This window comes from Hippoglossus hippoglossus, chromosome 1, assembly GCF_009819705.1.
Source record: "Hippoglossus hippoglossus isolate fHipHip1 chromosome 1, fHipHip1.pri, whole genome shotgun sequence".
In the NCBI taxonomy this organism is placed as follows: Eukaryota; Metazoa; Chordata; class Actinopteri; order Pleuronectiformes; family Pleuronectidae; genus Hippoglossus; species Hippoglossus hippoglossus.
The window spans coordinates 17,453,532-17,509,081 of NC_047151.1; the positions used below are offsets into that span (position 1 = coordinate 17,453,532).

General features: G+C 41.9%; 3 protein-coding genes across 4 annotated transcripts in view; 1 reads left to right on the forward strand and 2 right to left on the reverse strand.

Moving 5' to 3' along the window:
• The window catches only part of doc2d (double C2-like domains, delta), a 34,132-nt gene extending 30,845 nt beyond the window's left edge, over nt 1-3,287 (reverse strand). Inside the window, exons 1-2 of the mRNA XM_034614046.1 lie at nt 3,064-3,287; nt 443-848 (exon numbers count right to left, since the gene is read on the reverse strand). Coding sequence (XP_034469937.1) covers nt 443-830 — 388 coding nt within the window. The 5' untranslated portion in view covers nt 831-848; nt 3,064-3,287. The remainder of the gene's footprint in view (nt 1-442; nt 849-3,063) is intronic.
• A 19,301-nt stretch (nt 3,288-22,588) lies between these two features.
• On the forward strand, nt 22,589-39,843 carry cabp4 (calcium binding protein 4). The gene is made up of 8 exons (XM_034596521.1): nt 22,589-22,644; nt 23,034-23,144; nt 23,476-23,614; nt 28,579-28,609; nt 28,959-29,102; nt 34,001-34,110; nt 36,327-36,474; nt 39,431-39,843. The coding sequence occupies exons 1-8, from the start codon at nt 22,589-22,591 to the stop codon at nt 39,457-39,459; spliced, it is 768 nt and encodes a 255-aa protein (XP_034452412.1). The 3' UTR covers nt 39,460-39,843.
• Nucleotides 39,844-42,576: 2,733 nt separating this feature from the next.
• On the reverse strand, nt 42,577-54,651 carry lonrf1l (LON peptidase N-terminal domain and ring finger 1, like). 2 transcript variants are annotated; one of them, XM_034590957.1, is made up of 12 exons: nt 53,874-54,649; nt 51,442-51,560; nt 48,976-49,098; nt 47,272-47,469; nt 46,935-47,148; nt 46,535-46,628; nt 46,339-46,453; nt 46,097-46,218; nt 45,807-45,965; nt 45,503-45,665; nt 45,197-45,349; nt 42,577-43,901 (listed from the first exon to the last, which is right to left on the reverse strand). In XM_034590957.1, the coding sequence occupies exons 1-12, from the start codon at nt 54,538-54,540 to the stop codon at nt 43,743-43,745; spliced, it is 2,286 nt and encodes a 761-aa protein (XP_034446848.1). In that variant the 5' UTR covers nt 54,541-54,649; the 3' UTR covers nt 42,577-43,742. The 2 variants fall into 2 exon arrangements, with proteins under 2 accessions (XP_034446848.1, XP_034446858.1); XM_034590967.1 differs by lacking the exons at nt 42,577-43,901; nt 45,197-45,349 and adding an exon at nt 45,359-45,396 and having other exon boundaries at nt 45,463-45,665; nt 53,874-54,651.
• Nucleotides 54,652-55,550: the final 899 nt, after the last annotated feature.

The following is a 55,550-nucleotide window of genomic DNA, read 5'->3' on the forward strand; positions in this document are numbered from 1 at the left end:
GGGACACACACACACACACACACACACACACACACACACACACACACACACACACACACACACACACACACACACACACTCAAAAGCTCTGAGTCATATTTGTAGCAGATGGCCTCTTAAAAACATGACGCTGCCTAATATGAATTGATCTGTTTTGTTTGATTACGTTTCGGGGAATGAACAGAAACTCGCAGACTGAGTCACTATTGTTACGTTGTCTAATAAATCATCAGAGGCACCGTGTCACGTAAAGTGGGAGTGAAACACACGTTGGGAAAAAAATGCTTGAGTCCACAATTACTCTTCAAGCAGACGCTGCAAATCAGAGAAAAAATGCAGAAAGTAACTTTGAATGAGTATCGGCAGTGTCATTTTTATGCTGTCTCGTTTAGTTTTCACATAGTATCACAAACACAAAACTTTCACCACACACAGAACTCACTGTCGTCATCATCAGAGTCCAACATCTCCTCCCTGTCTCCGTCGTTGTCCCCCCTCCTCTCCCCATCCTTGTAACCCCCTCCCGTCTCCCCGTTGAATGTCTCCTCTTTCAGGATCTTCTTCTCCCTCGGAGGCGGCGGCGTGCAGGGGTAGTCATGGAAACGGGGGAAGAAGTCTGAGATCTGTGGGATGGGGAGGATGGGGCCCGGGCACACGTTGATGGCAAAGTGCTCCTGCATAGAGATCTTGACCGGCGAGGGAGGGGGAAGTGCGGTGGAGTGGGGCATAGCCGACGGGGAGGAGGCCGACGAGGATGGGTTGGAGGTGGACGAGGGGGGAATGGTCAGGTGAGAGGTGGAGGGAGGAGGTGGGGGTTTGGAGACGCTCATGTGGACTGTCAAATGGGACTGGAAGAGAGGAATGAGGTGAGACAATAACAATTGAGACCGAAACAGAGTGGAGGGACAAGAGGCTTTAAATAAGAAAAGAAAAACCACACAGCCCTATTTCCTCCACCTCCGCCGAGCCTCTAACTTTCCAATATCTGCGAGTTTGTTCGGCCGCAGCAGGGGGTCCCTTCTTCTATTCAAGGCAGGTCAACAAAGTCGACACGTCGAAATTCACAACACATCTGAAACATCCGGGAGAAAACCGAAAATACGTCTCTGCTTTCATCTGTTGATGCAACTCCGACTTCTCAAAGGCCGAAATAGAAATACTGCAGATCCACTAGCACTTGGAGTGTGAGTCACACAAAGTGTCGGCACACCAATTATGATGCTCCGGATGAATATTCAAATGTAGTGCTGCAAAGTATGAACAAGTGATGTCACTTGTGTATCTGCACTTAACTCTAATCCCTCCCTTATCTCTCCCTTTCACTCCCCTCTCTCTCTCTCTCTCTCTCTCTCTCTCTCTCTCTCTCTCTCTCTCTCTCTCTCTCTCTCTCTCTCTCTCTCCCCAAGTCCCCTGAGCAATATTTACATAATACTATTTGAAGCGTTTTCTCGGCCCTTAGCACATTTTTCACTAAATGAAGCGAAATAAGCGTTAACCAAATTCAAACCGAGTTAAGCCAAAAGCTATCATTTCCTATTTTTCCTCTCAGAGACTGAAAGATACTGACGAAACATTTCCTCTTTGCCCAGATTTAAAACAGCAATCGCTGAATCCAAATGATGTCAATATGTGTGAGAATTATTCATAATAAAGAACTAGTTAATACAAATAAAATCTCAATTTGATCAATACTTAAAACAGGGTCCGGACAAATCCACTTTTATTTACTTTCACGATGTGAGAGAAGGCATCATTTCAAACACTGCTACAAAAGCAGGTCACCTGAGAGTGCACGTCAATCGTCATCACCTCCTATATATTTAATTTGTCCATTATGTTGCATCTTGTGACTTATGTTCCTTTACTTCTGTGCAGTTTGTCTGTGTTTAGCAAACATCTTGATTTCCAAGACAATTTCACCCCCAAATTAAATGATTCTTTTTTTGTGGCTAAAATGCTAAATCATTTGCATATCTGCAGCTCTGTTATTTGCCGTGTGTGTAACAATTAGTATTTTAATCAACGCTCAGTAGTCTGTTTATTGTTTTCATAACCGTGTCTGTCATTGTTGATGATTGTCTGTCTTCATGTTGTTGCTCGTCTATTGACGAGCCGAGGACAATTTTCCACTTTGGTGGACATTTAAGTTTTGTTCCATTCTATTCTGTGTTTTGATTTAGTTCATTTGTATTAAATGTCAGAAGAACTCTGGATGATGTCGTCAACTTTTCTTGTTTTTACTGCCCAACAGTAAAAATTCAAAGACCCTGATTTACAATTACAAAAAATCAGCAAATTTACAAATGTAAAATAAGAATTTTCTCGATTGTTATCAAAATTGTAACATATGTAAATTTGCTGTTGTCCTGTGTGTTGCCATATGCATTGGACTCGACTCTGCCTTTGAACTGAGAACGTTTCGTTTGTATGTAGAAGCAACGAAGAATCAGCATCAAACAGCTACTAATGGGAATCCTCTGTGTAGGCAAGCACTAAAAATACTACAAAGATCTTCCTTTTCTTCAGTTGCATTCATATTACTATCTATAACTCACCTCCAGTGCATCATAAAATATTGACTCTGTCTTTTTTTACACGCACACTAAGACACATGCTCAGATACGGAGGTAATCTTGCGTATACTGACAATTTAGCCAATAACCCACCTATATCGGAACAGGACAAGACTTAAAACATGCACATCACTGCCTCCTCACCATAGGAAGTTACAGTACTTGAACAGACTCTCTCTCACACACACACATGTGCGTGCGTTAAGACCTGACACACAGATAAAGACTCAAACTGCCAGTTCCCATCTTCAATAGCCTCAATCATTCAGTCTCTCATCCTGCTCTTACGTAACAACACCCAAATTCACTGCGGTCGTACCCATGTACAAATGACACACTTGCAGCATGTTGCTTAAAAACTCAATTCGCTCCGATCCCCCTTACATACGGAGACGCAGAGCACATGCATGCACATGTGTATGCACAGAGGCACACACACACTTTCCACGAGCTGACACATGCACGGATATAGCCATCCACAAATACGTACCCAGGGACAGTCTTCATCTGTGCCAGCACTCCATCTTATCCGCTCTCACGTCCTCTGTCTCTCACACACTGTGGAGCATGCAGACCAGCTTTGAGTCAATATATCCCTCTCTACTCTCACTCTCTCACTCCCTCTCCCCTCTCTTTCTCTCTCTGTTCATCGTTTGCTCTCCTCTCCTCTCTCCTTCTCTCCCCTCCTCTGTCCCTCCCTCTTTTCTTTCCCCCCTTTAGTTGTGACGTATCCAGTTAAAATCCCCTCAGCTCTGTTTGCAGACTGTACGCATACGGCACTGCCACTCACTTTCTCAGCAGTGGGGAGATTTGAGGAAACCCGGGAATAAGTATGTGTGTGTGTGTGTGTGTGTGTGTGTGTGTGTGTGTGTGTGTGTGTGTGTGTGTGTGTGTGTGTGTGTGTGTGTGTGTGCGTGTGTGTGTGTGTGCGTGTGTGTGTGCGTGCGTGCGTGTGCATGCGTGCGTGTGCATGCGTGCGTGTGTGTGCCAGCGTGTGCGTATATGTGCGTCCTGTCTCTGGGGATTGGAAAGAGAAAAGACATGAGCAGACAAACCAACATCATACAGACAACAGACAAAAACACAGGAAACAAAGAAAACACTAATAATAAGTATATGACTGTTATACAACCTACAATCACCCTTTTATATATAGTATACATGTTAAGTAGTTAATATTGATCCCCATGTTGACTGAGCTGAACAAAACACACTGTCAGCCATATAATCATGCTGCTACTACTATTACTATAATCACTATGGCCAATACCAGCCGTGTTTGTGTGTGTGTGAGAGAGACCAACTGTGGCAGTACTTACAGTAACAGCCAACACCTGCCACAGTAATAAAATGAAACAAAAACACACAATCACACATCGGTGACATCACAATGCAGGGCAACAGTGGAGATTTCTGAGTCTCTGAATGGCTTTAAATACTGTTCTTTTTAATATATAAAAAATACAGTTACAGATGAATGAAGGGTCCAATGAAAGATCATCATGATACCACATATTACAGATATATGTGGACATTATGTGGGACCCCAGACAATAAAAGCAAAGACAATTTCAGTAAAAGATTTAATGGTGAAAATGCCCAGAAAAAATGTGAAAAGTGAAGAAGACAGTTGAAAAAACGAGAATTACTACCCTGCGCTTGTAAGCCTCCGCCAACCAGTACAGTTTATTACAAACTAACATGAAGTCACCTTGACCTTGACCTTTGACCCCCCCCACAAATCTAATCATTCAATCTTAATTGCAAACAAAGGGTTAGGGGTTAGTGTTAATAAATAAATTCCCTTAAGGCAGACCTGAGATATCATGTGAAAGAGACCGATAACATGTTTTGTGAGTCCACCTTGACCTTTGACGTCTGACCACCAAAATCGAATCAGTTCATTCTTGAGCCTACATGAACGTTTGTACCAAATTTGGAAGAATTCCCTGGAGCTGTTCCTAAACACAAGGCAAAAAGAAATGTTGTTTTTAAGGTCACAGAAACCTTGGCCATTGATCTTAGATCTCAAAATCATCCTTGAGACCAAATAAATGTTTTTATCACTTACAATTACAATTCCCTCCTTCCTTGAAATATCGTGTTCACAAGAATGGGAAGGTCAAACAACCCAAAACCAGAAAACATAACGCCTCTGGCCACTGGCTGACACCGACACAGAGACATAGAAACCCTGAAAGGATTAGAAATTGACTTAATATTAACAATAAATAAAAACCTCTAGGGAAACTGAGATAAAAACATGTTTTGTTTGTGAGCTAAAGCAGGAGAGCTCATGTGATCACAGCCCATGAGGATAAAAGCCAAAGCCCATTTCAGTGATGCATCACTGGTTGGGAAACTGTCAGCACTTTAATTGATAAATGCGTAATTTTCCATGGTTGAAACGTAACAGATGAACAACAACAAGCCCAGTCAATTAAATTAATGGTCAGCTGAAGGGAGAAGAGCGTAAATACATGGGGAAGCATGTGCTCATCCAAATGTGAACACTGTGATTTACTTTGGGCATCTCATTACTATCAGCATTACCTCATCAATATTGCATTAACAGACCATAACACTGTATATTCATTCATTCGCAAAAGGGCTGGATGAGTTGGAATGACATAAATTAATACTCCCCTACTGATGGTGAACTACTCAACTATAAATAGGGGCTTTAGATACGGTCCACGTGCTTTGAGTGGCTTGAAATGATTGCAGAGGTGCTCCTGAAGTACACCTCTGTCAAATGAACAGATGTCTGAGTCCTCGTCACGCTGGCGAAAAGAGGACAGAGTCCTCTCCTGATCTTCATGGGGATGTTTTTCTCCAGGGAAGCTTGGAAATGATGAAGCACACGTGCAACTGTTCTCCACCCACAGCAGCGAGAATCAGAGAGCGGCAGAGCGCTCACAGCTGACCCGCTGACCACCCGACTCTCAGACGCTCTCCACATGGCTGGACGCCCCAAGACCCAGCCTGTACTTTACCTGGAGGGCTCTCACAGCAGTCTCAACATGTGTAGGTAATGGGCGATTTACACTCAATCACAGAGATTTCATGTACTTCTGAAGGGTTGGTTAACCCCAAGAAAATGTCGCAATTACCCTCTTTTTTTCAGGGTCATAGCAACAATCGAGGACGCTGGGATTAGGTCCTTGGTTTTTGTTCTGGTTCTTAGCACGTTGGATAGTTTACATTCTGAAGCTAAAACATAACAGACTGAAGTTTTTTTTATATTGAACCAATAAAATAAATCAATACATGAAGGATTCCTTATTTCTCCACTGAAGAAGAAGAATTCGGACCAGTGTGGACCTTATTTCACATGTAAATAACGTATTAAAACTGAAGCCTGACTGATATGTGGTTGGCCTATAATAATAGACAATAGGATTCTTTCGTATCTGTGTTTATGTTTGCTGAATAAGGACAGATATTAAAACGTATTATACAGAACAAACCAATGCAGAAAAGAATATGCATTTGTGTTTAAAATATAAAATAAAATCTGTAAAACGTTTATTCTAAATATTTGATTGCATTTGTGTTTTTCAGCTTGATAGTACTATGTAACTGGGGAAACAACTCTAATTAAATTTAATTTAATTAAACCTACCTTTAGAAGAATACCACTAAATAACCATTTCAATAAATTATACATGAAAAATCTAAATAATTAAAAGTTTCAGAGGTTGTGTGCAGAATGTTCAGTGTACTGTTTAGTTTGCTGTTTTTTCAGGTATTTCACTATATTTTTAGAATATTCTGGATAATCAATATTTCAATAGTTTCATTGGAACAACTTTCTATTAAAGAGCAAGTCCTCAATGTGTGTGTATCTGTGTGCGCGCTACAGAAACAGGCAAAGAGGATTAAGTCCTAAGACGATAAGTAAGTACAAATACTACAAAATCCTTGTATTGAATCTTGAGCCTAACAGAGTTGATTTTTGGGACCAATTCCAGTTCTGTGTCCACATTTCCATGAAAATCTAATAATTATCACAATTTCCATCTCACCATTGAAAAAGTAACAGGGTAGTAAAAGGGATGATGTCCTTCAAATGACTTAATGAGCATATTCAATGGGAACTAAGTTAACTTAATTGACAGTGTTTTGCATTCACTTTGACACCAAACCGCATGGATCTGTCTGGTTTCACCGTGTCCATGCAGAGGAAGAAACACAATCAATTGTGCTTGAAGGATGAAGTCTGGACAATGACGCTGTGGTATTGATCTTTCTCGGAGGTAAACATTAGGTAGCCTGTCAGATGGATATTTAACACAGTGCCAAAGAAAGAAAAGAAAGAAAAGAAAGGGTAGAGGAGGCTCCTGAAGAAGAAGTATAGAGACGGTCACGCAAATTATCATTAAAAGATACAGCATAGTCCAAAACTCCATCCTTAACTGTCAGTTATATGCCCCCCCCCCCCCCCCCCCCCCCCCCCCCCCCCCCCCGCCTAAGCCATGATTAAAGCTTATGCGCCACTTATGTGTATAGTGTCCGTCATAAACATCTAGAAGGAGAGGGAGGGAGATTGGTGGGAAGGAGGGAGAGGTACGAGCAATTTGTGGAGGAGCATTCATCCAGTCGGTCTGCATGGCAAGATAATCTCCCCCCATTACGACAGCACAAAGCAGTGCAGGTTTTCCATTAAGTCTACAACCACAACCTCCCCTGACTCTCAGCCTGCCATTAGCTCTGAGATTGAGAAAAGCTCTATTTACATACTGTAACAGCGGCACATGCTGAATTTTTCAACGTTCAGGACCGCACAGGAAAAGGTAAAATTGCATAAATTGCATCTTATGAAGATCAAATGAACTAACTTTATTCAACACTTGCCCTTGAAAGTACCTGCAGACACATTTTGAATTCCTGAGTCACTTCTCAGCCTTTAGTTTTCTTTTTAACAGAAAAATGCAGAGCTTCATATGTGTGGTGCTGTAAGAGTGTCTGTGATCTTAAACGTACAATGTGTAACTTCGGCCACTAGGGGTCTCTCAATCAAAACAACAACAAGATAGTTTGATGACATTGTGAAGCAGCGTAGGATCATGGGAGCTCACCTCCATTGCTTATGAAAATCTACCTGATGTGCAAATAATGTTCAAGGATGAGGTAATGTATTAAAGTGTTATTCATATTACTCAGCAAAGGGCAATTAATAATCGTGATGTATTAAGAAAAAACAGCCGACTGGCTAACTGGCTAGCAGAGTGTGTTCCTTCCTCATATGCTGTTTGCCCTGGAGGTTACAAAGGTAAAGTGGATAAGATTTAATAAAAGGGCGACTTATATGAAACTTTCTGTATGCCTGATTAAAATTAGGGATTTCTCTGAGTTTGAACAAAATTGGAAAAAATTTGGATAGTGTCAATACACAGGTCAACAAAATATAGGTCTAGTATTTTTTGGACATTTTAATGAAATGTTACACATAGTAAACACACTCACTGAACATGAGCACATGCTTATATATGCAATTATGCGACCAGCCATCATGTGGCAGCGGAGCAATATATAAGATCATGCAGATGCAGTTCAGGTGCTTGTATATTCTTTTAAAGGCCATCAAACTATTCAGTTCTAATGATGACCTAGTTGATTAGACATTCCCCATTCACGCCTGATGAGTGATGAGGGTCTTACTTTTGGTTTGATTGATGGTTTTACAAGCTCTCGGATTTCTCTTGTTATTTGATGTATTTATGTATTTTAATGTTTTTTCTTTCTTGTGCCTGTGAGTTCTTGTTTGCCCTTTATTCCTCTCTGGGACAATAAAGTTGAAGATGAAGATGAAGTTGATATACACACATCTGGGCAATAAGTATGGATCAAAGGACTCAAATTCCAATGGGACATAGCACTGGAAGTGGTCAAGAACAACATAGCGAAGATCCTGCTGGACTTTGTGTTCCAGACAAACAGCTACTGGACAACCAACCAGACCCAGTTAGATAGATGTGGCAATTCCAGCTGAGGGTAACATCAGGGAGAAGGAGCATCAGAAGATTGGGGAGTACCAGAGGCTGAATGCACAACTGGAGCAAATGTGAAAGATGAAAGTCCAAAGTGGTCTCTCTGGTAATAATTTTGAGCTGTGACCCCCCCCCCCCCCAATTGGGAGAGTGGCTCCAGCAGATCCTAGGTACAACATCTGATGTCTCTGTTCAGTAGTCACACAACGTTTCCTGCCAGGCGTCTTGTAAAACACCCAGAGAACGTGAGAGGGAGCCCATGTGAGAACGCAGCGGAAAAATGTCTGGAAAATCACAGCCAGTGAGTGGGCGTGTTGATGATATTTCTAACATGGGACAGACGCAAAAACTATGAGCAAAGAAAATATAAATATCTCAGGATGAAAGAGAGGTGTCATAAACGTACAAGACGCTGATAAAGATGTCAACTTGGAAAGGTGAGATCCAAGAGCTTTCGTTGATGAGGGCGGACGCAGGCGACGACGTGTAGTAAACAAAAAAACGTGATTTCTGCAGCGAGTAAAAAATGGAGATATGAGCTGTAAAGCCACTGAACTCAGTCAGACAGTCACACAGTCTTCCTCGAAGTGAAGTAATGTATCTGCATTTTATTGAGCGGGAGCTATAGGATGTCTCCTGAGTGGTTGTGATGTTGGAATTCAGCACAGGACTCATCGGGGATGCAGTCGCTCACATCTCACAGCGAAGCGTCTAATGAAATGCACTGACTTTAATGGGCGGTGTGAATTTGGCGAGTGCATTTTTTAAGCAGGTGGCCAGGTTGTTGACGCTCCCCCAGGGTGGCAGTTGGTTAGTTCACAGGTGCTGCTTGTGCTCCACATTGCTCGGCTTCGGGGGGGGGGCTTCATTGGTCGTGTTGGCAGAGAGTGCTGTTCTGTCAAGATGCATTATTCTTTTCACGACGTGTCACCTCCCCAAGTTTAGCCTCGCACGACTCCCGGTCTCGCACCAGAGGCAGTTCCCTCTGCCCGTCCTCAGCTCCACCACCCGTCGTGGAAACCTCACCTTCCACTCTCACCTCTCCCTCATTTTATCAGTCCGTCTTCCTTTTTCCTTTTCTCCCTGAGGGATGTTCTGACACAGACGGATCCCATTAACCCTACCTGTGATTTGTCCTTAACTCTGACAAGCAGGGGCGCCCCCACAAAAAGAGCAGATGTGCAGGTTTTCTAATCTAAATTCATACGCAATGTCACTGAAGTAAGTTTTCATTTTTCTAATGTTGTGTGACAGGCCACGGCAGCAATGCAAAGGAAAGAATGACCCCTGTCAAGTAAAATGACAGATTGTCAGGATGACATTCCCTCAGGTTAAATGTGTTATTTCATTCTTTGTTTATTTTGTTCCCCTCTTGCTCTTTTTTGGCTTTACGTGTGCTCTGGAAAATACACAAGTCCTTCTGGCATTTAGGTGACATTGTTCCTTGTTTTGTGATTTTGTTTTTGTGTTACAAACATGCGACTGAATTTAAAGACATTACCTTTTTTCTTGTTTTCTCCCTCGTGAGATTGAATTACTCTCCTGCTGACCCCGATCTCCCACCAGCCTGCTGTTCCAACTCCAAAGCAAAGATCAGCATTAACACAGCCACATTACTTGCCACTGACCTAATTAAATCCTGCACCGATCCTGTGATAGTTCTCTCTCTCTCCTCTCTTTGCCTCTACCTCGTTCACCCTTTCCCTCTTTCTCCTCTGTACATTTTGATGAATGGCTTGGCTTTTTTGGACAAATGACAGCTCAGTGATTAATTGTGTGTGCTCGTTCACTCTTCCACCATTTCACTTGTTTTTCTATTTCGATTTCTGTTTCTCACGCTGTAACCAGAGAAGAAGAAAGAGAATTCTATCTTTACCTGGGTTTGCCCCATCAGCATATTCCCATAAATAAAAGAGGGGGGAGAGTTGGAGATGGAGGGAGGGAGATGTGGCTCAGAAGCAGGGCAGTGGGCATGTGCAAAATGGAGGGGTATGCGGATGGAGACGTAAGAAGAGAGATGAGCCAATCTCTCCGGAGCGTGTGAAGGTGACTGAAGGGAAAAAGACATGGATAGAAAATGTTGAAGACTTGAGATGAGGAATGAGGATGTTCAAAAAAACAGCCTGGAAACAGGCGAATAAAAGCATGGAAAAGATTTTTTTTTTTTCTTTCATCTCTTTAAGAGAAAGGCCACCTATGGTAATGAAGAATAGATATGGAGTAAAACTGTGAAGTATTGAGATGGGAGGGGATTGTAGCAGGGTGTGCAGCCAGTGCCCTGTGGCAGGACGTCATGCTTTGCTTAATGAGGCAACAGTGCAGGCAATTAGTTCCCGATATGACTTTATTAGTCACCAATAAGTGAACACATCATTAAGCACAAGACCCCTCCATTAGCCTCTCTTCTAAGGTAACTTGCCCACATGTAAACAGCACATGCACGTATTTCTAAACACAGAATACAGTCTTTTTAAAGAAATCAATGCAAGGGGTCGGGTCTCCACTTCCTCCTGTTGTACAAAAATCTTAAAGATTTCTTATGCTTTTCAGTAGAGATCCTGGTGTGGAGCCCCAGTACAGAGGTCCACACGCAAGCACAACCAATCAGGAGTCAGTCTCAGCTGTCAATCATGAGGTTTCACTCTGTTTTCATAGCATCGAATCACTCATAAACAAACCAATATAAAATGCTTCAACAAACATCAGTGTGATAAGAACTAACTGAAAGGTCAGAAACCATCTTTGATAAAAATGTATTCAACACATACTTTTAGTTTGGTCAATGTCCCAACCATTAACATAGAGGAGGCAGGGTTAAAGACCTATACTGCAGCCAGCCACCAGGGGGAAATCAAGATCATTTGGATTTTGAGGGGCTGTCACGACATCCATCTTTATACATTACATCAAATACATTAAAAGACTTACTGATATGAAGTGATATATATTCACTGACACATTTCTTCATAATGTTAATAGAAAACAGAATATGGTCAACGTTACGTCTCCATCAAAACATATTTGCAGTTGCAAACATTCAGACAGTAATAGAAATGAGCTGTCATACAACATTTTGGCCTAAACACAAGTTGGGATTCATTGTCTTGCCCAAGGACACACCGACCTGTGGACAGGAGGGGCTCGGGATCAAACCACCAACCCTGTAATTAGTATCAATAACCTTCTCTACCTCATGGAGCACATCTGCCCCTGAGCTATAACTGTATTGATTGGTTCTACATCTGCCTGTGGTGATTAATTTATGGTTTTATAAAAGTAACTCAAATCACTGTGTTAATATCAAAGAAAAATCATGTTTTTGATTCAATATTGAAAACATGTTTACTATAATTTTCAAAAGGTGTTTGTCCTTGGACAGTGTTTTTGTTGCCTTAAGCCAACCACACCTCCAGGACTCAGGATATACAGCTTCATATTAGGGTCAATAAGATTATGAGCTTGTAACATTATGTTCAACCCCTGGGTCGCAGAGGAGCCTGCTCCCTCGTCCATCTTCTAAATGTACTATACACCCTCCAGGCGGCGGAACTATCTGCTCTCTGCTTGGACAGTTTGACTCTTTTTTGTGATTGGATTGCAATTTTCCAATTGGATTCAGATGTAAAATGTGAAAACAAGGTTAATTTGTACTTGTAACTTCAGTATCACACACAATGTGGGAGTTTACTACTTTTCTCCTTACTATCTTTGTCTAAAGCTACATCCACAACTACATTTTAGTTTTAAATCACATCACTGTTACTGTATAGACGTTTAAAGACGTGACCTGCGGATCATGATCAGACACAGTTTGCCTTTTAAACATGCACAACGCAGCAGGACGTTCTCTGCACGGATGCGTTCACAACAGCAACAAATCCTCCGCACTATTCAGGAGAGAGGTGGAGCAGCGGGATGCAGCCGACAGAGGCAGGAAGTGACATTAATTCCACTGCGGAGGTCATGTGATTTTCTTGACAATACACAGACACCGGCGTCGGCTCTTATCACCACAAACTCTCTTGATAACTTCCTGTTTACACTGGCACGCACATGTCCGGTGTATGTGAACGGTCACATGATATATGTTTTAAAATGAAAACGTAATAGTATTAATGTAATACACACGCACAATTGGTTTTATACTAATCTTAACTATATGTGACCCAACACAGTGTTTAGAATGACTGTTTTAGAATTAAAACAGCCTATGGGTCATGCTTGACTCCAATGACATCAGTGTGCATGGACACAATCAACTTTTAGGGGTTCAAGAAGAGCAGAGATGTGCATTTAGTTCACAATTAAATCTTTATTTAATAATGGGAGGATTAGAATGGGGGACCTAAGAAAGGAAAAAATTATCAACAATTATAAATAAAAACAAATAGCTTTTTATTTCTGAATGTTTATAAAAGCTAAAACAACAAATACTGTGACCACAGAGATACAACACACTTTAACCTAAATAGCGAGGACCATTATGTAGGCAGCGTACTTACTACGGGGAGATTCTATCACAAACCCCAATAGACACCACCACGTGAGCACACTGAGAAACCAGTGGTCAGACAACACTGGAATTAGGCAAAGCAGCAGTCTGGCACTTAATCTGCAAAGAGGGGGAGACAAGGTCATTTATCAAATTGCAACCCAATACAATAGAGGGGATCACCCTTTACGTTGCTATTAAATATTACCCTACTCAATATGGGGCCCTACTTTACAGCGACCATGGATGGCTGACTCTGTGCTGTGGCTCAAACAGGGGAGAGGCGAGCCCTGAATCTTCACTCAACCATGGGGCCACAGAAATCTGGATCGAGACACGGCCAACTGAATATATAAAACACCTCATTAGATTTCAAGCGGGTAAATAAAACATCTTTCTCCCAGTCTCCCTTACCTGCACAAACCCAGCAGTCACCATCTACCAGGCATCAGACAAAGAGGCAGTGATTGCCTGCACCTTTCCTTATAAAGGCGGGGAGCTCTCCACTCCCACCTACCAGGGCGGTGCTCTAACTCCTGGCTGTCAACCCTCACATGTACATGTACTAAGTTGTATTTCTCTTCCAATTTCTCAGGTCGATTGACACCTACAAACGTTTAAATTATTGGGAGCTTCACTTAACAAGTTCAAAATATTGTTGACCTTAATTTAAGCCCATAAGGAAGCAAGTGTTAAATTCTGTATTGCTGTGTCTCCCTGAAAACATCACTGGCAAAATAGATGTAATATCATGGTTGAAAAAACCCATAATATTACAAACAAAAAAATGGGATGTCCTCAAATGACTGCATCTGAACAGCTTAGTGATTTATAAGTAGCAATTCCAGGATTTAGCATCATGCTGTCCAAAACTGCACCACTGCCCCCAGCCAGTCCGAGCAGAGCCAGCTAAAAGAAGTTGGTTTCCACTCAAGTCAACAATGCAGAGGTCTATATTCCATTGGGAGCTGACTGGTGCGTGAAATGTGACAACATTATTGCACTTCCTTGTCTTTTTCTGTGGAGGTAAGGGCTGAAATAAGTTTCCACTTCTCTCAAAAAAATAGCAAAGTGCAAAATAAGGGCTTTGATTGGACGCGGTAAGCATATTTGAGCGTGGCGAGGGTCTGATCGCACAGGGGAGTAGGTTCTTTAAACAGTTTCCCCACTGCAGCACTGCCTCGCTGGGCAAAGACCAGAGAAAGGGAGCAGGAGAAAGTGTGAACAATTTGATTGTGCCTTACCTGCAGTTTTTGTTTTCTCCTGAGCACAACAATGTTATTGGGAAACATATTTGCTTGGGTAGATCTTCTGGTCAGTAATCTGTAAAATTAAAGCTTATTTTTCACTGAAATGACAACGGCGGAAAAGATTTATCCATTTTGCAATAAACACATTTTGAAGAAAGGTGTGATATTTATATGACAGATGGGTTAATTCAGCAGGGTTTTCAGTGCAAATATCGACGACTGCAGAGCAAAGACAACAGCCACAGGACAGGAACAGCCGAGAGCTTTTCCACACTGACGCTCATGAGGATGATGCACAGTTTATGTGATGAGGGAAAAGACAATTCTGAGCTTGTCGACAGGTTAAACCTAAGGTGTTCTCTCACCAAGGATAGTGAGCATGTTTGGGACAAGTCGACAGTCAATAAACAGAGCAGCGTTCAATAGGAAATGGCCTCAGGGACCTGAAATCCCCCTAAGTCCTTCGCCTGACTTAACCAACAAACAGCAGTCAATCAGTGAACTCTGTCAGTGAGGAAAAGCTCTGTGATGGAGGGATGGAGGGATGGACAGTACAAAGAGGGGAGGATTGTCTCACTCACTCAAGCTATGGATATGCACCGCGCACACACACATTGACACACAAATGTGCCTGCCACTGCAGAGACAGCTTTACCAAACGCCCGAGCTTAAACCCAAACCCTCACAAAGTGGAGCCATTATCGTTATAGTGGCGACATTTAACGCTCCATGCATCAGTATGAGGACTCGTCACCAAAGGCTCAAATGGACATCCTTTTTCATCTGTAGTTAATTAACCTTATGAACTGTCCTCTCATGTTCTCCTCAGTTGCTCTATAGGCCCCTCTTCACACGTACTGATGTTATATATGGGATATTCATTATCTGCTTGCCCAGACATTTCAATTAAAAGCCAATGAGCATCAAAAGACGCCATGGTTTAATGGCTGCAATATTACATCATGTGGACATTTTCTGATTTGACATTTTATACCAATTTTCAGCAAAGTCATTGTGGCTCTTTTAGTGTCTTGGTGTGAAACCCTCAATAACATTTTTAACAATTTTACCTGCATTTGATCTCAAGCTGATGTTCACAGTTGTCATTCGACGACCATATGACCATCAGACCAGCAACATGTCCCAAATTATTTCTAGCTAAATACGCACACATTTAGTTTTGTATTGCCAACATATACGTTCTGTTGTCTTTGTGTTTCTGACGAATATCATTCATCATCTGTCTTCAGTTACCTTTTCTGGTGATAAGATGTTTGACCTCCTCAACTCAAACAATCATCTGGTGACTGGCTACACCTCCACCTGGACCCTGGACTGTACCAAATGCCTGCCACAGCAAGGGGAGGTTTCTAGACGGAGCCTCTTTGTTCTATGTACGTTGCAGTAAATATTGCTTTATTATATATATATATATATGATTTGTTTGTTTTTACAAAGTTAAAACTGAGTTTGTTGTGCTTTTTTTGTTTTGTGTTTATTTGCAGTTGTTGCATGTTTTCCTCTCGTCATCTGTGAAAAGGGTTTGCTCGTACACTTAAAAAGTGAAAAGGTCAAGAAACCTCAACATTTTAAAGCAACAGCGCCAGATTTTTTTTCCATAATAATAAAAAGATTGACATTTTGAGTTCTGAATACAGGAGAATTCTATGTTCACTGTTCACAGAGGTCTGGGGGATTTAGGGGGAACTAGTATATTCCATAAGGAGCCAATACTTTGCTATGTTTACAAAGATTTGTTCAATTTCTGGTTTTAATTTTTACAGTGTATGTCTGGTTTTCACGTGTGACTAGTTCTTTTTTTAATTATATTATTATACTGTGAGTTTGTTGTGGTCACTTAGTATTTTGAGTTGTGTTTTCCTTGTTGCCCAGTTCTATGAATTAATGTTGAGTTTAAATATGGTACTGTATCAATTAATTACAAAAATATGTAGTGCTGCTTCTGACTTTTATCTGAGCTCAATTACTTTTCTTCTCTTCTTTGAAATATTAAGCAGACTTTGAAATAAACTCATTTTGGTTTGACAGATTTTGTCTGTGATGGATCTTCGAGCTGTTCACTAATGATTTTGTATCCTGAATGTAAAGTCGCTCGAACCAAAAACAGCTCGATATGAAATATGAATTGATTCCTCCACAACAGATCTGCAGTAAGACAATACCGTTGCCCTTTTTCTTCTGGAGGACAGACGCAGCCACAGCTACAGCTCTAATCCAGACATATTTAGCTGGATAATCACCTTTCATTATATAATCCTCAGGTTGGGTTAAGGCTTCATACGAGATACGCCTCATTCGCATCTGTCATCCAAGACAAACAAGGAGAACAATCTGATTAAATAGAATATACAGAATAGAAATCTATTTCTTCACTTTCTTCTGGTGGCTGAAGAAGGTAGGATTTTGTATCAGTGTATTTTGCTGCACTAATGATTTATAGTGACGTGTCAACTCTGAAATAAATCTCTGAAATGTTTAATAACAAACTGGAACCAGATATGTGATTCATTTGTAGTCCCCAGGTCTTGAAAGTTGTATATTTGAGGCGGCCCAATCTCACTCTGTTGTGTCCGGACCCTATTCTACGAGATTTTGTGGACTTTCACTTATTAACAACGCAGCAGGAGATTGTTTAGGTCAGTAACAATAACAACAGGAAAATCTCTGGAACATTCAGGTGATGGGTGGCGTCAGGGCAGAGCCTGATGTATGAAAAGACATGATGTATGAATTCCACTGTGGAAATCAGGTGTTTTTGTTTACAGCGCATCAACACCGGCATCGGCTCTTATCACCAAAAGTTTGAAAATCTCGTTGTCTCTCCGAGTTGACTTTTTCTTTCTTCTACATGAATGGCACTCTCGTTTTTTGGGTTTTGTGTCTGTCACGTGTTAGAAACATGCCCACTGACTCCGGAGCAACTGACTTGAGGCATTTGCGTCCTCACATACAGCCCCTTTGGATGACTTCAGGAGAATTTTCAGTTTCATGTGTGAAACTGCAGCTTCACAGGCGTCTCTCGTCTGATATGTCTGGAGCTCAAGTGCTTTTTGCTGCGCGAGCCAGCAGATGGTCGGCCCACTGTTTGCATTTGTTTTGCTTCAATATTTGCGCTCCTGTTACAATGCAACCGCAAACAACAGACGTATTCAAAGCAGCCCGAGAGTGTGATTATCAGGCTGCCCTCCAGAAATGTACGAGAGGTTGTAATTAGACTAGATTTATACAAAGCAAGAAAAAGGTGATTTCTCCCAAATGAAAAAACCCTCATTCTCTCCCTCTGTTGTTCCCTGTCCGCAGTTATACCAAAGGCGACAGTCTCATTTCAGAGCTGTGACACAAAATCAGTGCTGGGGGGGGGGGGGGGGGGGGGGGGGGGGAGAGGGGTAGGTGGGGGTGTGTGGGGAGGACGCAGTGGAGAGGTGTTAAGATAGGTGAAGATAAGATGGAGTGCCAGATCCGATTGCATTACTATCGGCTGTTTATGGATCAGTCACAGGGCTGGTTTTGGTCCTCAGGGATTGATTGTCTTCTGACTGGACTGTGGGCAAAGAGAACGATGATACAAAAACACAGAGGACAGAGAGGGGGGGGGGGGGGGGGGGGAAGCTGAACTCGTCCTCAATCTGAGAGGATCATTTCTATGTCCGTGACTTGGTTCTGTTTTTCTCCTGGATCCAGCAGGTGATTTGTTTGTTTGTCTGTTAATTATGAAGGTCTCTTGCTGAAGCCACTCAACAAATCGCAGGGACATTAAGCGTAATTCTAGGTTGAGAGCCAAAAACAAGGGAGTTATGTGGAAAACGTGACATGTTTCAAGGGAGCACATTACGGATGTTTGCAGGTGGTAATAAGTTCAACTGCACATGTGAATAAAGTTTTATAAAATCTCACACAATGTCACATGAGGCAGCATTGAAGACCACACATTTAAAAGTTTGTAGAGTAGTAGAAAGAATTGATTTCCCACTCCTCATCTCTGCTTGAGCCAGGAAGCTTGAGGCAACATCAGCTGTGTGATGCAAGTGCCATAAGAATCTGTTTCTCTGTGGCCACAACCAAAACGGTGAAAATATGGTATTTCAAGGGCTTTTACTTTGAAATTCTGCATTAGAATGGCCTGATATTGTCAGAGTGAGACTTCATTATAAAGTTAGACAAATTTTTCACACAGTGGTATTAAATTTTTAAGTCTCAATTTCCTGAATACTGAATAGATAGACTGAACAGATGTGACATCCCATTTGTCCAAACATCAAGTGTCAGGAAGGTTGCTTTCATTTTGAACCCCCCAACACACTCGTAACTTAATGCTGAGAAACAAGTGAGTGGAGGTTTGACCGCAGTCCTGTACTGCTGCACAGTGAGTGTCACGTGACTGACCTGGTTGGTCCCTTCCTGGCTAACATGTTGCTTATTTTGCAGTATTTAGGAGTATCTAAGGCCAGAGCTTATCTCTTCTTAATTCTCTCCCTCTCTGCTCCGCCTTTCTTGTTCTTCTGACCACGACCTTCGGCAACTTGTTAAAGCAGGAGCAAGGCTGCTTGAATGATTTCAGATAGCGGAGCTGTAATATCTTTGGCGGCTGTGTGCATCGCAGAGAGAAGTCATGTCCGATGGTTACGTCAGTTACGTCGGTTGCCAGATCAGTGGATTTGAAAGGTCCGTCAACCCATTCCTGTTTGCTATATTATTTCTGGTCAAGTTATCAGTACAAGGCCAAAAAGACCATCAGGCCAGCGGGAAATGTCCCGGTGCTCCGGATGTGCAGGCCGCCACTGACATTGGGGCATGGATGCAGTGTGATTGACAACTATTACCATCCAATGGGCGCAGGTGCAGGTGTATGCAGTGTCTATGAGCTCTCAGTCAAATATGGTTATTTCTGGTTTCAAAGAAATTCAGATGGCGCTGGACAAAAAGCAAAACAAAACACTACCTCAAAACAGCAGCTCTCAAACCAACGAGTGACACTTGATGTGTGGACTGTGTAGACTTCAACTCTACGTTGTCTTCTGTGGTGACAGAAACAGAGACATTACCATTAGCCCCACACTTCTCCACCCTAACAGACACATTACACTGGAATAAGTATTCCCACTCAGTTTGAAGAACTTGTTGAAATTCTATTAGATGTCGCCTATTTGTCATAAATGACCCAAGCTCATGAATTCAAGTGGAACCAAATTTACATAACAACTATGAGCAGCCATATCTCTGTGGCCATGAGTGTGTCTCGCTGGATATTTTTCGCTAAATTCATCCTTGTGCAACGCTCTCATATTCCTAGACAGGAGGGAAGTATTCTCCAGAAATCATCTTGACCACTATCAGCAAATCAGGACGATGTGTATCACTGCACATGCTCTGATGCACTGTCACATCCATGCAGAAAAAACAAAAACATGTTTTTTTCATTTCCCCCCTTGTTGAAGTAGCAGATTAAAAAGAATGGTGCAGCCTTGGTGGAGTAATCACCTCTCTAAGCGCTTTCTATTTTCTGCCCCTGTTTTGTGTTGCCCTTCTCTCCAGTGGCTCTTGTGAAATATATTTAGAATTCCTATTTAGAGGTTAACCCCTAACTCCCCGGGCCAGGCCCATTCAACCGCTGCCGCATCACCACTAGCCCTCAAGTGCAGGCCGCTCTCCATCATCAGCCGCGTTAGCTGTGTTTGTTTTAGCCCCCATCCACCTAGCCCTCAATTTCATTACTTCAATTAGCGTGATTAGGATCTAAAATTGCTTGTGTCGGCTCGGTGATTGACAGCAATTGGCCACTTAGGGAGGAGATCTGCACACACACAGAGTGCTGCTCGGTGGCTTGTGTGGTGAATCGTGCGTGTGCGCTGTGTCTGTGTCTGTGTCCGTGCCTGTCAGTGTGTGTGTGTGTTTGTTTAACCTGATGGGATTGTGCTCAGTGAAGATGGGAGCAATTATTCAGGCAAACAATGTGAGACAGCTACTATAGAAAGTCCAGATATTGTGCTTTACCCACATGTACAACGTGAACCTTTTGGGGAGCGGAAGAGATGTGTGTGTGTGTGTGTGTGTGTGTGTGTGTGTGTGTGTGTGTGTGTGTGTGTGTACATGTACTCGTTTTTGTTATCTCTTTAGGACCTTTTCCAGCATACACACTGAGCAAGTAGACCTCATGGGGACCAAAGCCAGGTCCTAATAAGGCTTACTTCAATTCTGAGGTCCTGGTTGAGGTACCGGCTGAGATATGAAGTGTGGTTAGGTTAAGGTTTGGGTTAGGCATGAATTGGTCATGGTTAAGGTCAGGCATTAGGTTTTGGTTAGGTTGTCCATAATGAATGGAATGCAATGCCAAGTCCTAATAAGGGTGGCTGCGCAAAGGTCTCTCTCTCTCTCTCTCTCTCTCTCTCTCTCTCTCTCTCTCTCTCTCTCTCTCTCTCTCTGTCTCTGTCACAAGACTTTATATGAAAGCTAGGATGTATGACTCATCATATACTCATGTACTGTGTATATTTCCATTAAAGAACTATTACTATAGTTGCACTATGGGCCTATATCACAGTGCAGCCTAGACAGATAATATAAATACCATCCAATCTTTCCCATTTTTGAATTGCATTTGTGTTGGGTCTAGAAAATGTCCCCGCCCCAACCCCTTAACATGCTCTAAGCGTGTTGCCCTCGCCATGTATCACATGCACACTGATTGTGTGAAAGCGTGACAGACAGGCAATCTCTACTCAGTCATGGCACGTTTCCATCAACCCATTGGGAGTTTGGAATGCGGCTCGTTTGGCAGAGGGACATTAAACGGTCAAACGTAATTTAGCAAACTGGCTGGTCCTCGTGTCTCTTCTTGTTATGGCCGTCGTGGTCCACGCAGGCCTCGAGTAGCGGCCGCTGGAGCAGATCTTCAGTGTCTGTGTTTATGGCTTGTGAGATGGTGGAGTGAGGTATTATGTTTGCAACACATCAACGTCGAGAGCCGCAGCTCTGCATGACGGAATATTAATCTGCCTCTCAAACAGACAGAAGTATGTATCTCCTCCTCCTCCTCTGCAAGTCATGCGATTATCGTTCACTCACTATTTTGTCATCTTCCTCTTCTCCATCTTCCCCTGTCTCGCACTATTCCTCCCTTTGTGACTCTCTCATCTCGGCTATCTTGAGCTCTCCACCCACTCTTATTTTCTGTGTATCGTTTTGATTTCATTGTTTGTCCTCATGTCCAAACTAGTCTGTCTCTCGGTCGGATAACATTTCCTCCCTGGAGACGTGGTAGTCATAGTTTAAACTGAATCCTGTGCTCATGCTTCTTCTTTTTTTTTTTTTTTTTTAAATCAATAGTTAAAGCTGCTTTTACCTGCATCTTTTTACCGATTTTTAAAGATGAAGCAAATATAATGTGAATTGGGTCGTTTGTACCGACACACTCACCGATGATCATCACTAAACTCTGCTGTTGCTCTCAGCTCTACAGACAGTTTTGTCATTTTTAAGCTCATTGTTTAGGTTTTATGTCTCAACACTATTGTTATGTTCATTCTCATTGTCAGTTTCAGCCACAGCAGGCAGCTCGGTGACGAACCTCTAAAGTCCTGCAACACACTGTTTCTACTGAACCCTCAAAAATATCTGTAAATGCAGCTGGAACAATATTGGGCATTGCAGTGTTTTTTTAATGCTTTAAACTAAGGTAACTTTGTTTGGTCTGGCCCTTTCTTTTTAGTTTAGTCTGAATCGAAAGTTCAGGTGCCTCAGACCATGGTCTGAACAAACGGACCAATAAGTCTGACTAAAGGGGCGGCCTCGGTCCGGGTCAAAGAAACTATGGTTGTGATCGTTTGGAGTCTGAGGATGGTTTGGACTTATGGGCAAATTGCAGGAAGTTGAGACAAGAAGAATAAGAATTGGAAGCGGCTCACAGGATAGCTTGTAGTCTTTAACTCCGACGATATAATGTTTCAACGACGAGGACGTTTACTTTACTGGTAACATAATGGTATTTCAGTGGTAACGAAATTTCCAGAATGAACTGGTTTATTTTCTCCATCCAAAGATGCACATCTGTCCACAAACCAATCAATGTCAAGTATAGACGCGTCCGATGTAGTTGATGACGACAGGACATATGTAAATCATACAAAAGTCTTAAATTGCAATGTGAACTGGATCAATTGTTAACAATGTAACAAAGATATGAAGCTTACTTCAAACTATGACTGGACTTTCTTCTTGAAAGAAGACTCTCCTCTTTCTTCCCCTGTGTCTCTTCCAGACAGGATGTCATTGAAAGGTGCAAAGGGAGCAGTAGATAGTCGACCATCATCAGCAGCCAGGTCAGTGATACCATGAACTAAAAAGATGTGTAAACATGTTACATCAGTCTAAATGACAATTTTGTGTTGTGACATAAACAAGAGTTTCTTTTAAAAATATAATGAGAAAGACAGTCTTCCTAGAAATTGTTATTTGGCTTTGATATTATGTTTTTTTAATTATCTTTTAGGTACTGTAGTCCTTAAACTCTTACATATTCATTTATTTGTCTTCCTTTGCTTCTATCTGTTAGCAATCCATGCTAACCTCCTCCAGGATGTTAGATCTATATTACAGGCTCCAGATAGTCCAGGGTTTTTATTGTTGGCAGTAAAAAAAGAGAAGCGTTCATATTAATCACGGGACATTAAGTGCACTTAAAACTGATTAAAGCTTCTTTCTCTCCTAGCATGTCTCCTCGAGCGGGGCGCGGGGCAGCGGCAGCAGCAGCTGGCAGGTCGCCTGCTTCTGGGAGATTCAAAAACAAGGCCCTTCAGCTCAGCCTCTCCAAGAAATTCTGGTTATTATCATTCTCTGTTTCTAATCAACATTGATTAGGGCGAGGGGAGTGGGCTGTGTAGATCTGTGCACCCAATTAGTGCCATCGATTGGTACATCAGCGGCAAAAACAAATTGTCCTCATGAGGAACACTTCCTGCCGTCCGTTCTCTGGTGACTGAGGTATTCACGGACGCCAGCTGATTGGAACGTGTTGTGGTTTAATCATCTCACACAAGAGGGCTTTGGAGGAACGCTTTTCTAAGAATATCACCCAAAAGGCTCTTAAGTGTGTTTTTACTAACGATGATGACAGCGCTCAACTCATTGACTCGTACATGCCCACTTCACAGCTCAAGGTCACAGTCCTCTTCGGCCAAAGGGAAGGGCGCTGGCGAGGAGGGGTCTCATCGCCAAGGTAAAAGGAGCCTCAGCAACAGCTCAGCAGTGGCCGCCGCCTACATCTCCTACCTCAATAAACTCTTTGGACAGGTCAGTGCAGCAACAGTGTTGTGTTACAATAATGACCTTTAATTGTGTTGAATAATAGGTTTATTTTATTCATTTTTGATGTGCTTTTTGCACGTGACGCTCTCAATGAGCGTGTGAAAAAAAGAGGGAAGAGACGGGCACACACATGTTGACAAAATGGAGGTTTGGAGACAACAATCACACTGCATTGACTTTAAAGTTTCCCAGAATCGAGCTGCAGAATGGGCCCATTTGTTCAGCAGAATCTAGGTGGTGACTATCGATTGGAAATATAAGCAGTGGATGTGGCTGTTTGCTGTGAACCACGAGGATGTGAAGCTGAAACGCCCTGCTGCTATAAAACACTTCAACACAGTGTAAGGGTCAATATCATTAAACACCTCGTTTTCATTCAATGATGAAAGTATCTGATCAGGAGCGTGGGCTGCTGCACCATCCTCTCACTCCAAAAATATATAAAGAAGTCACTCCTCTAACTCCACTTCACACATGATTTACGGCCGGGACACTGAGCTGGCTTCCATTAATGCTTGGCTTGGCTGAAGTTAAAAATTGGCTCTGGTCATGTCTGATACCATGATCCCAGTTTCCTGCAGGCCATCAGGATATATGGAGTAACTGCAAATGAGCCAACAAATGATCCGGCTCAATGGCACCTTCCCCATTTCGGTTCAAACCATTATTTACATATTGAGTATCTCCACAGTATAAAACTTTATCATTTGTTTTGCCTACACTGTATGTTCAGGGTTTTTATGAGCCTGACTGAGAAGGGGAGAACCCTTAATGGCAAATAAAAAAAATATTTGTCAAGTATATTCAAGTAAGGACTTATTTTATCTTCCTTAAAATGTACAAATTAAACCTAAATATAAAATAGGAGATTGTTCACTTCTTGTCAGCTGAATGTCAAAACAGCTGATTAATGAGCCAGTGATAGTGATGCATGAATGAATGAATTTAATGTTCGAACAGATTCCCTCCATTACTCCGAGGAAAGTATGTATTCCCTCAGCTGTTATATAGATTTATAAACTTGATTTTACAGCAATGGTTTGAATAATATATGTCTTCATACTTTAATATAGAATATATAGAATATACATGCATGCAATATATTGCATATATGTACATATACAGTATATGCTTCTCATCCCATGTGAGTGAATTTAATTGCAGAAGGGCTCAGTCCTTATACTGACGAATTTATTCCATTAAACTATTTTAGATTTCCGTATTATTATTATTATTATTATTATTATTATTATTATTATTATTATTATTATTATTATTATTATGCTGATACTTTATTACAAAGCACAGCCCAGGGCTCTTCCTTGAACTATTTTTTTAAAAAAGATGTTTTATAACTAGATTTCTTAATACTCAATGAGACCAATTCATTGTTTTAAAACGATTCAAGCGAAATGAAAACAGTTTCTTGTTGACCTTGACCAACTGTGAAATCCTCGTCCACATCCGTCCCTGAGTTACTAACCGGCTGCCACCACTGATCTGCTTTGTTTTACTGTGACAGTCGTTGGGTTGAACTTCCTAGTAGGAAGGTACAGGGGTCTGCGTGGTTTCCACAGGACAGAGGACACACATGCACTATTCTGGTTTGTGCCCTGACACTGAAAAGCGGGGAGAGCGTCCTGCAGCATTCCCTAATCCCTGCCTCAACACAAGTATTAATAACTCCCATAGCAAGGTTCACTGTCAGCGCTCATTACATCCAACTGGAGCTGCGAGAGACAAATGGCCCAAGAAAGACAATTGGTGGATTTGAATATCAGATAGAGAGACAGCAGAAGAGCAGAGTGTGCCCATCAATAGGTAAATACCATGAGTGTGTGTGTGTGGTCACTTTAAATGCAGTTCCAATAATGTATGCGCTTGTGTGGAGTGTCCACATAGCTCTCACATGTGCTCATGCGTCACATGCTTACAAAGCAGTGGGCTGCTCAATGGGCCATGTGAAGGCAGACAGAATGAAATTAACTGTTAATGGGCTCGTTCTGACACATGAATTGAGAGTCTGCGTGGTGCATGCTGTCTAATCCTTTCTGGATGAAAAAAAATCCAATTAATGTGTTGACCTTCATATCTTAATATGCCCTTGTGGGCTGGAGGATCCTGTGCAGGGTAAACAGCAGCGCTGCTGCAGTCACGGCCAACAGAGAGTTTTTCTATTTTTTGTGCTGTGGCATCAAAAATCATATTACACAATTTAAAAGGTTTATATAAATCATGAGCAGTTTAGTATCTGAGGCGACACACAGTGAAAAACTATTGGCGTAATTGCATCCTGGCGTTGTATATGCGTTTCGACTCTGCTGGCCTTATTATACAGTGAATAATCATTTGAACGCCTGCCATGCGGAGTAGCTTCCAAATAAACCGCGGCGGCCTCTCCCTTTCCTGGAGCTATTGTGCACTTGAGCAGGATGACCTTGTATGATTTATGTATTAGCCAGTCTGAATGCCAACATGTATCGAGAGTGAAAATATTGCACCTCTCTTTGTATTTAAGTTTCCCGGCTGCTGATTTCCCTTTCAATATCTCTCCTATTCAGCGGCAAAAAAAAAGAGCAACTGACGGTTGAAAGATGATTTTCCTTAGAAGCAGCGATAAAGTAAAACACTTAGACAATTAGAAGCATAGTTCCACCGTAAATACATAAAAGTGCAGAAGTATGATTAAGGATTAAATAGAAATGAGAATCAAAAGAAAAGCACTCGTGGAGCACTGCATTGCTGCACTTTATTGGAAGTGACGGTTTTTCTAAGTCATAATCTTGATGGGAGCGCCTTTGGCTCAGGAAGTAAAGCGACTAATCACAGAGCTGGCAGTGGCTGATGCAGTCAAAGTATTTTAACAGTCAAGGTTGTGCTGCTCTTTCACAAGCTTTAACAATGCAGCATATTTTGGAGATTTCAAGTAAAACCTCTGAAATGCACAGCCCAGTGGAACAAAGGTAGAATCTGACATAATGGCAATACACCCAGGTAAAATGGCAGTATTCATTTCATCTACTGGTGTTTTTATCTTGCGCAGTATTTGAATTCTATTGAGCCTCAATATTTTTTCCTAATTGCATGACGGAGAGGGAGGAAAAGCCCAGAGCAAAGTTGTGCACACAATATTCAGAGCTTTATAAGCTTTTATGTCAGTCTTGTTTCTTTGAACTCACAGATATCCTCAGGCTCGTGCCGTAGTTATGCTAAGCGATATCTCCATATGTCAGGCCCAGTTGCTCCATAGCAAGATGACTGGAGTTTGCATATTTCCTGCTTCCCCTGTGTGCTGATGTTTCTGTAGGAGAACCGGACAGTGTGGCAGGCCCTATAGAGTCAAGACGCTGTAGGCGCCACTGCGACATAAACATGAAACAACAGGCATCTGGCTGACAACATGTTGTCGTTGAGTTGCTTTGAAAGAATGAATGGTTTCTTTTCAGGATGATACTTCAATGTACAAGCTTTACATATGCAAATGTGTGTCAGTAAATGTTTACAGATAGGCTGAGTGGATTACTGTTTCAAGGACTGATGCATGTGATACGCCAAGGAGGTTATGTTTTCAACCTTGTCTGTTTGTTTCATCGATCAAGATTACACAAACACAACTGATTTCCATGAAACTTGGGGGTATGGGTCAGGGAGGAAACCTTCAAATTTTGTTGTGGAGCCAGGATTTCTTTTTACTTTCTTTGACATTGAGAGTTTGGACGGTTTTTAAGCAATTTCCTTAAATGGATCTTGATGAAAACAGATTTTTTTTGGAACTGATATTTATGACTGTGTTAAATTTAGTGCAACTTGATTGAATTTAAGGGGACTGCTGGGCCTTGGTGGATGCTTTTCTTTTCTGAGTCTATCGCAACTGATGGCTAATTTATTTCCTCTGTTTTGTTTTCAATTCAATTGTCAAGTCTGTTTGTCTGTTGGTTGGTTGGTTGGTTTCTAAGCAGGATTACGCACAGATTACTGGACAGATTACCATTACAGTTGGTGGAAGGATGCAGTATGGGTCAAGGAAAAACCCAGTAGGTGCATTTGCTGCAGATCCATCAGGGGGCGAATCCAGACATTGTTTTTATTGTCTTTAACATTGTGAGGAGTTTTTCCACATTTTGGTTGATGTCTCGGAGTATAATTCATGGATATTGATAAAAGTTGATGTTTAGAGGGCTGATATTTATGAGTGTGTAAAATTTGGTGCAGAATGTGGTTTCATAAGGGGACTGAATCAAAAGCATTAACAAAATTGTCTGTCTGCCACCGGTGGAATATATTAACATATTGCTATTTTGAGCACTTAGCAAACTTAGATTTAGCGCCATCATTATGCTAACTGACTCTGTGGGGATTTTATTCCTACTCCTGGTTTTGCCTCAACTTCTCTGAAAAGAGAAGAGAAAGAGGGAAAGGAGGTGAAAAAGGAGAGATGGAGCGAGAGATCACCCTGAGCAAATGTCAAAACAAGGGAAGAGAATACTGAACGATTCACACATTGGGGCTGTATGCTAATCATACGTGTGTATGTGTCTGTGCGTGTATCAGTGTCTGAACTTGATGATCCGAGGTTTTTGAAATGCTCCGTCATGTCGGCCATGCGTAGGTGTGTGTTTGAATACACACACACAAACTGAGCTTGTGCTGCTGCGTCTCCCTCAGGATGCTGCAGATGTAGTGCGTGTGTGTGCGCACGTAGGAGTGTGTGGCATTGTGGCATTTTGCAAATTAGAAAGACATGTCGCCGGGTGAAATCCCATTAGAGGATTCTGTCAGCATGCAGCGGTGTTGACATGATATGCATGTTATTCTAATTTGGTCGTCGAAAACAGATTATCACTGGGGTTTTTCTCAGGAGCCTTTGCTGTTTTAGAGGCACCCTGATTTTACACCACGTCCTCTGTGTTGTAATGATTTCCACTGTGTTTCTGTTCTCTGCTCTGCAGGAGAGGGAGCTGATGCCAGAGGAGCTGGACGGTAAGATGCTGTGGGTGTAATTATGATGCAAACACATGATAAATGACGAATGAACAGATGCACAGCCTCAACAATTGCCTTGATATTTGTCACTGTTAAGCTTAAACTCTCTCAGATGTGTCTTGAAATGACTCACAGCTACAAGATAAATTAAAACAACAAAACTTACTGTTCTCAAGAGGCGGCTACAGCTCCGTCTGCTGGAGTCAACAACTTAGAGATAAGTTCATTCAGCTGAAAGCATCGCTATCAGTGACTGTGCACGCTGTGTGTGTCGAGGGGGGAAAAAAAACTTTGCCCCACTTTATGTTGTGCTGCAATTGCTGTAATTTGTTTGTGTGTCTGTCAGAGCTGCAGGAGGCCTTTAAGGAATTTGACTATGACGCGGACGGCTTCATCCATTACAAAGACATCGCCGACTGCATGAGGACCATGGGCTACATGCCTACAGAGATGGAGCTCATCGAGATCATCCAGCAAATCAAGATGAAATGTGTGTATCTCTCTGTCTGCTTATATGATTGCATGGTTTTCATTTCTTCCTCAGTGGTTACAGCGTATGTGCATGACTGATGGGTCTTTCTGAGGTGAGCAGGCATGAAGCGTGAGTAATGTGTCTGCGTGTGTTACACAAACCCTGCTGCACGTTCGTTCCTATAGGAAACTGTGAGGAACTAATGTTTGTCTTTGAGGTTGGGGAGACGTATTAGCAGCGTGATTAATGACCCTCATGCTGCAGGTGCAGGGGTGTAAGAGTGTGAGTCTGCATATAGAAGTGTGTGTTTAGTCGAGACCTAACTTTCGTCTCTCTGCTCTAAATGAGGACGTGTTTGTCTTTGCTTTCTTTTCTGAATAATCTCATAAAGACTGGTGTGTGGGGTTTGTGTATAAAGTTAAGTTGAATCTTGACAGCATTGATCTCTGGACTTCTGCCATTCAAGCTGTGAGATCCTGTGCCTGTAACACCTACACGTTGTCAGTTCAGGACCTGCAACTCTGACCGGAGCCTGCAAGTTTCTGCCAAGACTTTACATAAACCTCTAAGGACCTCAGTGTGACGTCCTGAAATATCCTAATTCCAAATTGTGATGAGAGTGGAGGCAAATCGAGTCATCTGCAGCTCATCCTGTCCGCACGCTGAACTGTCCTTGGGCGAGGCGCTGAACTCTAAATGGCTCCCGATGGTCAGAGCAGCACCTTGCACGGTTCACTGCCTCTGGTGTGTGTGTGGGAATAGGTTAATCACAGGTAAATTGCAGAGCGCTGGGCGCATGCAGCCATTTAATGAGGCATCACGTACGAAGCAATCCAGTGGAGTTAGCTCACAGTGGAGCCTGAATCATGCATATACAGTGTATCTGCGTCCCAACAATATTAGATGTGTACAGTGAGAGGAAAACACACTTTAAACTTCAGACCAAATGAGACGGGGAATCATTGCTTCTGCCCTAACAGACGAAGCTCAATAGCTTTTTGTCCTTGAGTAAACTCGCTCTGTAAATCACATCTTCTCTGTTCGCCTTTGAGAAAATAATCTGAAATCATAAGGGATGCATTTGATATACTTTGGTATGCATGATGCATGACGGCGTCCCCTATTTCTGCATTGATTTATTGGACAACCATTAGTTATCCAGAGTAGATGGAGACCATGCTTCCGTACAGCTGATGAAATCTTTGCACTAAGCAGTAACATCAGCATTCTGTCATTAGTGTGAACATTAGGAGTTGGTTCATCAGGATAAACAGCTGTTGGTGCTGATTTTCCAGTCCGACATCATTAAATCATTGCAGAGGAGGGAGCAACACGATGATTAAAACAGCATCCGTCAAGCCTAAACTGTAAAAAGCTAGATTATGTTTACTATTTACTATTTACATGTCACGTGTTAATTTCAGGAACGTTACAGTCTCCTTATTGCTCCGCACAGATCAGATTTTGTTTGTTTCCTTTGTTGTGGTTAAGCTTTAAACATGCATCTATAGACAGATTGTCTTCAGGCAACAGGCAGATGGTCCCACTTACAGCCGGGTGGCGGAGTGCTGCACATGAGCTGCAGATTGTGACGGAGTGACTGCTGCAAATGATCATGGGAGAGGTTTGAAGAGGGCAAGGTTTTCTTGGGTCTGGAGGTTCTCTTCTTCAAAATGCTGGTGTTGTCCTTCGTTTTCAATAACATCTGTTAAAAAAAGCTGCTCATAGCGAAAACGCTCATACAAGGATATCTCACAGTGTTGGTAAATAAAACCAAATATGATAAGACTGCATCAGAGATAAGTAATCTTTACATTGAAATGGGATTTGTTAATTAAGCCCTTTAATTAGGGATGTGTAGATACTGTACATGGTTTATAATAATCAGCTCGTATTTCGTTATCTCAGAGACGTACGTGTATGTGCCTGCTCAGAATCAGTTCGTTCACACGAACACTTGTAACCTAGCATGCAAGCCCTAGACAACAACACTGATAATGAGGAAAATATTGGACTCTGGCTCCACAGAGTAGCTTAACCAGAACACAGTAACATCCCAGTGGGTAGAGCCGGTGAGTTTTTCTCAGCTCTGATCCTGGAGGAGCGGCGTGCAGCTGCTTCCTGTCCCAGCAGCTGCTTAATTACATTCACCCGCTGTCCCAGGTGTAAATAATCTCCTGATGAGACGGTCACGATGACGACGAGCGAGAGGCGTCGCTGTGTCGACGTCACGTAAACTTCCCGTAAACGTCCACATCTGACGATTAGCGGAGCAAAAGTGTGACAGAGCACAAGCAATTATTGTTCCAGACAAAAGTACCCAACACACAACACTGCATTACAGGAAAATGTCTCATCGTGATTTCAACTCTTGATGTAATGTTGCAGTTAAACTACTTTTAGTTGACTTACTTAAATTGAAGTTACATTAATACAAACTGTTGATGGAAAACAGTCAGATCATTAAATAGATCTGATTTAAAGCAAATGTGTTGATATAACTTTTTAACTTTAATTTGATAAAACAGAATTCATGTGTTGTTACCAATAGAAGCATTTTTAAGTTGGTCTTAAACACTTTAGGTTTAAGCTATATATGCTATAACTAAAGATGAAAGATATAACAATTCTTCATTAGACTGTCTAAAATTGCAATTTGCTGCGAAACATGAACAAAACTTAAACACGATTTGTGCCTGACTCGGATCAGGTCGATTTTCATCAGCAATAGCGGTGAAGACAACAACTCCCATGATCCCACGCTGCTTCACGACTTTTGTTATTATTTTGATTGAGAGACCCCTATTGGCCAAAATACATATTGTACATTTAATTGGAAAACAATGAGATTATTATGTAGTTCTGACTCAAAGCAAGGTAATATAACTAGGTATCTTCATGAGTTGTTACCAATCTATAACTTACATTAATACCTAGCACAAACATGTGATGCATCTCTACCTTAAAGGGAAACCATAAGAGAAGTGGTTGTAACTATAATTCATATTTGATCATGTGAAATATGAATTATTCATCTGTTCACTGATGCCTTAATTTGACCAATAAGGTGTCTTGGGCTTTAGATCCTCCTTTCTTAATCTCTCTGGTGTAATCCCCATAGAGCCATTAATACCATGAAATTCCGTCTTTCATTCCATAACCAGCATCCCACTTTCAATTTGGAAGAAATAATAATCTGCTCAGACTTTTGGGAGAATTTCTCTTCTCCGTGAATATGAAGTGACCCACTTAAGGCACAGAGATTCTTCAAGGCGGTGTCAGGAATCCCCCCCAGACCGCTGCTCCACAAGGGTAAAGACCATCTGCCAAAATATACCGTATATACCTTACCTTGTGTCAAGTGTGAACTTTAACTAACTCAAAAAATCCCAGAACCTCCAGAGGTGGTGTTTTATTTCAGAATGAGTGAGCTGCCATTGTAACTAGATGACAGTTAAAGTCATTAGTTTCAGCAGAGTTGGCCACAGCTTGATTCTCATTCTCAAGAGTCCTGATTCTCAGAGTACTGATTAGGTTTATTGAGCCACATGGCTCCTGCGTCGTCTTTCTCATCCACATCCAGATAATGAAACAGACCCAGCTTATTGGTGTACACAGTATCAAATAAGCCTGCCTTTTGTCAAACTAATAACATGAGCCTTCCCATTGTATCAGTCTGTTTTGATAATTACCATGGGGATCAAACACAACACAACTGCCTCTAACTGGGTTGAAGGAACCACAGTGAACGCACATTGTAGCTTCAGTGCATGAAGCTACAATGTGCGTAAAATATTTGTTAAACTCATTTTGTATAAGACACTAAACTCACCGTTAAGACTCATACATGCTGCCTTTACATATGAAAAGAGAAAGGTCGTCTTCAAGCGATTTAACCATCACTGTCACGTCCATCCGTCCTTACGTTGCTATGGTTGATAAGCAACATCCACTAGATGGCAGCGCAGAGTAAAGAGTTACTGAAACATCGTCTTGCTTCAACTATTGGCAATTCGTGCACGAATACGTATACAAATCTAACATTGAGCAAAAAGGAGCTTTAAAGATGCATATAATTGTTTGTTTTTCTGATTACTTCAGACGGTGGGCTGAAATTCACAATACTCTTATCAACCTAAAATTGGAAGCAAGGAATTTAAAGCTTAAAGGTTGTTTTATTCAAAGATTTATTGATAACCCAACAATTCTTTCTAATGAGTACTTCCAACTGTGAAACTTGAGTACAGTTTGCTACGAATACTTTTACTTAAAGTTTTTGACCTCCAGGTCCTGTTCAGTGTGACTTAACGTAAGAGGTCGACAATGAGACTGTAAAGCACCAACAAAGCTAACGAAGGAGACCACATGAAATGCAGGTTTCAAACTTTACACTTTTCCAATGTGTAATGAGGAGGGAAGAGAGAAGCTGAATATGAACATAACGTTGATAGTTTGTTCCATTTAAAGCTGCTCTAATAAATACTCTCAGTTTTATTAACAGTGGCTTGAATCAAAAATAATTTTCAGGGACTTTCCTATCAGCTCTGCAGAACTGTTTGAGTTTTAAGGCCAAAAAAAGAACAGTTTTGGTTCAATGTCTTTGCTCTAATAACCGTAGTTTCCACAGCAGGAGACAGTTTACAGAGAAGAAGCTCAGATTAATAAAATAGAGCAGAATCTGCCCTGCACCAAGTGACAGACAGACTAAGTTAGTAAGCTTGCAGCGGAACACAGTGGAGCTGTCAGGGAGCCAGATCTCTTCCTCAGGAGTCTCCACACATAGACACACACTTTTTTAATGCTAATGTTTTCTCATGTGTACTGCATGGGTAGACAGACTGCAACCACACCGGCTGCCACTCGGTAGTCAACCTGTGCATACGTGCGTCAGCATCCACTTGTGTGTCTTCCTGCAGGGGGTGGACATGTCGACTTTGATGACTTCTGCTCGCTAATGGGGCCGAGGATGTTGGCCGAGACGGCTCACATGGTCGGACTGAAGGAGCTGCGCTGTGCCTTCAAACAGGTACCAGGTCCCCAGCCACAAAAACTCTAACTTCAAGCAAGGCGGCTGCAGCCTCGTGCCATGACAGGACTTTGAAGTGTGCTACAGGGCCTTTCCTCTGAGGATGCCATGAGTGTATGGCTCTTACTTGTAAACAAGTCTGAGGGAAGAAAGCTCGCTGAGAATAAATGCAAAAGAAAAGTTTTAAGAGGATAAAAGTTTTAGATTGATGAGGGTTTTATTTATGCTGCTTCCTGCAAGCTAAAGAACCAACATTCATATGGATTTTATACTTTTAAATGTTCTGCTCATTGGCTATGTCCACTCCATATGAAATTGCCTCATTGGTTTGGAGGAAATATCTATTGAGTTTCTCTCTTTGACATCAGTACAGAGGCAGGTACACGGAGTGATTTGATTATCCCCCAGAGCCGGGCCCCGGTGTTCTGTACAGTCTCTAAACAACTGTGCTGATGAAGTTATTTATAAGCTTCAGCTTCACACACCTGGGCTCACTTATTTAACACATTACAGCATGATGTGTTTTCAATGGCTGCCACAAACACAAAACTATTCCTAATGATCACGTCGAAAATACAATCCAGTGCACAACATGTGATCTATGTTACAGCTTTGGGCATTTAGTTTGACAATTTTTTGGCTGCCATGGAAAGCAAGGTGTGTGGATTTGGACATCAGGTGCACGAGTGAGGTTATTTTTGTCATTAGAGTTTCTGCAGATATTCAAATTACGGTATTTATCAGTTATAGCATGTAAATGTACATCAAGCACCTCGGCCACCACACAGTCAACAATTGATTATACAATTGTTTTGTACCATCTTGTCTATAATTTCCTGCCCTGGGTTTGCAGATGCTAATTAGCTATAAAGCTAACTCTGGCCAAACAGCTGAGATGTGCGTGAACAGACTGGAAATAAAAATGGACCACACATCTCCACTTCCTCCCCCAATATCCAGAAATAAAGCTAAAATATCCCAGAGACATAGGGTGTAATTTTGCACAGTTGGAACCAGAGGCTGCACAATAGCGATCAGGGGATGGAGCCACGTCAGAGGGAGGTGCCATTGATATACACACTTAACCAATCACAAGTCAGATCAGCAAATAACTAATTAAAACCAAACTTACTTGAAAAATATAAACACTTCGACAAACATCAGTGGGATGAGAAATACCTACAATGACAGAAACCATCTTTGAGAAAAATACATTTGATGTGACTTTTTAGTTTGGTCCGTGTCCCATCCACCAACATGCAGGAGGTGGGGTTCATGACCTAAGCTGTAGCGAGCCAGCAGGCGGCGATTGAGACACTTTGGCTTGGAGCTGTCATGTCGTTCATCTTTATGTACAGTTTGTGTGCATGGCGTCCGATAACAAAGCTAAACTAAACATTACAGTGGTTGGAGTGCTAAAGCTAATTATGTCAGTTAAATAACCCACCTATGTCTAATCCTGTGCTGCACTTGTGTGACAGTCACCTCTGTAATCACCACTAATCTCTTTCTGAACTAGACCACCTGATAAATGTGTCAAAGCGAGATACAAAATAATCATTAACCGGCATGAAGAGGTTTTTAAAAGCTGATCTCTCTTCGTGGAACAGACAAGTGACAAGTTCTTTCACTGCGTCCTCTCTTTTCAGAAGCTAAAGTTTCTCCTTCACACATGCGTCATCATCATTTCCTGAGTAATGCTGTCAAAGGCCAGAAATGTACCTATTCTGGTGTTTGGATTCTTTTGTGAGGAATAATGAATCACCTCTCAACTCTGCTACTTCTGAAAAGAAACTTCAGAGCTGAACAAATACAAATATATTTCTCAACTCAGCCTCACAGCCACTTCAAGAGTCTTCCTATTCAACACCTGTGAGCCCCTATATGCAGACTCAAGCAGTTTTCAGCCTTCCAGCTTCCTCGTGCAACCATGTTAAATACACTGTATGAATGTGAAACTACTTTGTGTTTGAAGTTTTCTGTCTTCCTCCCTTCTCTCCCTCTTTTTCTTCCATCTCCGTCATTCTTTCTCCTCCATCATCCTGAATTCAGTGTGTCCGCTCCCTATTAACCCGGAGACGTGTATTGTCCTTGTGTCACGTATAATTTTCCTCACCTTTGATTCCGTTTATTTGAATCTCCCTCGCTCACCGCATGTTCGTGCCCCCCCCCCCCCCCCCCCCCCCCCTTTCGCTCCCGAACCCGACACGTTGCAGTTTGACTGTGACGGCGATGGAAAGATCACGTGTGACGAGCTGAAGGAGGGCATGAAGACGCTGCTGGGGGAGAAGCTGAAGAAAGGTGAGCTGGAGGAGATCCTCGGCGACATTGACCTCAACAAAGACGGCAACATTGACTTTGATGGTGAGTAGTTTGGGACCTGGGGGAGGAAACATGTCAGGGGGAGTCGACTTTTTCTTTCATTAATGGAGATATATGATGCATTTTCAGTTTTTCTCTTTCCTCCGGTGTGTTATGTTTGTTTTTTACATGTGCAAGGTCGGCAAAAAAAAGGCTTATGTCTGTGGTGTCTCTGTTCCTGAAGCGTGTCGTCAGTTGTCCAGACGATTCTTCCAGGGAAATGTGCACATTTGGATATTATGTAACTTTGCATAATGCACGTCCAGCGGCTAGTCTGGCCCGCCCCCTAAACAAAGTTAAAGTGACAGGCCGACATTTTTTACACAGGCTGGAAGCGGTTGACCAATCACAAGAGAGTAGGCCAGCTGGCCAATCAGAGCAGACTGGGCTTTATAAGAAGGAGGGGCCTTAAAGAGACAGGAGCTAAAACCATGCGTTTTCCTACAGAGGCTGAAAGGAGGAGCTGCAGCAATGGACAGTTTCAGGGCAGTGAGCATGAGAGCATGTAAACGTTTTCAAGTAATAACACTAATTAAATTCATGAACCTGAATATGAGCATTATGTCACCTTTAAACATACTTGTGGTGTTGGTGGTTCGGAACCAATATTTTTTCCAGAGTCCAGAGGACCAGAAATTTACAAAATTATAAATTGCGATTATATTGAAATAATATGCAGATAATTTAGTTAAAAGAGAAAGTAGCCATATAGTATTTTTCAATCTCTATTTATAACAATTACTAAGCAGTTTAGAGTGTGAGGAGCATTTAGAGTCGGTTAGCTAAACAGCTAAAACAGCGAAAAGTAATACCGAAATAGAGTTAGGTAAAAGGGGAGGGTGAGCAGATCGATCATTGTTACCAAAGCGAAGACTTGATTTCAGTGTCAGTTCTAGTGTCAATAGGATTAACACAGAAAGCATTGATCCTGAGCGTGGGAACATTTAGGTCTATACAGCATTTGTGTTTCTGCTGCTGCTGTGTATATTCATGTACTGATCGCTTCTTCAGTGAACTCACATAATTAACATTCATTCAACATATGTTCTCTTAACAATATTACATATCATATTAGTAAATTGTGATCTTGGCTTAGGTATTGGATGGATACCCTATCATTTTAATGCATCTTATCCAAGCGAAGTTACATGAAAAAAAAAAAAAACTAAGCCACCAAAAGATAGGTCATTTAAATATAAGAAAATAACATTGAAGAAATGTTATTTTCTTATATTTAAATGACCTAATTTTACGTATTAAACACTCAGTAGAGCACATACCACCACCAAGGCCAAACAATCCTGCACATAATCTAGTTCTTATAATAGAAATGTAAAAGGAAAAAGGAAGTGGTGTTATCACCTCAATCATTCATTTCTCAGTTAAACAATCCTGGTTCCCTCAATCTGCATCCGGACCAAGATGGAACAGATTCTTCCCAGACCCAGGTCCCATCCCTCCACCAAGTTTAATGGAAATCAGTCAAGCCATTTTTACATAATCCAACTATCCAATAAACCAACAAATAATAAAGATGACTTCCTCGATGGAGGTTATTAACAACAATACCATACAGTAACATCCAGTTTCCATTCGTATTGGGAACATGTCGAGTTTTGAGTCAAAGGTGACAATAAAGGTTTGTAACCAGCCGTGTAGGAGAGGAGAGAGCAGCCCAGAGGAGGAGAAGAGCAGAGGGGTCAGAGAAACAGTTGATGAGGACGGGAGCAGGAGGAGCAAATGAGTCAGGCAGAGGGTCAGATGAGAGAGGGGGGTTGAGTCAAGGTGGGCAGGTCGGACGGGCCAACCCAATCTAATCAGCAGTGCATTAAGCCAATCAATACATATGCCTGGACACCTGTCACGTTATATACACACACACACACACACACACACACACACACACACACACACACGGTTCACGGACTTTGCAGAAATTACATTGCCACATGTTACCTCACAATAAACAATACAACGGTGCACAATCAAACACACACTCTCCCCTTAGATGCCGGTGTGCACCACATGGATGTCCGAGAGATTACAGGCTTCCACACACACACACACACGGCTCAGAGGTGTTATCCTGATTGTCTCGTCTCAGCAGCCCAATCAATTGCAATTATTGGAAACATATGAATCGGCGTGTCAGTCTCAGAGGGGATCAATAACCAAGTGCTCCTCATTCCCATCAATTACCCCCCAGGGCAGCGCTTGGTGTGTCCGTCCAGTTTCAGCCACATGTGCAGTATAACCTAGAAGGCACCTGGTGAACAAGCATCCACAGCAGGAACTAGAGCGGTGACAAAATATCCCAGTGGCAGGTCAGCCGACGAGGACAGGGCCGCGTCTTTTTATAGAAAAACGGTTAGAGAAGCACCTCCGGAGATAATGTTAGTGGGTTAATCTGGAATTAGGCCGCAGTGCTCAGTGAATCGATGGATTCACACCTACAACAAGAAGTCTTTCAGAGCCAAGCGCCCCCAGGAAGACAACGAGAAAAGGGAAGACGTGATTGATTGGATGGATTTAGTGAAAACTAGCCTCATCGACAGGACGCATCAATAGCCGTCCTGATTGACAAGTGAATCCATGACAATGCCATCATCGAGCTGAAACAAGCAGTAATCAAAGCGATTACAGATTTACAAGAGGAGTCAAATGGCGCCTGGAGCCTGGCAGTCAGCCCGTTGCAGTTGTTGACCTCTGAATGGGTTGAATCCATGTCCAGGAAACAAGTCAAAACAAAACTGACACGTTTACTCTTTCTACATAATTAAAATGTTCTCCTTTTTATACCTCCACCATTGCATCACATCACAAGCTGTGTTTGTTTCCACTTCTGCGTCATGGGGCGTGACAACAATGTGGCTGCATCCTGTGCTGTCCTTTATGGTATTATTAGAGTGTCATTAGTGCTTATCAGTGTTTCTGCCGCTGTCTCCGTCTCCCTCTGCAGAGTTTGTTATGATGCTTTCTGCACGATGAGCCCTGACGGAAGAAGACGGAGAGTACAGAGCAGGATTCCCCAGCTGAACCGTCTCCACTGTCTCCTTCCTGCTGCTGGGATTTATCTACATCCAAAATGTCTGACTGTAAAATATATATATATATGCGTTTGTATATATGTATTATATATGTGTTTATATTTTCATCATAAAAGTTGTGCTTGAGTAAGTGCAGAGGGTAAAGGGTGAGTTATGAAACACATCACTGGGAGGCACAATCATGCTGCACTGTCGCCTCCTTGTGGCTGAGACATGTACAGACTTTAGTGAAGATGGATTTTTTTGCACCATCCACAGGTAGGGTCACGCCATGTCACATGTCACATCTACATTTATATTGTATATCAATGGGGTGTAAGACCCTGAAAACATAATTTCTCACCCAGCGTGTTAGTGATAGGTGTGATTGACGTTTTCTGGAAGCTGGTGAAAGGAGAACTCTTTGCAGAACTTATGCAGAAGAGTTTAATGTAGACTTGATGCATCAAGGAGACCAGAAGGTGAAACGATAAACAAACACTGTCAGAGTATGTTACATGTAGGTGTTCGCATCCTATTGGACAGCTAAGCCTAAAGGATGCATAACTAAATCACATTGTGTCCTTACGTCTTACTACTGATGAAATATGCAAAGGAGTTGGAGTTGGTGCCTCTCTGTCTGCGGCATCTGTATTAGATATGAAAATCCAGGAGCTACAATGTACTGCTGGTTGGCCCTTTATCTATAACCTGACCTTGGGTACTGCTTGGAGAAAGAAGGTATTATGTGTGGAATGTGTGAGGCTCTATTTTCCTACACAGATGTAATGTGTGAGGATGGTCACGATAGGGTCGTAGATGGGACGCTATTTTCTGCCCCAGTTACAACTGTTTGGGTTTATTTGAACTGTAAACATATTGTTTGTCTGCTTTTTGAGTTATCTGGTGAGATGTTGCTGTGAGGTACAAAAGCTCCAGTGCTCCACGGAACCTGTCGGAACCTTTCCTCACAAGGCTCAAGGTTGAACTCATGAATTTTAGGCTTAAGATAAGAAGAAATAAAAAGGAAATTTAAAAGTAGGAATAAAACCCTGTGGCCGCCACGGGGGGGGAGAGACTGGCTGAGTTCCAGCAGCTTATATAGTGCAGCCAGACCAGGTGAGGTGAGCCTACTGTCAGAGAGGCTTGTCACAACACGGCTGCGTCACTTCATTTCTGCAGATTTGTCAGCTGCACTCTGCTGTTCTGCTACAAAGGGTTTCTGCTGGAGGTTGTGTCCCTGGGGAGCAGTGAAGCGAATGACTACTGTCGTGTTTGTGAAACATGACAGGCGCCTTTTGCTTTGTGACATGGTGCATTACAGCGGTGGGGTGTAACAAAGTACATGTACTACATTTTTCATGTATCTGTACTTTACTGAGGCTATAGGTAGATTCCTATTTTTTACTTCATCACATATAACAGGGAGTATCTGCACTCTCTACTCCACTACTCCACATGTTACATGTTATATGGGCAGCTTTGGCTCGGGGGTAGAGTGAGTCATCTGCTTACCAGAAGGCCGGTGGTTTGATTCTGTGTGCCAAAGTGTCCTTGAGCAAGACAATGAACCCAAATTGCACCTGACTTACTTAATATTACTCAAGTAGATTTGTTAATGTTTAAGTACTTCCTCCATGCTGGAATTATCCATTAGATTGTTGCCCCTGTCCATTGAGGGATCCACTAAGTCAGCACCAACACTCTGACTGGCAGTGCTGTTCAAACAGTGACTGACAGCCAAGAAAACTTTGCACTCAAATTACACCACCAGCAGCCTGGACTTTGGATTTGAGGTAAAGGTTCATGCTGTTGTAGCCAAATTCTGACCCAACCACCTGCAGCCTGAGCAGAGATCGATATTCATCAGACCAAGTTAGGTTTTATTCCAAGTCTTTTAACTGTCCAGCCCTCGTGACTCTGTGCCTTTGCAGCATCAGATTTCTGATTGAGGGACACGAGTGGAACCTGACGTGATTTTACGCATCCAGTGCAATGTTCAGACGTGATGTGCTCTGAGAAACGCATCCCGATTCACCAGAGTTAAAAAGAGTGGTAATCAGTTATCCCAGACATTTGTGTTCACAGAACTACCGGATGATTTTTCGCATCATTCTGATTAAAAACTCTAGAGGTTGCTGAGCGTTCAAATACCAGGAGATCCTGCAGTTTCAGAAATACTCAAACCAGCCTGCCTGGAACCATCATCCCATTTTTTTTACCCTCTCTGATGTTTGATGTGAACATGAACTAAAGCCCCTGACCAGAATCTGCATGATCCTTTGTGTTGCACTGCTGCTAAATAGCTGATTGAATGAATAAGCAGGTGACCGGTGAGTGTACATGGCTCAACATCTGTAGAGATCAAGCTGCACCAAATATTACGCACTCAAAAAAATGACTATTATTCCCTTCAAAAATCCATGAATTAAAATGTTGAAAAACGCTCTGCAATGTTTAAGAAAGTGAAAAACAAAACAAACTCTAGGATTCACAGCAAGATTTTACAGGTTCTTCCCTCACACGAGGCATCCTTCCACTAAGTTTTTTTTTTTTTTTTTATGTATTCTTTCTTACAAACAAAAACAGAGGGATGAAACCGCATCCTCCTTGGCCGAGGTAACATTAAACACTGAGGCATGCGGTGCAAAAACTGGTGCATTTATTCTTGAAAATCGATAACTTAAAAACATCGCAGCAAAAAAGCAAGTTCTATCCAAAAAGCTTTTTTTTAAATTTTTTTTTTTACAAATGATATACATACAACAGCCTTCATTCTTTTTTCTTTAAACACATTGTGAACACACAGTGCCTCAAACTTACGGGAAAAGGGTTAGGGTAAAAAGGAAATGCAATTTAAACATACTAAGGGAAAAAGGAATGGTAACCAAGCCAACGGACTGTGTTATTTAAGTCACAATGCAGAATGTTGTAAGGCAAACGCAGTCCCCCCCCCCCCCCTGACCGCAGCACTGCAGGTTCTCTCCTCCGAGTGGACAGAGCAGCTTTCAATGAAGAGTAATGTATAACTATTGGTGGTCTACATGCGGTTATTGTCTTATTTTTGTTTGGATTTTTCGTTATAGAACTTCTCATAAACACATGGTACAGATATATTTGAACTTATAAATTAATTCAGTTTAAGTTAATTCAATGGGAAAATAATCTTTGTAATTTTGAGAGGAGACAAATTATACACGACAGAACGACTAAACTCTATTAGACTTTCATTGCAAACCCTCACACTCCAGCAGGATCTTTCTAAGGTCCACACACACATCGTTTGGAAGAGCTTCTGTCTTAAAGTTAACTGTGAGTAGAAAGAAAAGCATGAAGATGAGATTTCAGGATCGTGCTTGTTCCTCCAGAAATCACATCAGGGAAGGAGGCGCAAAACGGCCAATCTCACCATGACAACTCAGAAGAAACTAAGTGGAAAAACGATGGAAGAAACACAGACTGTGTCGTTCTCTCAACAGAAAGGTCCCAAACCGATTGGTAAAGGCAGTGGTGGATGAATGTGACAGAGGTGTATAAAGAAGAAAACTTGATGCTCGGAAGATTTTAAATAATACTTTTATCTCGTGTTGGGACACATACACCAGCCTGTAGTTTCACTTTGTGTTGTGTAAGTTCTCACTGGTTCCTCGAAACTCGCTATCACTTTTTGGACTTTCAGCATTTAGGATTTTGTTCCACAGATTCACCTCATCCCTTCTCCATATGAACGTAAAAGACAAAATAAAAGAAACTTCCTTTACACTGGTCTCACCAGAGATGAATCAACCTCAGTGGTTTCCCTAATGGAGCTTCACTCAGGGGATTCTTAGATAAACTACTCTCTTTTATTGTCATCGCAAAATATTAACCAAGTGGAGTAGTAACGGATATTTCCTTTCATTCCTGGTTCCTCACAGAAAAAGAACTGAGTAGATAAGTTAAGTTGGTTTCATATACTTCTTTCTTTAACTTCTTTTTGACAATTACAGACAAATGGTGTGCGTCCTTTCAAAGTGTCCCTGAGGTAGTTTGGCCATTTCTCTGATTTCAGTGTTCCACAGCTCAAGGATGTTTCAGCTTTGCTCTTAATCTCGTGTGAGATAAATACAAATAAGAGTAAAATGAGGGGGTTACAGCCGCAGACATAAAAGTTTTGAGGGATCAGATGAGCTGTAGAAATTAAGATTGCTTAAAGGTTGTAAATTAGTCCAAAGGATGTTTTTCTGGTGGCGAGAAGAGGAAGCTCTAGTTGTTGGGGATGCTCTGTAGATATGTCAGGATGTGCTGGATCTTCACCAGGCGTTCTTTGAGGCTCGTCATGGAGAGGACAGAGAGTTGGTACCGCGGGTCGATGGGCAGGACGGCCAGCAGCCACCAGCAGCAAGCTGGACCGTTGGGAGTTGCCTTCAAGGGAAGAGGAGAAGTATGAGATTTACACTTTCACAATAAGAAACACTTTTTAAGAACTTTTAAAATGCACTGGTATCAGTTCAGTACTCGGTATCAGCTGATACGCAAAGTCCAGGTATTGTGAAGGGACTATTGAACAATTTGAAAAAGGTATTGAAATATTCTACTTGGAACAAGTGTTTCACGCTCTCACGACCCCCCAAAAAACAAATACAGCCAAAAACATTAGTATCGGGCAGCACAGGGCACGCATCAGTTCCCTGACGCGTGCTTTAATGAAATCCATTTATTCCTGACATTGTTTCAAACTAAATGCACTTTGATCAGGAATCAGGTGAAATTTGACTTTCTTATCATTTCTGCAGTTATCAAAGACCAGGAACAGCTTGTGAGTTCCTTCTTTCAACTGGGATAAAACTAAAGCCCTTCGAGCCACATGATTGATGGTTGAATTAAGTTCTCATTTACTATTCATAGCATTTTTAATATTCAAGTATTACATATATTCTCAGCCCAGCAACACTTACAATAATCTGCCTGAGTTACACAGCTGAAAAAACATCCAGAGCCCGAGCCACTTACAAAATGTTCTTAACACTTAAAGGGTCGGAAGTGAATGATGTTTATAAACCTGAGCTACATTTCACTTAGAGAAACATGTACTAGAAGTTTATTTAAGAATTTCTCTCTGGAACAGAAATTACATAACGGCACTAAAAAAAATAAAACTTGAAGTTCAGTGTTCTGCTTTCCTGTTGCATGTGCACGTGGGAGAGCGGGGAATTCTCTTCATGACACTCTTCTGACGCAATAGGGCCCGGTGGGATTAGGTAGGAAGCACCCATAAAGCTCTTTAGCCTATATTGTCAAAAGGCTCTGCCTCGTGGTAGTCCTGGGAGCAGATCTGTAATCCCTGTCAGCGCTACAGGCTCCGAGCTGAGTACAGACAACAACTGTACTTGGGTATTAAAATCACTGCGGAAGGTGAATCCTTGGTAATAAAGGTTTCCCTGAAAGAATCTAAAGAATGCAAACTCATACAGTCCTTGAAACAGGCGTACAAGATGTATTCTATTTGTTAAACTAAGATCAAATATCAGCACAAATATTTGCTCCAGAGCTTCTAAAGACCTGTTACAGTTGAATTTAGAAGCTACAATACAGCAATTTGTGAAATTAAGATTTAACTCCTTGGAGGATCAAAAGTGTTTCAGAGAAACCTCCATTGAGCTAATCTAAACAGGGATTGGTTAAATTCGACATGATGGAAATAGATACACTGCTTTTACCTGGATGTCAGCTTCTCGCTCTGGCATGGGTCCAAAGTGCTGCAGGATCTGGTTGTGGAAGTGGATCTTGAGGTTCTGGAACCAGACACGGGCCTGCTCATACACTGCATCGTGCAGATCAACAAGTTTCCTTAGCACATCACTGTCCTCCACCTGACAGACGAAAGTAAGTATTGATTAATTAATACAGTTTGATGTGACAAGGAAACCGTAGGACTTGAATGACGGTTTCATATTTCATATTTCATATTTTTAAAACCACGACATAATATAGTTAATACAAGAACAAGTCGCTGTGGTTCTTACCCTTGTATCTTCCAAATCTTCAATGTCCGCTGTGCTGTAACCATCCTTCATTCCTCGGGACAGGACACGGAAGCGTTTTCCTCCAATGGTATCTACTACTGATCGCCCGTCAGGCAGGAAATGGACGCTCCTGATGATCAGCATGCAGCCATAATCTACAAAGCTGCAGCAATGAAAACAGTTTGGAGTTTTGGCAGATCGTACATAAACCATGTGTACAATATTGATGTGGTATCTAACTGTGATAAACAAGCAGTAGATTCATATATTTTTAAAGGTTTGTTTTAAATGCGTGCGCGCTTACCCTTTCTGGGGATCATTAATACACATCCCGAACTGCTGCGTTCCCGTTTCCATGCAGCGGCGAATCATGAGGCGGTAACGTGGCTCAAAGACATGCAGGGGACAAGGCACGGTGGGGTACGCCATGGTGCACACAAAGATAGGCACATTCTTGGTCAGGCTGCACAGAGGAAGAGAAGTAGATACACACACTGAGTCCCTTTGAATCTTATCTACAGACACAAATGTGACAGTGAACACTTCATCAGGTCGGAGTAGACAAATATGGAGGTGAATGGAAAGGCAGCTTACTCAGAAAGCTCTCTGGCTTCCTCCAGATGAGTCTTGGTTCTCTCGGCATACTCCTGACTCAAATACTGTTTGATCGACTTGTCAAGGACCGTTGTCACAATGTACTTCCTACATGCTAGATACTGGAGAGGACAGGATGCACGTTAATGATTTGTTACAGAGAACTGACATTTCCTCCAGCATTTAAGAAGTTATAGCAGATGAATATCTATATACATTAGCTGCTCAGACTGTTCATTTACCTCTTTTAAACTCTCTTTGCAGAGAGGACACTGAGGTGTGTGGTCCAAGCAGCGTTCAAGACAGTTTTTACAGAAGGTGTGGCCACAGGGCGTCGTCACAGGCTCATAAAACAACCTGTATACACACGGATACAATCAACTGAATGTTCGGTCATTGTAAGCTGGTATTAAAATGGTATGGTGCATGTGTTCTTACCTCATGCAGAGAGAACACTCTAAGTCATTGGGGTCCAGCAGATCCTCAGGGACACTTCTGCAGGTTTTAGATTTGGCAGAAAGTTGTTTGGAACCTAAAACCAAAGAAGAAAATGCATTTTACAGTTACAGACAAAAGACATCGATATGGTGCTGATAACATCAGTCTTTATTATTTGAGTCCAAATTAATGATTTAGAGTAATGGAGTATACACAGTTGAATGTGCATAAATCGCTTTAAAGTTTTCCTGCAAAAAGTTTAGATTTAAATGATCAATAAAGCTTAACATAACGCACCATTCAAAAAATACATTTTAAGCTCAGATGCAATAGATTTTTTGGGGGAAATTGAAATATCATCCCATAGGAAGACAGTACAATAAAAGGCTTGGCAACTGACCTTGTTTTTTATGCTTGCTACTTCCACTGTCCACAAAATGAGGTTCAGTGTCTGACAGTGACAACTTCCTCTTCAGCAGGCTCCCCTTCTCCTGGTCCCCGAGCTGAGGAGCGGAACAAACTCTCTTCAGGCCCTCTTCACCACAGCTGGCGCCGTGCACTCGAAGTGAGTGAGCTCGGCTCAGGCTGGGCCGCTCCAGACTTTCCCAGCGTTTCTAGATGATGACACGAAACCAAGGTTAAGACAATGATGATGCTGTGTCAAACGATGTAGTTTAAAGTGCAATGAATCAATCCATCCATGCAATCTTTAGAATTATTATCAAGTGTTGTAATACCTCCCGGTGGTCCCCGTGGTGGTCCAGATGTGCAGAGGCAGCGCGGACCTGGTCTAGTCTTTGGACTGGGCTCTGTGGCTGAGCTTGAGCATCAGACATGAGGGTTTTACAGCGCAGATGAGGCAATGTGTTGTGCGCGGTTTCCCTCAGACCAACCTTGACGTTCTCATCAGCCGGGGAGAGAAGATCACACAAGATCTGTAAAAACAAATGACACCTCAGTGAGTCAAAGCAGAGCTGCTGAACCATATTTTACTTTAACAATCATAGAGCTCTGTGGTAATCTGATGGATAAGGTGCAAAGCACATAGCTGCAACACTTTATGATGAAATGCTACTGCCTTGTACAAACATCTCCTGGCTTTCACATATTCATGTTTTTTTTGAGAGACACAACGCATATTTTGTTTGATGAAAATATTTAAAGGCTTTCACACATGTCTCTCTTAACTCTTAAGTTTCTTGTATGTTTTTTAATCTCTCAGAGCAGGCAACGAGAATGGAGGCATTTCATCCTCATTAATTACCTGCTTTCATTGCATTTCATTTTCATTACATGGGTACAGGGGAGTGTGATTACAGGCTGCACAAACTTGATTTGATGTTTTATTGATGAGCGCTGTCTAGCTCCCACACGGTCTAATGTCTGAGCAGTGTCACTCTCTCTAATAACTATAATTACCACCTCGAGGTTGGATGCTTCTAATTACCACTCTGTCCAGACTCGTATATGGTGCAGTGAAGACTTAGAGGAATTTACGCTAAAAACATGTATATTTTGTTATTGTTAGCATATGAACGTTAGAGTTACGGTCAAGGTAGCGCTGAACTTGACCTTTGACCAACAAATTCCATTTCTCAGTTAATTTGAGTCCAAGTGGACAATTGGGCTCAATAAATCACAATCACAAGATTGTGAATCTGATCAGTTCAACTAAACTTTTGTGCCAAATCTTGAGAAACTCCCTCCAGGCATTCCTGAGAAACATTGTGTTTCTGCATATGTGAGAATGAAAAAAAGGATTTTAATTAGATTTTGATAATGTGCCCTTAAAAATCAAAGGGAAATACCATCAATTTCAGACTTTTTATTAAGAGAACACTAAAAATGAAATGTTCACAGTCACATTAGTCATCTCCTTATTCAATGATGTCTCAGAGATAATTACACAAAAATTGAGCTGCATTGGAAATTGAATGTAACATGGTCTCAAAATCACAAAATTGATACAAAACATTGTGTTTTTCTGAGAGAGTAATTATTATGGCAGACATGGGTCAACTGCAAAGAACTGAAGTTGTTGTCACTGCGATGCTTCGGTCCGTCTATCCAACGGTGCTAATGTCATTACAGGAAGTCAAAGGACTGAATCAGCTGACAGCTTATGTAATTCCATGAGAGATCATCCCGATGGAAAGAACGGACATCATGTACCTTCTTATATGTAGCATAGTGCATGACTACTTTACAGTCAATTAAAGGTTTGTAAAATGTAAAATTGATAAATGCTCGTCCGAAGTTATCAGAACCCAAAACAATTCCCCGAGCTCCACTTTAGTCTTTGCCTCTCACTGTTTTTGAGTCTCGCTCCTCCGGCCTACTTACGGGAACACTGTGTGACCACAGCTCAACTGACTCTTGAGAACGACAACATATTTTGCCTGTTTCCCATCGCACACTGATCCCATCGTCAGTTCTCTCACCTTTTCCACTTGTCTTTTAGCACAGGGGAAGTCCTCGTCCACAGACAGGCAGTGGAGGAAGACTTGGAGAGACTCGTCCACTTGGCCCATCTCATGCAGCACCATGGCTTTCCTACACAGAGCCTGTCAAGGCAGAAAACGGCAACGGAAAAAGATTAATTTTACTTGTGAAGAAAAATTCTTATTGATGATGAGTTTTCACTCACTGCAATATTATGCTCCTTTGAAACAGCAGCACAGAACTCATATTCAACTTATTAAACATATGTGAAAGTTGCAGCCTTTTCTGAAGGCAACATTACTCTGCTTGTTTATAAACCACAATGAAATGACAAGTTATGAAAATGTTTTCCATGAAATACTCTGCACAATAGACAAAAAAATATCCATGGCCTCAACCCAGACATTTGGTCTCCTGTTACTGATGTAATAGTTATTAATGGTTTTGACCTTAATCTTTGCCTTCTAAGTTGTTGTCAAGAAACCGTTCTTAAATCATTATACTCTCTCACAACGACAAGTCAACTCTGTCAGCATAACATCCCAAATGTTGTAGTAATAACAAAGAGAATAAGTTGACTAAATATAATGAAGACATACAGAACTATATAACTTATTTGTATATATCACGTTGCCATATAACTTATCACTAATGCAATGAAGTGCTGTGAAGCTGTTGGCACAGTTTGCTGATGCAGGTTACTTTTTAATCTGATCTCTCAAAGTGTTGGTCCAGTCAGTTCACATTAAATCCGACTGGTTAATGTTCCGACACCGAACTCTGACAAAACCAGAAGTAAACTCTACCAGAACACAAACAAACAGGATCACCACAAATATATTCTTGGCTTATAAATCAACTACCCAAAGTTTAGTTGTAGTTTTCATTGTACAACAATAAATGAACCCTGTCCGAGGCTTTGAGGGCAGCAGTCCTAAAAGACCACAGCTGGACCACAGTGGAGAAATAACAGGTAAAAGCAATTGTACACACTTTAAATCAGGAGAAAACTGCAGACGTCTGATGCTATTATACACTCTTCTTTATATAACAATGATTCAGAGATTATTACAAAAAAAATTGAGCAATTGAATCCAACATGGTCTCATCATAACTTGCAATAAAATGTTATGTTATTCTAAATGTATGTAGTATTGTAAACAGGAATCAACTGTACGTTACTTATATAACTATGTCTACTAAACGGTACAAATGTCATTACAGGCAGTCACAGGGCCGAGTCTGCTGACAGTTTATGTAAATCCATGACGGATCATCCTGATGGAAAGAATGTCTGACTTTCTCAGACATGTTCATGTTTGAGAAAGTGGATTTTTAAATTCTGATTTATTTACTTTATTTCTCCAATGTACTATATGTATTTGTAGCATAGTAGGGGTCTACTATTATTATTACTATCATAATTTTTTTTATGAGTTTTATTATTGTTTTGTTATTATTATTTTCATTACATAAAAGCTGTTAGAGTTCCACTTAGATTTTGTTTACAGTCTTGAGTCTGGCTCCTCTGGCCTTCACACTGTGACCTCAGCTCAACTGACTACCAGACTTCAGGAACACAACATATTTCTCCTTCTCATCTCACACTGCCAGCGCACTAATCACAGCTCCTTCACTAAATCACCCTGTCCATTTGTCTTTCAGCAGAAGGACATCCTGGTCCAGCTGATCCATACACCAGCACAGACAAACAAGATCAAACACACCCCAGACTCCAGCAAGTTTAGGTTTACCAACCTTGGATACTTTTGTGGCACCAACCAAAGTGCATAGAAAGTATTTAAAAAGGCCTTGTCATGCATTATCAAATTTTGTTTACCAGGAGTTTAACTCATCAGGGTCAGTGAGCCAATAAGCATAGAGCATTGCTTATACCAAGATCTAATAACACAGATGAGTGGCTCTCTAGCATACATCATGTTTACGAGCCTATGTGAACAACAGCCAGACATAAGCTGGGCTCAAACTGCAGAAATCTGGGGCCAAAATAACCCTGATTCTGCCTCAAGTAGAGGAGAAATCTGGTCTGGAACCTTGTTCGGTACTGATGTTCGGACCAATTCCCCTGGTAGGGTGAGGGGTTACAGAGCCGTTCCCTAACTGCCATCAGAATTATCAGGGTTAAACAAGTAGGATTTAAAATCGTGATGATTACATCAATACTTACGAGAGATCGGAGCAGCTGATGGTGCTGCCAAGCAACAATTTACATTCTGAGTCTAACGTCAGCTAGTGTGCTACTGTTGACAGATATTACAACTAACAGTTTAAATCCCACTGGAAAAATAGATAACCATCGCGGACCGAGACTCTCCGACCATTTTCTCATCCGCTCTTTAACCCTTTCTCATTTATACACATTAGAGTGAGTTTTCATTTACATTGTTCACATTTTCCCCTTTTTACAAATGGTGTATTTAATAACTGCAATATCAGTGACTTACTTCAGCAGAACAGCCGGACTCGTGACAAAATTCTGTGTCCTCCAAAGCCAGACGATACTGTTTGAGAGCCATGTAAGCCTCCGCTCGAGACAATCGCGCCACCACTGTTGAATCTGGATCTGCAAAAGACATGAGGCGAGAGGAGAAGAAAATAATCAATAATTTAACTAGTAAATCTGAAAACTTTTTTTATTTGCAAAAAAGGCATGATTTTTTGTAAAATATCTACGAGTGTGTGACTATAAATATGACCATATATTCCTGGAGTTGCAGGCTGCAGTACATATATTTAGTATTCACCTAAATACACAGCCTTTTGAAGCAGATTGTACTACAAACATCGCCGACTGATGAATTCTGTTTGTGCACGAGGTTTGCCTGCATTTCCTCATAAGTTTTCTTCATAAACTGAGTTTCAATATTTCTGCACATGACACGCTACCAATCCCAGTAATGCCTCTCTTTTCATTGAGACACATGGAATTCAGCTCAATTTTCTGATGTATGGCAGACACTAATATGCACGGGACCACAGGTAGCTGTTCTTGTCATCGTAACATCAATTAAGTGCCTCTCATCATCTGGGCATTTCTGTCTAGATTCTTTAAAGATGTGCTGCAAGACTGATGACCTGCGCTGTGCATCACTTCCCACAGGGGAATCAGTCGAGTGACTCCTTCTCAGAAATTGACCAAACCAGTTATCTGCATATGGCATGTGTGTGTTGATGAAGGAAAACAGGATATTGTGTATACATATACATACATATACATACATATACATACATATATATATATATATATATATATATATTCACATTGACATCTAAGAGGTTGTAAGCAGTACAACTTTGACATTAACCCTGAAAAAGATTACTTGTGATTTCATTATCAAAATTCTCCTAACACAGTGCTTACGTCTGTAATTCTTTCACATACTGTCCCCACAGGCTATGTTTGAGTACCAGAGGTCAGGGCATTATATCACTTGACCTAAATACAATGGATGTTTCCATAAGCTCTCATAACCAGGTGGAAGGTCCACAGCTCTACTGTCGCGCTTCGTGGCCGGATCCGGGATTGACTTATGACTTTTTTTTAAATAACCGTTGTATGAAGAGAATCTCACTCAACATGATAAATTAATATGGCATTTAAAGCTAAATAAGTTAGGATAAGGAAAATCACAGTGGCTTAATCCTGTGTAGTTAAGAAAAATTTCGTTTTTTGATTCAAGAAGGAATTGTATGATTTATCTTGCAGGGCAGGGCTTTACCCATAATGTATCACACCATTTTACTTTGTGTTAAGAATTAATTATTCCGTGAGAGCTCTTCAAAGAAAAGAAGTAAAAACAACTGTCATACCAAACTTCTCAGGACTTACAGATATCTTGAGATTGTTTATTTTATCTGGCAAAACAGCCAAGATCCAAAGATATTAAGTTTATTATATAGAGGGCAGTGACTTATAACTGCTATCTGTATCTTTAATTGATTATTTTACAGCTGATCAATTAACATGCAAGTCTATGAAAAACTGAAAAACATCTTAACCTTCAGCTGAGGCGGACATCTAAAAATATCCGTTTTTATTCTTGCCATAACATATGACAAATATACAACAAATATTCACATCGGAGATCATAAGACCTCCTACTGTGTGACATGTTCTCTTCATAATCCAATAGAATATCTGAAAATGAGACCTTTGGTAGTTTGTCAACCGTGAAATCGATTGACTGGATTAACTATTTCATTTCTCTCTGTCTAATTCACATCACCAATGCAAACTTTCTCCATGTTATTATTGGAATGGAATCAGCAGCCCATTCCAGGAAACCACATTCCTGAATGCAAGATGATTATCTAACCATGTTCAACCACAATAGAGGTGTGTCTGTTTTTCTGCCTGTACCATGTTTATCATCATCACCCCTCTGGCCTCTCACTGACCCACCACTGCTGCACTCACCCCCGGTTTCAATACTTATAAAAGTCATAGCTGCCATAACAATGACAAAATACAGTCGCCCCCCCCCCAACTCGTTATAACACGGACAGAATTTGTGTCACGATCTGCCTTATGCAACCTGCACGCACCGCGCATGCGCAGCCGGTGAACTTTCGTAAGCTGGAGCTGGCTCAGTGTTACGCCACAGTCGGTGGGCGGAGCCTGACACCTGAGCAGCACATGGAGTTTGTGAGACACTTTTCAAAAAGTCTTGTTCGTGGAGCTCGAGCTCCAGTGACAAGAAAACACACACACATCCCCGTGATGAGGCATGTTCATGTTGTTTAAACACACGGGTGTGTGTGTGTGTGTGTGTGTGTGTGTGTGTGTGTGTGTGTGTAACAGCCTCCTACCCTCCAGCAGCAGCCGCGCACGCACGGCTAGTAAACACAACATGGATGAGAGGTCCGTCACACTCACCTCGCTGGATCACGTCGCTCGCTAACGACGCGGCCTCCTGGAAGCGTTTGCTTCGACACAGCTCGTCCACGTCGCCCAGGGTCTTCGCCCTGCTCGCTTCGGAGGGGAACCATTTCTCCAGGAGTCCGCACAGAACCACGTTAGCTCTCTCCTCGCCGCTCACAGCCTCGCTGCACAGCCGGCATTTGGAGAGCAGCCGCCGCTGTAAACACCTCTTGCAGTACGAGTGTCCGCACGCCAAGGTGAGCGGCTCCCCCAGGAAGCCGTGGCAGTTCGGGCAGTCGAACGCCACGACGTCGGAGTCCGCCCGGCGGCTGTCGGGGACCCGGCCCGACGCAGCCGCAGCCGCCGCCTCCGGCCCGGCCCCTTTCCTCTTGAAGTTGCGGAGGATACAGTCCACTAAGGTGCTGAGCATCTCGGGTCGCACGGGGCCGTAGCGCATGGCCGCAGAGAACCAGTCAATGGCTTCTTTCAGGTTGTTCTCCGACGCCAGCAGGTTGGCTTTCTGGAGAATAAGTTGATGGTGGTCCTCCTCCTCCTCCTCCTCCTCCTCTTCGTCCTCCTCTTCTTCTTCCTCCTCCGCCGCCGAGACGGGGTCCGACTCCGCGCCGATGAAGAAGGCGCTCCGCTCCTCCGCGGGCTCCTCCACCTGCGGCTGGAGCGACATTATAAATTATAAATCAACCTAAAGGATCGTGTGCTCACGGCCGCGGGGACGCATGTCTCCATCGAGCCGGGTCCATCACAGTGACGCGACCCAACACAGACAGTTGCATAAAAAGCTCGGTCATGTGAGCAGCAGAGTCGCGCTGTGATTGGTCCGAGCGGCTCGGTTACAAAACCTGCGCTGCAAAGTTTCATAACTACGGAAAGGACGTAGTGAAGTTGACTTTCCAGAGAATCAGGCCTCTCCTGATTTAACCCTGAGTGGACTGACTGGAATATAAAACAATGCAATGAAACAAAACCACATTATACAACTCAATGTGTGATTTAATAATATATATATTAAGTTCTTGGAGGCTGTACAAAAACCTACATGGGAAACTCACCCTCATAACAGGTTGTGTAATGGGATTTTCTGTCACCTTCTACATTGTTGTTTTACCTACTTGACTTCAACCTGTCTGTGTGAAACATGTCGTACGATTTACTGCCAGAAAACAGTGCAATCTCAGCTAACATACAGATGCAGCGTATCTGGCCTTCTTGTGGGACGGACAAAATGGATGGGAGCCTTAAAGGTCCAGTGTGTAAGACTTAGGTGAAAGGGATCTATTGGCAGAAACTGAATATAAAATAATCCTAGTGATGTTTTCACTAGTGTTTAATCATCTAAATTGTAAAAATGATTGTTTTCTTTACCCTAGAATGGGCCCTTTATATTTAAATACTTTATATATTTTTATACATTACATTTCAGCTAAATGAAATGTAATGTAATGTAATATTTACATCAGCAGCGGGTAATCTAGTGGTGAAGTTGCATGTTGCAGCTGAATACCCCTCACCTCACCCTCCCCTTCCAAACATGGAAGAGAACCAGTGGTAGTTGTCATAGAAACTCAAAAGGTGTTTAGTCTGGGCTACTGTAGGGAAAACATGGCAGCCTCCGTAGAGAGGACCCGCTCCTGATGTAAATATAAAGTATTTAAATATAAAGGTCCCATTCTAGGG

Bases quoted from the DNA above. Each gene is read 5' to 3' on its own strand.
- cabp4 (XM_034596521.1), top strand. From the start codon at position 22,589: ATGTCATTGAAAGGTGCAAAGGGAGCAGTAGATAGTCGACCATCATCA. The intron at 22,645-23,033 runs GTCAGTGATACC...TTTCTCTCCTAG, and splicing joins CGACCATCATCAGCAGCCAG to CATGTCTCCTCGAGCGGGGC. The intron at 29,103-34,000 runs GTGTGTATCTCT...GTCTTCCTGCAG, and splicing joins CCAGCAAATCAAGATGAAAT to GGGGTGGACATGTCGACTTT.
- lonrf1l (XM_034590957.1), bottom strand. From the start codon at position 54,540: ATGTCGCTCCAGCCGCAGGTGGAGGAGCCCGCGGAGGAGCGGAGCGCC. The intron at 46,629-46,934 runs GTCAGTTGCCAA...CTTTGGTTTTAG, and splicing joins TAGCAAGCATAAAAAACAAG to GTTCCAAACAACTTTCTGCC. The intron at 45,966-46,096 runs GTAAGCTGCCTT...TCCTCTGTGCAG, and splicing joins GAAGCCAGAGAGCTTTCTGA to CCTGACCAAGAATGTGCCTA.